At 32.7% G+C, this 72,089-nt stretch overlaps 5 protein-coding genes and 2 long non-coding RNA genes across 9 annotated transcripts; 4 read left to right on the top strand and 3 right to left on the bottom strand.

Moving 5' to 3' along the window:
* The first annotated feature begins 11,260 nt into the window (after positions 1-11,260).
* On the top strand, positions 11,261-13,051 carry LOC121223824 (uncharacterized). The gene is made up of 3 exons (XR_005921258.1): positions 11,261-11,352; positions 11,614-12,626; positions 12,719-13,051. It is a non-coding gene; the product is annotated as an uncharacterized lncRNA (long non-coding RNA).
* Positions 13,052-15,973: 2,922 nt separating this feature from the next.
* LOC107913067 (uncharacterized) lies at positions 15,974-18,655 on the top strand. The gene is made up of 2 exons (XR_001688403.2): positions 15,974-16,355; positions 16,439-18,655. It is a non-coding gene; the product is annotated as an uncharacterized lncRNA (long non-coding RNA).
* A 10,980-nt stretch (positions 18,656-29,635) lies between these two features.
* Positions 29,636-35,328, top strand: LOC107913068 (vacuolar sorting protein 39). The gene is made up of 12 exons (XM_016841511.2): positions 29,636-30,211; positions 30,660-30,871; positions 30,963-31,094; positions 31,177-31,320; positions 31,464-31,576; positions 31,870-32,293; positions 32,577-32,906; positions 33,157-33,378; positions 33,505-33,747; positions 33,991-34,443; positions 34,540-34,638; positions 34,773-35,328. The coding sequence occupies exons 1-12, from the start codon at positions 29,782-29,784 to the stop codon at positions 34,971-34,973; spliced, it is 3,003 nt and encodes a 1,000-aa protein (XP_016697000.2). The 5' UTR covers positions 29,636-29,781; the 3' UTR covers positions 34,974-35,328.
* Positions 35,022-36,323, bottom strand: LOC107913070 (protein N-lysine methyltransferase METTL21A). The gene has a single exon (XM_016841512.2). It carries the CDS (start codon positions 36,321-36,323, stop codon positions 35,529-35,531), a length of 795 nt encoding a protein of 264 aa, XP_016697001.1. The 3' UTR covers positions 35,022-35,528.
* Positions 36,324-45,983: 9,660 nt separating this feature from the next.
* LOC107913071 (ADP-ribosylation factor-like protein 2) lies at positions 45,984-47,721 on the bottom strand. The gene is made up of 5 exons (XM_016841513.2): positions 47,429-47,721; positions 47,226-47,336; positions 46,905-47,067; positions 46,645-46,725; positions 45,984-46,265 (listed from the first exon to the last, which is right to left on the bottom strand). The coding sequence occupies exons 1-5, from the start codon at positions 47,491-47,493 to the stop codon at positions 46,128-46,130; spliced, it is 558 nt and encodes a 185-aa protein (XP_016697002.1). The 5' UTR covers positions 47,494-47,721; the 3' UTR covers positions 45,984-46,127.
* A 561-nt stretch (positions 47,722-48,282) lies between these two features.
* LOC107913072 (nucleolar protein 6) lies at positions 48,283-55,332 on the bottom strand. Of its 3 annotated transcripts, none has more exons than XM_016841514.2 (26): positions 55,100-55,331; positions 54,851-55,012; positions 54,426-54,591; positions 54,190-54,306; positions 53,951-54,084; positions 53,717-53,867; positions 53,566-53,630; positions 53,259-53,330; positions 52,961-53,076; positions 52,341-52,515; positions 52,154-52,264; positions 51,988-52,066; positions 51,722-51,865; positions 51,505-51,618; positions 51,202-51,323; positions 51,025-51,107; positions 50,795-50,919; positions 50,593-50,713; positions 50,324-50,461; positions 49,860-49,956; positions 49,627-49,752; positions 49,402-49,506; positions 49,208-49,313; positions 48,952-49,097; positions 48,792-48,872; positions 48,283-48,688 (listed from the first exon to the last, which is right to left on the bottom strand). In XM_016841514.2, exons 1-26 carry the CDS (start codon positions 55,253-55,255, stop codon positions 48,560-48,562), a joined length of 3,141 nt encoding a protein of 1,046 aa, XP_016697003.1. In that variant the 5' UTR covers positions 55,256-55,331; the 3' UTR covers positions 48,283-48,559. The 3 variants fall into 3 exon arrangements, 2 of the variants coding, with proteins under 2 accessions (XP_016697003.1, XP_016697005.1); XM_016841516.2 differs by having other exon boundaries at positions 49,414-49,506; XR_005921257.1 differs by lacking the exons at positions 48,283-48,688; positions 48,792-48,872 and having other exon boundaries at positions 48,954-49,097; positions 49,388-49,506; positions 55,100-55,332.
* Positions 55,333-66,343: 11,011 nt separating this feature from the next.
* On the top strand, positions 66,344-68,509 carry LOC107913073 (GATA transcription factor 18). The gene is made up of 2 exons (XM_016841517.2): positions 66,344-67,531; positions 67,624-68,509. Exons 1-2 carry the CDS (start codon positions 67,091-67,093, stop codon positions 67,924-67,926), a joined length of 744 nt encoding a protein of 247 aa, XP_016697006.1. The 5' UTR covers positions 66,344-67,090; the 3' UTR covers positions 67,927-68,509.
* The last annotated feature ends 3,580 nt before the right edge of the window (positions 68,510-72,089 follow it).

Genomic DNA, 72,089 nt, shown 5'->3' with positions numbered 1-72,089 from the left:
TTTTCTCTCTACAAATTTTGAACTACATCCTTTTTTCCAAGAAGCCCATCATATAGCTCAGGATTCTTGGGATATATTTTCTGAACCCATCTCGTCTAAAATAATGCACTGAGATGAATAATTTATTAAAAAGATGAAAAAAATTAATAACTAATATTTCATCCCAGCTGAGTACTCCGAGTTTTGATTATGAATCGAATTGCATTTATGATTGGTGTAAATATGATGTTTTTAAATTTTGAATTCAATAATTATTATTTAACATTTCAAAAAATTATAAATAAATAAATAATAAACTTCAAAAATGTAAACAAAAGTATAACAAAACCTTTAAAAAAATAAAACCTTACTTTAAAAAATAAAACCTTAAACCCCCAATAAAAAGGGGAAAACTCATCCACTTGGAAGCGTTTTCTTGAGAATCACCTGAAAACACTTCCAGCTGAAAGCGTTTTCGCAAAAATTGCCTATTCCCGTAATTTTTTCAAAAATCAACCCGTTCAAGTATTTTTTATTTTTCGACATTTTTGAGTAAATTAGTTGTGTTAACCCACTTGTAAAATGATAATTATGGACTCTTCCTCAAAAAATTTTGCTATTTGGGGATGGGGAAATAACATTAAAGACCCTCCGCATTTTGCCTATTTGCATAGTGAATCTTCTGTAAAGTAAAATATCAACTTTTAATTTTTTTTAAATAACTAAAGTGACTTAAATGCGAATTTCAAACCTCAACATTTAAAGCATCTTCAAAAATAGATAATAATTTTAAAATGGTAACAAAAAATCACCTTCATAATTATATTTTCCACTTTTTATTCAATGCATACAATTAACAGATTTTATTTTACTAATCTTTATAAAAATTCAATTGCTGATTATAATGCAAAAATATATTTTACTAAATATAAGTTAAATTTAGGGTCTGTTTGATTGTGGGAATTGATTTTCCGAAAATTTTTTTCCAACTTTTCCAGAGTTTGTTTGCCGAAAAACATTTTCCATTTGGAAAATGAACTCCAAAACACGGGAAAATGCCTTACCCTTTCAATTTCCGTAAGACATTTTCAAACCTCTCCTCTCTATTGATTTTCCAGTAACTCTCCTCCTTCATTCCTTCATTTCCGTTAGAAAACTTCCCTGAGATTATCGATTTTCCAGTAATCCTGTAACACCCCCTACCCGTATCTGTTGTCGGAATAGGGCATGAGGCATTACCGGAGTTTACTGAACATTTTCAATAATTCTGAGTCATTTATTATTCATATTTTGAAAATAATCATAACGTCCCTCTATTGGGCCCTCGAAGCTCAAAACATTCATTAGGAACCTACTGGGATTAAATCGGAATCATAGGGAATTTTTCGCAGAATTCTAAATATATATATAGATTTTCAATTTTTTTTATTTTCGAATTAGGTGCAGGATTCATACGGGCGTATCACATAACAAATCTTTTCATAAGAAATTACATAACTGAAACCTTTCCACTCTTTCATAAGCTCAATTTTATTTTCATCTAAGCACTTACCATTCCAATGCACCTTATAATTAAACATATTACCATTCAACAGTAATTTGGTACTTGCCTAAACTTCAAGCAACAACATTGGTTAGCGTACTCTAATATTGACAAACTTATTTTCTCGCCATGTCTCACTTAAATTTATTACTTGTCTTAATACACATAATTTTCCTTGTATCAACGTATCAAAGATAGTCTCATATTTACATGTCATGATACATATCATTTTCTTATTGTTTCTTCTTAAATATAAATCATTCAATTCATTATGACAATATTTCATGTACCATAATTTTCTATAAGTTCGGTGTATATTTATTCCAGTAGCAGTTCATAATCTTGAATATGCATAATTATCAGGCAAGTTTCATATACATGTATTTTCCATGTCATATTTCAGTATATCAAATAATTATCATTTCTATGTATTTCAAGTTTAATTTCATGATTTTAAGTACTTATCATTTTCTATTTTTATCCCGTTGAATTTCTCAAAATTTCGATGGATTTTTAGGGGTACACTTTAGTGTACAAATTCGGGTCCGTCAATTCATATTCATGTGCGCACATTTTCCAATTCAGAGAGCACACTCCCACGAACCTCATTTCTTACAGCGGGATTACCAGTCCAGGCTAAATCCCCTACAAGAGAGCACACTCCTGCGAACCTCATTTCTTACAGCGGGATTACCAGTCCAGGCTAAATCCCCTGTAATATAAACTCATAGAGTATTGTCGGGATTACCAGTCCAGGCTAAATCCCCTGCAATGACAATTACTCTAATGAGCTTGGATCTGAATTACCAGTCCAGGCTAAATTTAGACCCTAATTCGAATTACCCGTGTGGGCTAAATCCATTTTCCACATATTCTTCGGGAGGGCTATATCAAGATCACCCATCCGGGCTAGATCTTTTTCACACATATTCTTCGAGAGGGCTATATCAGGATAGGATCACCCATCTGGGCTAGATCCTTTTTACCGTCAATTCCTTTTCAGAAATCCATCGAATTTTCCTTCCATTCAACCGGAATTTCTTCCCCTTTTTATCAAATATATCAATGTTTCATCAATTTTCACACAATGAACGTTAAAATCATCTTCACGTCAGTAACATGCATTTCAAGCATTGAAGAATATAATTCAAGTTATACGAACTTACCTCGTTACTTGTTCGTGTTTACAATTTCACTATTTACTTGTAAATTTATTCAAAGTTGTCCATTTGAGTCATAGTCAAAATTATTTTTATCTTGAGCTACAGAACTCAAAATTAGGATCTTCTAATTTTCCCTAAAACTAGACTCACATATCTTCTTACCATAAAATTTTCAGAATTTTTTGTTTAGCCAATAAGTACAGTTTATTCTTTAAAGTCACATATGTTCTGCTGTCTGACAGTTCCGACCCTTCTTCACTAAAACTTAATTATCTCTTTGTACAGAATTTAGATGATGTTCCCGTTTGTTTCTATTGAAAATAGCCTCATTCAGGATTTTAAAAATATAAATTTAAGCCTCTAATTATTCTTATTCAATTTTTTATTATTTTCCAAAGTCAAAACAGGGGAACCCGAATTGATTCTGACATTGTCTCAAAAAATTTATTATATCTCATGATTTAAAATTCCATTACATACACCATTTCATCTATGAGAAACTAGACTTAATAAGATTTAATTTCATATTCTTTTCATTCTCTAATTCAATTCCCATAATTGTTTCAAAGTTAACCTACTGTTGCTGTCCAAAACTGTTGCTGTCCAAAACTATTTTAGTGCAAGATGTTTATTACCATGTTTATAACACCCTTATTTTCTTTCTTTACACTATTTCTCATCACTTTCTCTTATTTTCTCTTCACTAACATATCAAGAACATAGGACCATATATACGAAAACTTTACATTAACATCATTTTCATACTTTTTTCAATAATATTAAACTTAAAAATATATTAAAATCTTGATGTTCTTAGCTTGTCATATTGATTTCAATCTTTAACTTAATTTTCTCTCTCCTCCAGCTTCTATTTCTTGAATCTAACTTGATATTCTAGCTCCCCATAGTCTCCTTGTTATCTTTCTCTTTTGATGGATATGGAAATTCTTTTGATTTCTAGATGAAAATGGTAATTTTTTGGTGAAAGGACCAAATTATAAAGAAAATAAAGTTTCTTTCTCTCTTTTCTCTTCATACATTGGAATGCATGGGAGAAGATGATGAATTCTCTTCATCTTTCCTCCCTTTTATATTAATCATTTAATAATAAAATAATACTAAAAATCTTAATAAAATATTAATTAAATAATATTTATCTAATTAATTAATTAAAATATCACCAACATCATCATTTCCTTCTAGAATTCTCTCCCTCTAATTGACCATTTTGCCCTTATAATCTTTTGAAATTTCGTCTTTGAGTCATCACTTAATTTGATAAAATTGTAATCTAGTCCCTCAAAATTCTTCACCTTTTCAATTTGGTCCTAATTCATCCATTTTCCTTAGTTTCTAGATTATTCCACCCTTAAAATATTTACACTATTGATCCTTCAAATTTCTCATATTTACACTTTAACCCCTCAAATTTTCGGTATTTACTCTTGAGCAACAAAATTTTTCTCAGTTTTGCGATTTAATCCTTTCTTGAATTAATATGTCATAATATACTTTCCAATGTTGACATAACTCAAAATTACCCTTTTTATCACTTTATTTCCTTATTTTACTATATCAAGAATACCTACTCTCTTACTGTAATAATTTTCGGGATCACATATCAATTTAGACCTTTTAAATAAATTGAGTGCTCGAACGTCAAAATTTTCGAATGAAATTTTCACGAAATCATTCCGTGAAATTGTAGACCATAAAAATAAAATTTTTCTCGTCGAATTTGTGGTCTCAAAACCACTATTACGACTAGACCAAAAATTGGGTTGTTACAAATCCTCCACTCTCCTCCTTCATTCTTTCATTCCTTCATTCCTCTCTATCGATTATCGTTGTGGTTTTTCATTTCCTTGGTTCCCTCCTCTCCGTATCTGTCCAAATTGTCGATCCAAACGTTCTTAGTTTCCAACCACCATTTTTTTGCTATCTCCACTCCAATTTTCGTCAGATCTCTGGGAAATTTCAAGTAACCTTATCCCTTACATTATTTCATTTTTTATGGTTTTATTTTCAATTTTTATTTCTGGGAAATTTCAACCTGTAAAATGCGAACTTGTGTCTGGTTTCATTTCATAAGAAAATGTTAGTGCATTGTTCAGTAATAAGTTACATTGTTGACACTGATTAGTTTGTAAAAGGGTTTTAGGATTTTATGCACGAAAATTGGGTAATGCAAGGTGTTGATTTCATATCTTGCTATTCTCAAGCTTGTTTTACCTACCTGCAAATTGTATATTGATTTGCATTGTTATATGGCAAAACAGGTCTCTAGATGATGCCTTGAATTCATCCTAAACAGAGTAATAAGTCTCACAAGATTTTGTTCTAATTTGTAGGGTCTGCAAAGTTATTACTTCCCAATATATAGCTTCTCCTGTCATACAATAGAGATTAGTAGCTTAGATCCATGTCGAGTATTTTAAGTCAAAAACACAAATTGCCTTGTTTGATAGCAACTAGTTAGCAAGCAGGAAATAAAGGGGCCTGACTTCAAATTTAGGGTAATAAGTTAGCTAGTGAGTGTAAGTAAATTATGGGCTAAGGTCAGTGAAGGTATGTGTGCCTTTGTAGTAGCCATGCTCACCTTCACCTCTGATATACAAGTATTGATAATTCTAAGTATTGAGAATTCTAAGTAAACTTGTTTGTTTGAGTTAGAGTATTTTTCCAATGAAAAATTAGAGTTGAGGTAATTATTTAGTTAAGTATTGATATATTGTAATTTCAAAAATAAAAATCAATCCATTAATGATTTGTGTTTGTTTTTTATTGCTCCTAATGGTTCTAATTTCTTTCTATGCTTGACCTCCAGCTATACAGTTCTTGTTGTCCTAGCCTCTACCTCAGCATTCTTACTCTTGTTAGTGGCCTTGGTTGATATTTTCATAAGAGGTTGGTGTTGAGCGTCTTTGGAATGTCTTCTTTCTTGATTCTGGTCTGCCAATGGCATGGCATTTGTGGTTGTTATATGTTTGTGGTGTGCTTGATATATGATTTGGTATAATATGCATTTGTGGTTGTTATAATTCGGTTCAAGTGAATTAAGCATGGTTGTGGGATGTGTTTGGGTATGGTTTATTATTGATTTACATTTTTGTTGTAATTTGTTTACGTATTATTTGGGAAATGGCAGTGATGATCTGTTATATTTGGTTGATGGTAGGTAAATACATATGTTCCTATGTCATGAATTTTGGTAATTTTGGCATGATTTATAGCATATGGAATTGGCATGTGGACTGATTGGCTAAATTACATGAAAAAAATGATTAATGTTAGTCAAGTGAGCAATGTATGATTAATGTATGAATTGGCATATGTGCCTTTCTCTGGTTAGCACTTACTGAATTTGTTAGTACTTGTTAACACTTAATGATCTGTTAGTATTTGATGCTAGAGAAAAGGGGTGATGAATGTTCATTTTATATCTAGCATGTTTGACTACAAAGGAAGGTCCTTAAGTAACATCGATGCTTCTGTTTCATCAGAATGAGCTCTTTGGCTTGTGTTTGAAGGGTGAAACTGACATTTATGATTTTATAATAGATCTGGAATTTGAGTTTGCCATCCCCACATGGCTTTTGCCAAACTTCCTTTGTTCAATCCGTTTCAGTTTTTTGAGAAGGATTATCATTGAACATTTGAATGCTAAAGTTTGGTTTAAGCTAATTAATTATTTAATTGTTGAAGGCCATGTTGATGCATGAATAGAACACTTGTTTATTGTTTAGATATCATATGACATGTATTAATTAATTAATTAATTAAGGTTTAATATCATTGTTAATCATATGTTTTATGCACATTAAAAAGGTCTTAGATTGTTCTTTTCGTTGATATTTTATAAACAGTTAAATAACACTTTTCATAGAAAACCAAAAAGGTTGGTTTGAGTAAGTGGAGGCATTTGCTTCTTTCATGCTGAAAATGGAGCAAACAAAATCATGCTGGACATTTGATATTATAGTAATTAGGAGTGCACTTAAACATTATTTATTTTTTATAAAAATTAATCAATTTATAATTTAAAAAAATTATAAAAAAATTAGAAATAAATAAAAATTATAACATTGTCAATTTTTTTAAATTTCGAAATAAAAAAAGAAAACACACTTGATAGCAATTTATAATTTAATTTTTTATATTTTAAAAAAGAGGCATCACCATTTTTAATAATTTTTTTGCAATAAAAAATAATACTTAAATAATCAAATACTTTGCCAATGTACCAAATACTAACTCATATATATAATCAAATTTCTGTTAATGTATATTTTTTTATAAATAGTCAAATTTCTATTAATGTATATTTTTTATATGTTAAATATTAAAGTATTGCACCTAATAATATATTGATTTTTAAATGAATTCCATTCAAATTTCCCATTCAAATTCTTGATAAAATATATAATGAGGGATTAATTAATTAATTATACATGAAAGATAACCTAATAATATATAACAAAATCTTGCACCAATCAAACTCATGATTAAGTGAATTCCGTTCCAAATTTCCCAAATTTATTTATAAGCCCTAAACCTATCATGATTCAACACATTAGTTGCAAATCTTTCACAATTTCCTACAAGAAAAATCATTTGTCATGCTTTCATTTTCATATGCTTATCAAATATAAGTATTGTATTAACCAAATCATTTATTGAAGTATTGTATTAACTATGATCAATATATTTTAAGTGGTACTTTCAAAGCAGCTTTAATTTCTCAAGAAATTATTATGCAATTATAATTAGTTTGATATGTATGTATGCACTTTTAGTCATTGTAACTTTATGTGACCTTATGAAAATCTTGCATCTTTCTTTTAGTCATCATATATTTGTGTGACATTATTTTGTGTAGATGGATCGTAATCAACATCAAAATGCAATTGTCGGAGTCGTGGCTTTAGTTTTAGCTTTTGGGGCTCTTTGGATTAAAAAATTAGAAACTAGGAAGGAAATTGCTTCTCGCCCTCATGTGAATCGAGATTATGAAAGAGAAAATTATATTAATAGTATTTTATATAGTGGTGACCAGCATTGTATTGATGTGATAGGGATGAGACCGATCGTCTTTTTTAATTTATGTGATATTCTTAGTAGGAATAATTTGTTACAACCATCTAAATCTGTCAATATTTGGGAGCAAGTAGTTATATTTTTACATATAATTGGTCATAATGTAAGATTTTGAGTGATTGGATCTAGATATTATAGATCAACTGAGACAGTTCACCGTTACTTTAGGGTTGTATTGAGAGCTATTTTGAAATTGTATAGACTAGTTATTAGATTACCTAATGAGTCAACTCCTAGTGAAATTAGAAACAATCCAAGGTTTTATCCTTATTTTAAAGATTGTATTGGAGCATTAGATGGAACTCATATTCGTGCATCCGCTCCACTTAGCATTCAAGGAAGATTTCGTAGCCGTAAAGGGGGGACGACACAAAATGTATTGGCTGCCATTACATTTGATTTGAAATTTTCCTATGTTCTAGCTGGTTGGGAAGGTAGTGCACATGATTATCGTATTTTAAGTGATGCACTTTCACGTCCAGGAGGATTAAGAATTCCGGAAGGTAATATTTATCATTAAATAGCAAATAGTTCTAGTAAGCTTATAATTTATTAGTATTAATTATGTATTGTAAAATTGTAGGTAAATATTATCTTGCTGATGCTGGATATGACATCCGAAATGGATATATTACCCCATATCGTGGTGTCCGATATCATTTAAAAGAGTTTAGTGCTGAAGGGCCTGAAAATGCAAAGGAACTCTTTAATCTTCGTCATTCATCATTACGAATCACTGTTGAACGTGTTTTTGGGATTTTGAAGAAACGGTTTCGTGTATTAGATGCTTAACCATTTTGGAATTTTCAAACTCAAGTAGATATAGTTTTGGCTTGTTGTATCATTCATAATCATATAATGGGAGTTGATCCTAGTGATTTACTTAATCAAGGATTATACAAGGCGTCTGAGTCTGATTTGATAATACCAACTCACATGGAGCGAGAAGAAAGAGAAGAATCAAGAGAATGGTCTGCTAAGAGAGATGAAATTGCACAAACTATGTGGACTGATTATATGGCTAGAAATATTAGGTAGGTTTAGGGCTTAGGGTTATTGTTTCTATGTTATGTATGTTTTAGTATTAAAATTGTTTTTTTTTTGTTAATGTTGGTTGGATAATGATATTGAAATTTTAGTTTGTTGGTTTTTGATATTATGTCTTGAATTTGTTAGATATTGATTATGCTTTAAGCTTGTTGGATATTGAATTTTTTATTATGTTTTAAGTTTGTTGGGTATTGAATTTGTTATTATGTTTTAAGCTTGTTGGATATTGAAATGATTGACAATGACAATTATTTAATGTAGAATGGGTAAGGGAAACAAATAAGGGACCTCCAAGCAATTCAGGTGGACAAAACCGATGAAACATGTTTTCCTTAAAATTCTAGCAGAGGAGTCCCGAAAAAGAAATAAGCCTTCTAATACTTTCAAAGCAGTTTCTATTAATCGAGTTGTCGATGCTATTTCTGAAAGATTCCAATCCAATGCAATGCGAAGCATGTGGAAAATCATTTAAGGACTATAAAAAACCAGTGGCAGATTATATGCAAAATTCGAGTTGAAAGTGGTTTTGGATGGGATGATAACATGAAAATGATCACATGTGATAGAGCGACATATGATGCAGTAGTGATGGTAATATATGTATATATATGTTAAGTATATTTCAATTGTTTTTTACTTGTTATTCTAATTGTGTATAATATCTAACAGGCACACAAGAAGTATGAACCATTTTTTGAATAAAAGCATTGATCATTATGATGAAATGGCTTTGGTTGTTGGCAAAGATATGGCAATAGGGAGTTTTGCCAGAACATTTGCTGACACAGATTTGGATAATGGTAATGAAGATTTAGTGCCTGTAGACTGGGACAATGAAGAGGCTGAAGAGGTAAGAACAAATGTATCTTCATCTGGCACATCCAAACGTAAAAGAAAAAGTGTTCAAGAAATTGTCATTGATGAACAAATTAAATTTGTGGGTGAACAACTTGGCAAAATTGCTAATGCTTTGGAACAATTTACTGCGGAAAAGACACCACAACTTTACGAACAAGTGATGTCGATGGAGGAAGAAGGGTTTGATGATGACTTCTTGTGTTCTGTGTTTGATTATCTAGTAAGTCATGAATCCGAGGCCAAAGCTTTTTTAGTTAAAAGTAAGAAGCATAAAAAAATTGGCTTCAAAAATTTTCTCAAGGTTGAAGATATTGATACTTTTATGTGGTGTAATATTAGTTATGCACTTGGACAATGTTGTTACTATGTGGTGTACTACTAATTATGCATTTGGATAATATTATTAATTTCTATTATTCATTGTGGTTTCAAAGCTAATTTATAATTATTCAATCCTTGTTTTTTATTTTTTTAACACAATTACAAATAATTTATTTGATATTGGTTGTTTTCAATTTATGACGGTTAATATTGTAGCTTAATAATTGAGTATTATTATATATTTAATTTTATTTATTTAATTATAAATAAATCATTACAATATATGTAAAAATAATTTAAAATATAAAAATTTATTAATATATATTAATATATGTAAAAACAACTTTTCTGGAAAATATTTTCAAGAAATCTGCCAAACAGCAGAAAATATTTTACACAGATTCATCCAAACACCAGAAAATATTTTCAGTAAATCATTTTCCAGAAAAATAAATCATTTTACGAAAAACATTTTACTGACAAACAAACAGACCCTTACACCATGTTTGGTTGGGTGTATTGGCATAGCCAATACACCCCTAATCGGTGGGCGTAAATACACCCCTAATCGGTGGGCCCCACTTATTACGCCTCTAATCCGTTGTTTGCCAATACACCCCTAATCGGTGGGCGTAAATACACCCCTAATCGGTGGGCCCCACTTATTACGCCTCTAATCCGTTGTTTGGTTCAATGTATTGCTATTACGGGGTTAAACCATTACTAACCTAATCGGTGAAATCCACTGATTTCTAATCCCTCCCTTTTGCTCAGTTTAGATGCTGCTTCAGTTTACCCTTCCTGTTTTACCCTCCCAGTCTTCTTCTTTTCAGCTCCCTCTCTGAACAAGTCTTTAACACCCATTTCCCGTTTCCCCTCTTCCCCAAATCAGAATCCCTAACCCCATGCCCGACTGCCCTCCTCCCTTTTTTCCTCAATTCGAAAATCAACCTTCACCTCCAGCACCAATCCACCTCCACCGATCCACCTCCGGTCCTTCACGGCTCCACCCATCTCCAGAATCAGAGGTTAGAGCGAAGCTACAAACGTCTTCTACCTTTGAATTTCAAAGGTATATTAACAATGTTTTTTCTGCTGGAAGCATTCTGTGTGCCAATGCCTTAAGAACAAAAAAACACTCTATATCTTTCGTTGTTTTTCTGATTTATTTTTGTTGGGTCTCATTCAACAGCCTATATCAGTTACAGATGAAGAAATTACCAAAATGGTATTGTTTCCAACGATTAAAGAGGCATGTCGTGTTTTGGATGAGGGTGTCGTTGCTCGAGCATCAGACCTTGATGTTGCATCTGTACTCGGAATGAGCTTTCCATCCTACTGGTAACTACTTCGCCACCAATTTTTGTCTCTGCAACTTGAACTCAAGAATAGTCTCTAAAGTTTGGAGAATTTAATGGTTCCATTGTTAACTACTATATGATCTGCTATTAAGAATCAGTATTTGCTAATAGATTGCCTGCCAAATTCAGTCACTATTTGCTATAAGAAAATGAATTTGGTTTCTTGCACTCTCTATGTTATAGTTAGTTACATGATCTCTTATTTTCACCATGTCTTATAAAACAATAGCTTTGGTTGCAGTGGTGGTATCATGTTCTGGGCAGATACAGTTGGGTCGAAGCATATCTATTTGAGCCTCAAGAAATGGTCAGAAAGGTAAGGTAGCTACTTTAAACCATCGAGATATTTGGAAGAAAGAGCCATGAAAGGCATGCCACTGGTAAGAACTAAGAACTCTTATCCTTATTTTAAAGCTTGTTTGAATGGTTCAACAATGTAATTGCACTCATAATGCACATTAAGTTTCAACTCAATCCAATGTTTATATCATATTGATAAAAAATATGGATCGATCTGCATGATTTGCATGAATAGAGTATGGAATATAACTGTCAGATTAAATACACAAATCGTGAAGAAAAAATTACAAAAGCATCAAATTAAATTAGTTTTATACTAATGTGATATCTACATTCCAACTCTTTTTTTTCTTTTGCAGAGTGTTGCTTAGTTTATTTTGTAAGGCTATATATATAGCTAAGAATGTTTCAATTTCTATGCATCAAATTTCTCCCATACTTCAATTTTTATAAGCTTTCTTGTATTTAAAGCATTTTGGTATGAAGAGGGTTGTTTTGCTTTCTTTTATTCCAAATGTCATACCAAAATATGACAATAACAATGATTCTGAGTGATTTGTAGTCAAAACAGAGGGTTCTTTTGCTTGTTGAAATTTGATGGACATTACCTTTAGGTGATGCTCACGGTGAAGAATGAAATTCATGTAGCAACAAAAGGTGTGGTTATGATAAAAGCACAAAAGAACATCACTGATCAGAAGCTAAAAGACTTAAAAGCAAAGAAAATTTCCCAATGTTTAGATTATGCTTATATCTGTATGGAAATTGTTTGGTCAAGTGAATGAGACTGTCGTTATACATTGCGGTTTTTATAGTGAAAATGGTGGTTTTAAAATATCTGATGAAGACAAAAGTTATATGCAAAGTTGCAAAGTTGCGGTTTCTACTTGTGCGTTTGGTGGTGGAGATGATCTTTATCAACCTATAGGAATGTCAGAGGCATCACTTAAAAATGTGAGATCGTAAATAATGCTGAAGACTTACTTTCGGGATTAGATGTTCAAGATTTTGAATCTTTGCTTAACTTGTGCTCTTTGTTGATGTAGGTTTGCTATGTTCAAGATTTTCTGCTTCTACAGAATGGAAGAATCGATTATGGTGAATTTGTTGCCATGGTACTAATTTTCAGTTTGTTGGCAGATTGTGCAGCAGATCCAGAATATGATGACTCATGACAAAAGCGATCGGGAAACGGTTTTGGTTTGTCGCATGCTCCAGGACGGGTTACTTGATGTTGTTTGTTTGAAGCATTAGAGAGATGCTGTTAGTTTATGGAATGCCATAGGTTTTGTAAAACTTTGAGGAGTGTGGAAGTGTTAAAGTTATTCAAAATTAACAAGCTCACTATAAAGCAGCAAATTTATATTAGATTCCCATAATATACTTGCTGCATAAATGCCTTTGATTTTCATAAGTTCATATTTAAAGTTGGAATTTATAAATGTTTCAATGAGTATATGCTGCCACAGTTTATAGGATCTTAGAGAAATGTAATTTTCACTAACACAAATTACTCTTCTTTGCGGCTTAATTTGACTTTTAACACTAAGTAATCTGCCACTAAATTTATTTCTTTTTACAAAATATTTAGAAAAAATATTAAATTATATTTAGAAAAATTATATTTAATAATAATTATTTTAAATTATATTTTATAGTATTATATATTATGATTTTAGTAAATTCATATAAGAATATTTAATATTAAGAATTTTATTAAATTATATATTTTTATTAAATTGTATTTAATAGTAATTATGTTAAAATATATTTTATACGATTATATATTATAATTTTAGTAAATTCATATAAGAATACTTAATATTAAGAATTTTATTAAATCATATATTTTAATTAAAATATATTTAATAATAATTATTTCAAATTATATTTTATAGTATCATATATTATAATTTTAGTAAATTCATATAAGAATATTGATTATTAAGAATTTTATTAAATCATATATTTTAATTAAAATATATTTAATAATAATTATGTTAAATTATATTTTATAGTATCATATATTATGATTTGAGTAAATTCATATAAGAATATTGATTATTAAGAATTTTATTAAATTATATATTTTAATTAAAATATATTTAATAATAATTATGTTAAAATATAATTAAATTATTTATTATTGATATTAATAATCTTATTAAAATTTAATAACAATAACAATAATCATTTACCTAAACAAATTTCTGCTAAGGGTATTCTAGTCATTTTAGTTTTTTTCCTTATGCTATTACACCTCCATTCCATTCAACCAAACACAAGAATACAATTACGCCTCTATTCCATTACATTCAACCAAACAATTGATTTACTATTACGCCTCTATTCCAATACAGTGAACCAAACGTGCCCTTAGTAATTTCTCATCCTTGCTTTTAATATTTCTCATTTTTCCCTAATATGTCATACTAATGATGGATTTCAAATTTGTTATCTAATTTAACCACTTCAAAATAATTATCATTTATTATTGCATCCTCAAACATTCATTAGTCTTTTGTATGAATTATTATTTACTTAATATTATGATTTATATCCTTGTTTCGTTTTTTAAATCTCAGCAACAACGATGTATAATAGTTTTGAGGAATTAGAATTGCATCATTTGGCATTTCAATGTTAGTTTAGTAATAATATAAAAAACAATTATATAATATATTTTAGGTTTAAAAGTCTAAAAATTCCTCAAATTAAAAAAAAAGTAATTAAGCTTTTTTTTTACACTCAATTGAGCACTTAACTTTCAAATTGCATAAAAAAGACCGTCAAACTTCTTCAAATAAAAGCAATTAAGCCCCTGTATTCTTTTTCACTCAATTGGGTACTTAAATTTTTAAAATGTATCAAAAAGAGCATCAAAAATTTTCATAAAAACAATTAAGCCCCTGCTCTTATTAAAAATTAGAAAACAAAAATTATAAATAATTATTACATTTTGGAAAATTTATTTAATTTTAATAAAAATTTAAAATTTAAAATTTATTAAAAAATATTTTTTTATAAAAGTTGTAAACTTTTATAAAAATCATAAAAAAATTAAAGACCCGTAGTTTTTTTCAATTAAAGTCATCATGTGTCGCAACACAAGATAACATGTAGCGAAAAATGAAAAAAAATAAAAGTTATAGAAAAATTATAAAATGCTTCTTTTGGTATGATAATTTTTATAAACTTTTTTTAAGAAATTTATATTTCTTTACATTTTGTATGATTTTCTTACGATTTTATAAAATTTTGCAATTTTTTTATATTTTTTAAATTTTTAATATTTTTTAACATTTTTCCTAATTTTGAATAAATTTTTAATATTTGAATTTTTTAATTAAAATTTAATAATATTTATAGATTTTATTTATTTTAATTTTTTTTCTAATTTTTCATAAAAAAAGGGCTTAATTGTTTTTTTAAAAAGGTTTGAGGGTCTTTTTTTATGCATTTTGAAAGTTCAAATACCCAATTGAGTGCAAAAAAATAGGGGCTTAATTGTTTTTTTTGAAAAGGTTTGAAATTTTTTTGATGCATTTTGAAAGTTCAAATATCCAAATGAGTAAAAAAAAAGACTTGATTATTTTTTTTTGAAAAAATTTGAGGACTTTTTGGACCATTAAGCTTATATTTTAAAATTTAAGTACAATTGACCTCCATTGCACGAGAAAAAACTATTTTTTATATATATTTTTAAAGAATTAATACAAATAAGGGTATTTTAATAATTTGTAATTTTCAAATGCAAAAGTCAGATATTATTCATTGTTTTTATTATAAAAAAACATTTGGTTGTAACTCTTATTTTAAATTAGTCTCCAAATTTTAAAACATTTTAATTACACATTCTCAAACAATTGAGATTATACCAATTAGGTTATATTGTTACTAAAATCGTAAATTTAATTAGTAAATGATCTATAAAAATTTAAAGGAAAATTGTATTAAAAATAAATATAGTAAAAATATTGATTTTAAGATTTTCAAAGCTTTTGTGGTTGACTTTTTTATATCTTTAAAAAATATGCAACAGTTTTTTTAAATTTTTTTATTTTAAATTATGTTAAATAATATTTAAAAGTAATAAATCAAAGGTGGAAGCAGTCAATCTTGTGAGAGGTATATATGGCTGTAGATTCCGTGTTTCTGATAAGAACAACGCAATTTCACACAGACCTGTAACCAACTCATATTCACCACGTGGTGCCCAACTATTGGTAATATTTTCGTAAATGGTTTTACCCTTTTGCCCTGTCCTTCCATTACCTAATTTTCTGCAAAAATATTCCCACTTATTCCACGGCTACGCATCTCACCCATTCATCTTCCAAGAGTTTTTTTCTCTTGACCGTCCATTCTTGGAAAGTCTCCCTATTTATTAATGTTTTATAGGGAGAGTTGTTTCGTTCTTATCCCTCTAATTATCTCTTTCTTGCCTTGCCCTTTTACTTTTTCTTGCAGATCAGATTTATCTTCCATGATATTTCTTTCAAGTTTTCTGCCTTCGGAATCGGTTGCGTCGCTTCACGAACTTCGATTTGATGTAAGATTTTCTACGATAGGAGTATTATTGTTACCGGATCTATGTTTTACATTGCTTCAGGTGCTTTAGAGTTGGGAAGCAGGCAACGGATGGCTTGGTGTATATTAATTTGGAAGATCTTTGCTTTTTACGTATGTTCCGTCTATCTTCTTTGGCCGAAAATTATTCTCACAGGCCATCTTTGTCGATGTTGTAATATTTTTAACTTTTTCAGTGAGGGTTGGTGAAGGATTAGATACTTGGATGAGAATTTGGACGATGGCGTTGTTCTTCCGATGTTCTAATTCAGCCGTCTGATCTATGGCCGATGTCGGATTCACAGGTTGTTATGCTTATGAAAGGATGTGTAAGATGTCAGGGCAAAAGGGCCTTAATATTGATTGGAAGGGGCTGAGTCCTGATCTATCTTTGTCATCCAAGACCTTTGCCATGACAGGTGCGCTTGCATGGCAGGTCACCCAAACTTAATAAAAATTTTATTTTCTTGGTGTTTTTGAGGGGAGTTCGCACGGGGTTGCCCGGGTTCTCCCCTCTGCTGTGGTGTGGTGTTTCCCGCTCTTTTACTTTTTTTTTCTTCCTCTTTTCTCGCTTTCCACTATTTTTCCTTTGATACTCTGCACCATTCGGGATGGATTCATGATCCAATTCATCATCTCCATCATCATGGTCAACATGGAATAAGCTCATGATCTCCAAACCATCGATCGCAAGGCCAAGGTATTCTTTACATATTTAAAACCAAAATTTGCCCTATCGAATTTTACTTTTAAAATTTAAATATGTTTTCTATTATGCAAGTAGGTTACCTATAATTTTGACAAATCTAACTATTGTCATTACTTTCCAACATATTTTTTTCTTATTAAAAATCACTCATAAATTTTTTAAAGGAATTCACTATAATTTAATTAAAAATAAATTCATTTATAATTATATTTACTATCTTTGAAAAAAAGTACCAAGTTAATTTAATACGATATTAATTGTTTTCTTTTGAGTGTTGTTGTGATGAAGAGCAATAGGTTTTATTTCTGACTTTGAGGAGAGGCCTCTTGATGCTTGAACCCATAATCTCTATATTCCTTGTGGTAATGGGATCGTTTGTTCAAGTATAAAGAGGTACCTCTTGGCAGAATCTTGAGATAAAATTTTGTGCTGCTCTCCAGTGCAATAATATTCTGAAGAAAACGATACTTTGGTCTTATCAGTATGATAACAAAAATAGTTTTCAAAATTAGATTATACCAAGTTACTTCAACTCTGATTAATTTTTCATTCTTAGAAAAGCTTATTTATAAACAATTACTTACAAGCTGACGACTCTTTGTCTAATTTCTTTTTCTTAAAGAAATTTTGTTTTTAAAACCAATTTACTCTTTGGTATAAATGAAATTAAATGAACTTAACGTTACTTAGAAAGAAGTAATTAATATTAATATTGGTAGATAAATTTATCATTTTGGTAACGTCTTTTAAGTCGTAGTCTGATTAAAAACTGGTTCTAACTTAAAGTGCATTGAAATGAATTTGGTTATATGTTATACTTGCAATATAAAGTTGAACAGAACATCTCCAATTGCCGTGATTCATATAGAGAAATAGTGCAGTTTCTACTTTTTTTCAAGATGCATTGAAAAATCCCTTAATTTCCACAATCTCTCAACTGATATTCATCATTGATTCAAAAGTGCTGCCAATACTACAGCTTGAAAGTACTTTCTATTGATGGCCATTCACGTTAAAAGGTTTCCACCATTTACGATCAAATTACCAGTGTGTCTATCATGATTGTTCTATTTCAAGGTTTATTTCCATCTCATATCATTTTGCCTGCAACCACTTTAATTCCCTTTAATTCTTATGGTATTTTATCTGTATATTTTTGCTAGTGCATTACCGAACTCTGTACTTGTAGGAGAATGCCATGTGCAGGTTGAGGCATGTATTTTTGTGTGTATTGCTTTTTGTAGTTCTTTAGGCCCTTGCATGGGCTTCTTTTTTAGATGGATTGAAGGTTGGGACTTCACTAGCACTAGATATTGGAAGGTGTACCATGTCAAGCATGTTGGCCAATATTAACACTGGAAATCAAGGCCTACAAGGTGAACTGTAAATCTAGCTTTGCCAAGTTTCAAGCTTTATGTCCGAAGGCATGGTTAGACATAAGAGGCAAAGGATCAAAGCTTTGGAGGGCTCCTAGTCGGGATGATCATCTCAAATTCACATGCAGTAGCAGGTCTATTCCTGGAAGACTACTCATTAGTTGCTAATTTGAAGCAAGAGTTAATTGTTTGAACCCCCTCTTGGTTTACGTGGTGCAGTGCTCTACTTAGTGTTGAAGAACTACTGTTAGTTATTGAAGTTGGTCATACGAGGTACATGTCTACTGTGTAACAAGTTCCTTTACATAGTGAAAATTTTTAGCGGACTACGGAACTACTGTTAGTTATTGAAGTTGGTCATACGAGGTACATGTCTACTGTGTAACAAGTTCCTTTACATAGTGAAAATTTTTAGCGGACTACGGTCCCGTGGTTTTTCCCCTTGAAATATCAAGGGGTTTTCCACGTAAATTCTGGTGTCTTGTTTTACATTCATATTGCACGATAATGTTGCTCATTGGCACTTCAACAATTACGCTGAAATACGTCTTAGGGCAGATTTTATATGCCTATAGCAGGTATGAAAAAAAGATACCATTTTCTTTCCCATTGAATTGCGCCATCTTTGCTGAGTTACTTCTATATTTAGTTTTTCCACTTCCCTTGTCCTTGCAATAATAATTACTTGACGATAGCCTATCTAGTCCCTTGTTAAGTTCTCTTTGCAGGTTGAAGCCTCTCAGCTTGGAAGTCTGAAATGTTTTGAATTTAGGTTGTGAATATGTAAATTCATGCTCACTGCTTGAGTTTAGAAAACTAGTTTTCTTTTTGTTTTTTACAAATATAAAATGTCTAATCGATTTCTAGATTAGTACCAAATGGAAAATTTTCCGTTTTGGATCTGGAAACGGTCTTTATTTTTTATTAATTTTTCCAAAAGACTCTTTATTTCTATATTTGGTTTTAAATAGTTATTTTCGTACAAAGGGGAAATCAATAGACAGTTGAGAATAAAAAAATATTTTTGTTTCATCGCCGTTTTAGGGTTTTAGTTAATGGCCTCCGTATTTTGTGTTTTTACATTAAAGTTATCGTTTAAATTTCGATTATTCATGTATTTTTATTTATTTATGTCAACTTATTTAGTTCTGAATATAAGCTTCAATGTTTTATTTATTCTCAAATTATGGTTATATGCAAATGAATTATATTTAGAATGGGCGAAAGTGGGGGCGGGGGGGGGGGTCACAAAAAGAGATCTGTAAGCTCAAAACGGTAGAGCGCTCGATACCATTCGCAATGAGTGGAGCGAGAGGTTGGTGGTTCGAATCCATCCGGATCTACTCTGAATTTGGTTTTAGGGGGAGGCCTTTTCTCAATCTATACAAATCTTTATTATCAATTAAAATTATTATTTAATTAAATATCAATTTGATTATAAAAATGATGAAAATGCACTTTCGTATTTGCTTTCTAAAAACCTCGCATTTCTTTCTCCTCCTTCATTCTTCAGCAATCAAATGATTCAAATCTCTTTGCTTTTTTCTTTCCTTTTGGTAATTGATAATAGAATGTTATTTATGGACATTTGTTAGAAGCAAAATTTTTATACGTGACTCGCATGTTTAGAGGGACTAAATTAGATTCCCCAGTTATCAATGCTTTGGTCGAAAGATGAAAATTGGAGATACATACATTCTATTTTTCCTGCGGTGAATGTACAATTACACTCTAAGATGCTAGTTTACAACTCAACTCTAAAATTGGAGTGCAACATGCGAGTAACTACTAGGGAAGGTGCCAAACAAGTTTAGGGGTAGTCGGATCGAGATGAGATGGTTGGAGGACAACTTCAAAACTATCGTGGCTTCTGAGTTTAAAGATTTATTTCTCTCACTTTGAGGGAGACAGTCATAATTCTAAGTTGTGTTTGGATCCACGATGATGTTGTAGAGCTAGGTAACCTATAAATTTCACTTGTCGTGTGAGTATGGAGCCATCATCTGAGAAATCGGGATCCCTTTGCAACTCCAAGTCCATGTTGGCGGTGATTAATCGTTTGGGGTTGAAGTGTAACTAGAGCTTCAAGTTTAAAAAAGTTATGCTGTCAAAGGATGGAGCATAACCTATGTCGTTGCTGATGGTGGTTATGCAGGCACGACAATGAGCTTTTCCTTGTTAGAGAAAGATGCTTTATAAAACCCATACACAAGTTCAAGGAAGAAAATCACGACGGTCTTCCAGTATAATCAAGCAATTCGTTTTATCCATCTACACCAAATGGCAAAGGCAGTGACCCTGTTACTAAAATCTGCTACACGCCAATTTTTTCATAGGTTATATTAATGGGGTCACTGCCTTTGGTAGAGATGGATAAAATAAATTACTTGATTATACTAAAACACCACTGCATTTTTTATGTATAAGTTTTATAAAGCATCCTCTTCTAATGAGAAAAACTCATTGTCGTGCCTGCATAACCACTGTCAACTATGGCCCCATCTATGCTCCATCTCTTGACAGCATAACCTTTGTAAACTTGAAGCCCTAGTTAAACTTCAACCCGAGATCATATAATCATCATCAACGGGGACCTTGAGTTGCAACGCGGTCTAGCTTCCCGAGTGATGGCTCCATACTCATATGGCAGATGAAATTTGTAGGTCATCCAGCTCTACAGTACCACCGTAAATTCAAACATCCCTTAAAACTATAACCATGTCTATCTCAAATATGGTCAAAAATAAATCTATAAACTTTTAATTTCTAATCACAATAAAAAAAAATAGCAAAGCATTTTCATTGCCACATCAGTGAAAACGTGCTCTGCAAGACGCGCTTTCCTTTTTCTCTCCAAAAACAGTATAGATCAATAAATTTTTAAAAAATAGAATAATTTATCTTTTGTTTTTCTTTTTTTTAGCATATTTCTACAATTCTACCAAAAAAATAACTCACCCACATCTTTATGAAAAGATTACATTTTTTCCTTAAATGGGGTTAAATAATGTAATTCCTTTTATAGTATCAAATACCGACACTTTATATATTATTAATGTATATAAGTGTGTATATATATTTGCTTCAAAATTAAAAATATTTTAGAATAAAAAAAAGAACAAATTGGTTGGTTAACTTGGCATAACTTTTTAGAAATTTTATTTTTTTAAAATTTATTTTATTTTTAAAGAGTTTTTTTTAGAATTATAATGTTTTTTTGTGATTTATTTGTATTGTAATAAAATTTTTATAAAAATTAAATTATTTGATAATATGGTATATAAGATAAAAGAGAATCATGCCAGCAATGAAAGTTGATGACCAATTTGCTTCGAATAAAGAAAAAAAAAGAGTGAGGACCAAATTGAATAAATTTGTAAAGATCAGTGGCTAATTTATTTTTGGCCAACAATCAGTTGCTAGATTTACTATTATCCCTTGTACAAAAAACATCAAAATAAATATTTAATGACACAATTTTAACGGAAAAATTATTTTGCTCTTTCATTAAAAAAGTAACCAAAATGCAATATAAGATATTGTGTTGGAACATTTTCAAATATTTATAGTATCCCAATAACTATAAATGAATGGGTGTAATTAATCAAAAGATAAATCTTTTGGTCATTGGTCAAAAGTTATATCATTTGATTTTTTAAAAAAAGAATTATAACTATTCAAAAAATATTATTTGAATAGTTACAAAATTAAATGAATAATTATTATTATTTATTTATTCATAAAGACACCTATTGAAAGATGTCTCTATGAAGAGACATGAAAATTCCTATAAATAGGAATGAGATTTCGTTTGGAAATATATCAACAAATTCTAATATTATTTCTTCTCTTCCTTCATTTTCTAATATTATTAGATTATTCTATAAAGTATTATTGCAGAAATCCTTTGTAGAAATTGAGTTTTTGTTATACATTACTCAGTGCATAGTGGACTATTCTCGTCAGTGCAAAACTCAAATAGTCATTGGCTTCATTGTATCCTCGAGGTTAATTTGCTTGGAACTCATTTGCACACTGAAGATAAGTGGGGGCGAATATAACCTTAAAGATAGTGGCTTGATACACGCCTTGGAGCCTTGTCCTATTTCTTCTTTTCTTTTCGAGTTTCGATCGTGTGTTCGAGATTTTCCTTACCGAAGTTTTGTACTAACAATTTTAAGGTTATATTTCATGATGACTACCACAACACATGAAAGTGGAACACTAAGGGAGTTGGCTTCCAACTTTGTTAAACTTGATCGTTTTGATGGTGGCAATTCTCGACGATGGCAGAAAAAGATGCACTTTTTATTATCAACTTTGAAGATTGCTTATGTTTTGAATACTCCAAGACCTGAAGAGAATGAAAATGAATCTGTTGCTGCAACCCGAGAAAGACAAAAATGGGACAATGTTGATTACATGTGCATGGGCCACATATTGAATGGTTTATCTGATGGTTTGTTCGACACCTACCAAAACGAGGTCACCGCTAAAGAATTATGGGACAAATTGGAGGCAAAATACATGACCGAAGATGTTACAAGTAAGAAATTTCTTGTCAGTCGTTTCAATAATTATCAAATGGTTTATGGACATTCTGTTATGGAACAATTTCGTGATATTGAAAAGATGCAGAATAAATTTAAGCAATATGATATGAAAATGGATGAAATGATTGTGTTATCCTCCATAATAGACAAACTTCCTCCATCTTGGAAAGACTTTAAAAGAAGTCTAAAACATAAGAAAGAGGAAATATCTTTTGAGGCTTTGGCAAATCATCTTCGTATTGAAGAAGAGTATTGAAAACAAGATCAGAACCTAAATTCTGAAAACGACAAAGTACATGTTACGGAGGAAGTACAGACTACTAAACCATTCAAGAGAAAGTTCAATCAGACTGATAGAGCACCTAAGTTCAAAAAGAAATAAAAGGGCTCATGCTATCATTGTAGAAAGCCTGGACATTTCAAGAATGAATGTCGATTTTTAAAGAAGAAATCATCTTCTAAGGCTGATAATAACGAAAAGTTCGTTGCAATGATATCTGAAATTAACATGGCACAAGATGATAATACATGGTGGATTGATACCGGAGCAACCAAACATGTGTGCAAAGACAAAAGCATGTTCACAAAGTTCACACAATGTGAAAATGACAATGTCTTGTACATGGGAAATTCTTCCACCGCAGCAATCAAAGGCAAAGGGTCTGTTGAACTACAATTCACTTTTGGAAAGGTTTTAACCTTAAATGATGTATATTATGCACCAGAAGTTAGGAAGAATTTAGTGTCTGGAAGTCTGTTGAATAAGTTTGGTTTCAAACTTGTTTTTGAGGCAGATAAGTTTATTTTGTCTAAGGGGGGAATTTTTGTGGGGGAAAGGGTATATGTATGAGAGCATGTTCAAACTCAATATTATTAATAAGAATAAAAATACTATTTCTGCTTATATGGTTGAATCTTTTTGTTTGTGGCATTATAGATTAGGTCATTTGAATTATAGAAAATTGAATGACATGTATAAATTAAATCTAATTCCTGTTTTTAATAATAATATTGAAAAATGCAATACATGTATGTTGACTAAAATTACAAGAAACCCTTTCCCTAATGTTAAAAGGAAAACAAAATTGCCTGATTTGATACATAGTGATTTATGTGACATGCATAATACTCCTACATTAGGTGGAAAGAAATATTTTGTTACTTTTATTGATGATTGTTCTAGATATTGTTATGTATATTTATCGCATTCAAAAGAAGAAGCGCTTGATAAATTTAAAGTTTATAAATCTGAAGTTGAACTTCAGTGTGAATCATTTATCAAGTGCTTAAGATCGGATAGAGGTGGAGAATACTATAATCCAAGTTATTTTGAATTCACTGGAATTGTCCATCAAGTTTCAACCCCTTACACACCACAACAAAATGGTGTAGCTGAAAGAAAAAATAGAGTCTTAACTGAAATGGTAAATTCAATGTTATCATATTCAGGTCTTGGAAAAGGTTTTTGGGGAGAAGCTGTTTTAACAGATTGTCATATATTGAATAGAGTTCCTAATAAGGAAACTAAAATAGCCCCTATGAACAGTGGAAGAAAAGGAAACCAAAGCTTAATTATTTGAAGGTTTGGGGTTGTAGAGCTATTGTAAAAATTCCAACACCTAAACGTAAAAAGTTAGGTGAAAGAGGAATTGAATGCATATTTATAGGTTGTGCACATAATAGCAATGCATATAGGTTCATGAGAATTGAACCAAATGATTCAATTTCAATTAATACTGTTATTGAATCAAGAGATGTTATTTTTGATGAAAATAGATTTAATTCTATATCAAGACAATTACAACCACAACAATTGATTCATTCTTCAAATGAGAATGAGATTCCATTAAAACAAATTGATAATAATGATGGATCTTGTCAAGAATTAAGAAGAAGTAAGAGGATTAAAAAGGTCAAAGATTTTGGACCGGATTTCATTATGTTTCTTGTAGAAGGAAATGGTGAAGGTATATGCAATAAGATACCTTATTGTTATAATACTGAATCTGATCCTATTACATTTGAAGAGGCAGTGAAATCTCAAGACTCTGCTTTTTGGAAAGAAGCAATAAATGATGAGATGGATTCAATAATGGGAAATCAAACTTGGATCTTAGTTGATCTTCCACCAGGTTCCAAACCAATAGGTTGTAAATGAATCTTCAAAAAGAAAATGAAGGTCGATGGAACTATTGATAAATTTAAAGCAATGTTGGTAGCAAAAGGTTTTACACAAAGACAAGGTATTGATTACTTTGATACCTATGCTCCAGTAGCAAGAATTGCTACAATTAGACTATTAATATCACTTACCTCTATATATAATTTGGTTGTTCACCAAATGGATGTTAAAACTGCATTTTTAAATGATGAATTGGAAGAGGAAGTGTACATGGAGCAACCGGAAGGATTTGTTGTTTCAGGACAAGAGCATAAGGTATTTAAGCTTGTTAAATCTTTATATGGGCTTAAACAAGCATCAAAACAATGGCACCAAAAGTTTGACAAGGTTGTTTTAGCTAATGGCTATAAAATAAATGAATCCGATAAGTGCATATATAGCAAATTTGATAATGGAAAGGGTGTCATAATTTGTTTATATGTAGATGACATGCTCATTTTTGGCACGGATTTGGAACAAATAGAAAACACAAAGAAATTCTTGTCAAACAACTTTGCTATGAAGGATATGGGTGTAGCAGATGTTATTCTTGGGATTAAAATAACCCGAGATGAAAGCATTATAACTTTATCACAATCACATTACATTGAAAATGTGCTTAAAAAGTTTGATCTTTTCAACTGTATACCAGCATCTACACCCATGGATCCTCAATTAAAATTAGTATCTAATGCTGGTAGGAAAATTGGTCAATTGAAATATGCAAGTCTAATTGGTTGTCTTATGTATATAATGACTTGAACAAGACCAGATATTGCATATGCTGTTGGAAAATTGAGTAGGTACACAAGTAATCCAAGTAGTTTGCATTGGCAAGCTTTGAATAGAGTACTTAGGTACTTAAAGAAAACTATTAACTATGGATTGTGTTATAATGGATATCCTCCAGTTTTAGAAGGGTATTCGGATGCTAGTTGGATTACAAGTTTGGAAGATCATGCATCTACTAGTGGATGGATCTTCATTCTTGGTGGATGAGTCATTTCTTGGGGTTCCAAAAAAACAAACATGTATTACTGATTCCACCATGGCAGCAGAATTTATTGCATTAGCCGCTGCATCTAAAGAAGCAGAATGGTTAAGAAATTTGCTTTATGATGTACCTTTATGGCCTAAGCCAATTTCACCTATTTCTATCCGTTGTGATAGTGAGGCTACTCTAGCAAAAGCATATAGCCAAGTATATAATGGAAAGTCTAGACACATTGGATTAAGACATAGTTATGTCCGACAATTAATCTCTGATGGAGTGATCGCTATTAATTATGTGAGGTCAAGTGAAAATTTGGCAGATCCTTTGACAAAAAGTCTTGCTAGAGATGCAGTAAAAAGGACCTCAAAAGGGATCTGACTCAAGCCTATTAATTAGAGTCACCCATGATGGAAACTCGACTCAACGCTTGGTATAACGTCAAGTCTTGAGTTCAATGAGACAAAGTACATCATTAGTATGTGACTATTAGCACTATAAATAAATTCATCCTAAGATTAAAGTGCTAGGTACCCGTAATGATAAGGGAAGGATGAGTAATATACTCTTAATGGACCCATAACATAAATATGTTAGAGTGTTATAATTACGGGAACACTTTTGATGGGATCTACCTATGTGAGTGGAAGTGTGGCCGCTTCTAGGAGCTTAAGGGCTTGGCTCTGACAGTACTCATGAAAAGAGGACATAGACACATGACCATAATAGTGTCCCTAGATACTATGCATTGACTGATGTTGAAATCATTGTGTGAGATGTGTTCAGTTAATCAAATGGAATAGTTGGTTCAAAGCTTAGTCTACCATGTAATTTCGATTAACTTTAACATGTTTTCACTAAGTGAAGGTTCAATCGTAAGACACCTTTATTTATGCAAATTGATTTGCAAGAATATCAAAATCTAAATATTTTGAAAATGGGGGGAGATTGTTGGAACATTTTCAAATATTTATAGTATCCCAATAACTATAAATGAATGGGTGTAATTAATCAAAAGATAAATCTTTTGGTCATTGGTCAAAAGTTATATCATTTGATTTTTTAAAAAAAGAATTATAACTATTCAAAAAATATTATTTGAATAGTTACAAAATTAAATGAATTATTATTATTATTTATTTATTCATAAAGACACCTATTGAAAGATGTCTCTATGAAGAGACATGAAAATTCCTATAAATAGGAATGAGATTTCATTTGGAAATATATCAACAAATTCTAATATTATTTATTTTCTTCCTTCATTTTCTAATATTATTAGATTATTCTATAAAGTATTACTGCAGAAATCCTTTGTAGAAATTGAGTTTTTGTTATTTATTACTCAGTGCATAGTGGACTATTCTCGTCAGTGAAAACGCAAATAGTCATTGGCTTCATTGTATCCTCGAGGTTAATTTGCTTGGAACTCATTTGCACACTGAAGATAAGTGGGGGCGAATATAACCTTAAAGATAGTGGCTTGATACACGCCTTGGAGCCTTGTCCTATTTCTTCTTTTTCTTTTCGAGTTCCGATCGTGTGTTCGAGATTTTTCTTACCGGAGTTTTGTACTAACAGCTTGTACTATTACCATCATTGCACTAAAATGAAAATGGCTTAAGATATCACGTGAGTTTAACACTTTTTTTTTCTAATGTAGTACTATTTTTATTATTTTCTAATCTTATATCTATATTTGACAAAAGTTATATATTTTGATACTCAAAAGTAACTTTTTAGTATTTAATTCAGGCTTCAAGATTGATTTGATAAAAATTAATTACTAATATTATTGGCTAATTATGAATTATTATCGAATCAATTATAAAGCTTAAATTAAACACTAAAAAATTAATAATATTACCTTAAAGTATCACAATATATAACTTTTATCAAATGTGAAAACCACATTAGATAAAAATGGCTTAATGACAAATTTGGCCACTAACGTTTACATGTTTTGTCAAAATGACCCTAATTGTATTTTCGAGCCTTTTTTAGCCATCAACCTTTGTTCCTTTTTTCAATTTGCTTTTTTTAACATATTTGATAAAAATATTGTTAAAAAAGTTGACGGAGATGATGTGGAATTTCATATGTGGAATATTTTTAATGAGATGTAATTTATTATTTAGGTAACCCAATAAGATAATTACATGAGGAAAATAATAAAATAAATAAATCATAAATTAAATTAAAAACAGCTTTTCTACTCAGAAACGAAATGTTCCAAATGCTCCTGAAAATTTTTGCTCCTATTGGACCATTTGTATCTATATGCATTAGGATCCCAATTCTTGGATCTCTCGGTCCGAGAAATCAAAATAAGAGGATCGGACCATTTCTTCTAACTCTTTTTCAAATTCGATAAATGTTGGTTGATCGTATATTTCATTATAATTCTATGATTCAGAATATCATCTCCTATTTGATCCCTTTGAATTCCATATTCGAAGTTACGATTAGATTGATTCTTTTTAATGACTCGATTCAATACATTTCTTATATATCCATAGGTGCTATATTGGATTTGAATCAGATTTCAGATCAATCTATCTTAATTGATTGCCTCCATTATGTTGTTGCTAGTAAATACCACTATTTTTTGTTTTGGATCTTCCAAATCATTTCGTAGGAGATCCGGACCCTTTTTTTTCTGATCCTTCGATAAAAAAATTTATTTTCTTCATAAAAAATAGGAGGTAGAGTCGATAAAGATTTCTTTTTCGATTCATCCCTGGAGTTTAATTTCATTTATGATTTATTTATTTCATTATTTTCCACATGTAATTATCTTATTGGGTTACCTAAATAATAAATTGCATCTCATTAAAAATATTCCACATGAAATTTCACATCATCTCTGTTAACTTTTTTAACGGTACTTTTATCAAATCTGTTGAAAAAAGCAAATTGAAAAAAGGAATAAAGGTTGATGGCTAAAAAAGGCTCAAAATACAATTAAGGTCATTTTGACAAAATATATAAACGTTAGTGGCCAAATTTATCATTAAACCGATAAAAAATAAAAGAGATATCGCATCAAATTGTGTATTAAGGTAATGAAAATTTGTTCCAAAAAAGTAAAATCATCTAAATGTGGGCCGCCTAACCCTTGCTTTAGGAAAAGGAGAACTGAATTGGGCCGAACATTGAAGGAAATTTGTCTCTTAATCCTTGATTTTTTTGGTTCATTGGTTCCGACTAGACCTGTCCATGGGCCGGGTCGGGTTCGGGCCGGACCCGGAAAAAGTTTTCGGCCCGTTTCCTAGACCCGGGCCCGGCCCGGCCCGAAATATGGGCTTGAAATTTTGTCCAGGCCCGGCTCGGGAAAAATATTATAAGCTCGATCTCGGCCCGGCCCGGCCTATTTTTTAATAAACATTAAAAAAATTATTTTAAAAATAAAAAAATAAAAAAATATTTTAAAAGTATTTTAAAAATAAAAAATAAAAATAAAAAATATATATTTATTATATTCGGGCCGGGCCAGGCCGGGCCAGGCCGGGCCAGGCCCATGGACAGGTCTAGTTCCGACCACCCCGTGTCCACGATTGTTTTGCACTTATAACACTACGTGGCAGCTTGTAATTGGATTTTTGTGAGTACCAAGAAGCGCGGGGCCTCAGGACAACGCATCAGGCTGGTGTTGGATGCATGGTTGATGAGAAACGGTGTCGTAGTTATATTCATTCTCAGGAGTAAAACTACAATAATTTGAGAACAGACCGGAAACGATCCGCAAAAATGGTGCACAGCGCCTATGATTCCTTCCAGCTCCTCACCGATTGTCCCACTAAGATCGACGCCATCGAATCCTACGGCTCGAAGCTGCTGCTGGGCTGCTCCGATGGTTCTCTTCGAATCTACGTTTCTGATTCCTCCGGCGCTGACCGATCTCCACCGTCCGACCCGCACGCGTTGCGGAAGGAACCTTACGCGCTGGAGAGAACCGTTGCAGGGTTTTCAAAGAAGCCTCTGATTTCAATGGAAGTACTGGAATCGAGAGAGCTACTGTTATCACTCTCTGAATCGATCGCGTTTCATCGGCTCCCCAATTTAGAGACCATTGCTGTGATCACCAAAGCTAAAGGCGCTAATGTCTACTCTTGGGATGACCGTAGAGGTTTTCTTTGCTTTGCTAGGCAAAAGAGAGTCTGTATTTTCAGGCACGACGGTAAATTCTTTGAATTTCTCCTGTTTTCTCTTTTTTAGTTACCAATGAATTAATGTTTCAACTCTTTTAATTTTTTAGTTTTTCAATTTATTTTTTCTATTAAAAAGGAAGGGAATAAAATCCAATGGTGTTTTTGAATGAAAATTGAAAAGCAAATAACAATTATTTTTTAAATGTACTATTTCTGTAAAACGAATGCATGTTTTTACTATAATCTAGACTAATTTATTACAATTAGTGTGACATTTGAATAATTTGCTTATTTTTAGTTAATTAGGGTTTTTCTATTTAACAACTTTTTGATTAATAAAAAAGCTAACAGCAATCAAACTAGCCATATTGATGCGATCTCTTGATTCAGATTTGGTAAATTTGTTTTGTATTGTCGGAATTAATGGTTATTGCCTGCCGACTGTTGAATGAAATTGATACGAAAATTAATGTGCAGGAGGGCGAGGGTTTGTGGAGGTGAAAGATTTTGGTGTACCAGATACTGTAAAGTCAATGTCATGGTGTGGTGAGAACATATGTCTAGGTATTAGAAAGGAATACATGATATTAAATGCCACAAATGGTGCGTTGTCAGAGGTGTTTTCTTCGGGGAAGATAGCACCACCTTTGGTCGTTGCTCTTCCCTCTGGGGAACTTATTCTTGGGAAGGTAACAACTTAGTTTCATAATTTATTTTAAACATTATGGATCTTTTAGCTAGCGAAGAGTAATAGCAAGTGTGGTTCCTGCTATCACTTAGGAAAATATTGGTGTCTTTGTGGATCAAAATGGAAAGCTTCTTCAAGCTGATAGGATATGTTGGTCAGAAGCTCCTGCTGTTGTTGTCATTCAGAAACCATATGCTATCGCTCTATTTCCTAGGCGTGTTGAGGTGGGTGTTACTAAATGCTAAAAGAAAGGGGTTTTTTGCTTGTCTTAATATTTAAGCACTTTCACTTATTTATGCTTTGCAGATTCGCTCTCTTCGAGTTCCTTATCCATTGATACAGACAATTGTACTCCCCGGTGCTCGTCGTCTTACGAAAAGTAACAATGCCGTTGTTGTAGCCTTAGAAAAGTCTGTTTATGGACTCTTTCCTGTTCCTCTTGGTGCACAGGTATTCCTATTTCCTAGTATACTTAAGAAGTTTAATGTTCTCTTATGGATCTTGATCCTTTTTCTTTATGCTTTAACATCACAGTTTGCCCTTATTTGAAGTTCTTTGATTATTGCATTAAAAGGTTCCAACTTGCATTGCAGATTGTCCAATTAACAGCATCTGGAAATTTTGAAGAAGCACTGGCCTTGTGTAAGCTGCTTCCACCAGAAGATGCAAGTCTTAGAGCTGCAAAGGAGGGCTCAATTCATATAAGGTGGATTTTTCCTCATTAGCAGTTATTGTTATGTGCGGTTATATCAAGTTGAATAAGAAATAGTGAATTATTCGCCAAGCTTATATTATCTTTAAAACCACATCATCATTGTAGTGCACATGGTCACACCTTTATTTTCTCAAGAAATCATAACAAAATACTGCATAAGAAACGTCTGTTTCTTACTTGAAAACTGTATTTTCCCTGGCATATGATCATAATTCAACTGGTTATTCAGGCTTATTGTATGTTCCTCAAGTGATACATTCTGGTTAAATGTTCATGTTTCGCAGATACGCTCATTATCTTTTTGACAATGGGTGCTATGAGGAAGCAATGGAGCACTTTTTGGCATCTCAAGTGGATATTACTTATGTTCTTTCTTTGTATCAGTCCATTGTTCTTCCCAAAACAACCGCAGTTCCAGAGCCAGAGAAGCTGGTGGACCTTTCTCTGGACGCTCCACAACTTTCACGAGGTTCATCTGGAATGTCAGATGATCTGGAAACCTTCCTTCCACAACTAGCAGAATCTGATGAGAATTCTGCGCTTGAGTTCAAGAAAATGAGCCATAATACTCTTATGGCTCTTATTAAGTTCCTACAGAAGAAGAGATACAGTATTGTAGAGAAGGCTGCTGCTGAGGGAACTGAAGAGGTAGTTTTAGATGCTGTTGGGGATAGTTTTACATCGTCAAGGTTTAAGAAATCAAATAAGGTGAGGCTAGTTTCACTTTTTGTAAATGACACTATGTTTTGTTACTGCGAAGCTTATTTTGTGATTCTATGTCAATTCATACATTAAAATTTGGATTTATGCAGGAGTGCAAATTCTTTTGACAAAAACCAACTAAAGTATTTGCAACTTCAATCATGATACGTTGATAAAAGAATCTTGCAATGATTTTCTGTTAATGTCCAATATCTTTTTCCTCCAAAATTGCAGAATATTTATATCTATTATATAAATTGATGATCTAACACTATGTTTTATCTCTTAGGGGCGTGGTAATGTTCCAATTAACTCAGCTGCTAGGGAGATGGCAGCTATACTGGATACAGCCCTCCTCCAAGCTCTGCTTCTTACCGGACAATCCTCAGCAGCTGTTGAATTGCTGAAAGGTCTTAACTATTGTGATGCAAAAATATGTGAGGAGATCCTTCATAAAGGGCATCATTATGCAGCTCTTTTAGAACTTTACAGAAGCAACTCCATGCATCGGGAGGCTCTAACACTTTTACATCAATTAGTAGAAGAGTCAAAATCAAACCAATTGCAGGCTGAACCCATCCAAAAGTTCAGTCCTGAGGCAATTATTGAATACCTCAAGGTCAGATTATTAGTTAGTAGGAAACTTGCTCTTATTACGTGTTGGGTTGGATGTGGTGGATAAAAGGAAACATAAAAGGACTAATATGAGAAGATAATGTTAATTTTGTTATGGCTTGATTTCTGGACCATATTCTGTTAGCACTATATATATAATTGATTTTATTTGATGCAATATTTATTCCGTGGTCAGAAGAACATGCTGTAATAAAACTTCTATATGCTGAGTACTTTGTCTTGTTTATTTGCAGCCTCTCTGTGGCACTGATCCCATGCTTGTACTTGAGTTCTCAATGCTTGTTCTTGAAAGCTGTCCAACACAAACCATTGAGCTTTTTTTGTCTGGAAATATTCCAGCAGACTTGGTCAACTCTTACTTGAAGCAGCATGCTCCAAACATGCAGGGCAGGTACTTGGAGCTTATGCTTGCCATGAATGAAAATGGGATCTCAGGGAATCTGCAAAATGAAATGGTAAAGCACTTTTTGTTTGTTATGAAACTAACTTATTTCAATTGTGTTCAAAGCCACTGGAGTTCTCATTGTTGCCATTTGCATTGGTGATAGTTCAGCTAATATTACTAGTAATGACTAATGTAGGTACAAATATATCTCTCTGAAGTACTTGAATGGTATTCAGAACTAAGTGCTCAACAGATATGGGATGAGAAGGCTTATTCTCCAACCAGGAAGAAACTATTGTCTGCATTGGAAAGCATCTCAGGATACAGTCCTGAGGCTTTGTTGAAACGTCTTCCTCCAGATGCTCTATTTGAAGAGCGTGCGAGTCTGTTGGGAAAAATGAACCAACATGAGCTTGCTCTATCACTATATGTTCATAAGGTAGTTTATGGCTTTGGTTCATTTGGTTTCCTTCTTAAGAAAGATGGCTAATATAAAAAGCTAAAAGTTGTTGAATATTTGATTGATCTAAGGTTACTACAGCTCATTTTGTTAAAACAGTTGCATAGGTATTATTAGTTCATTGATACCCCCAACTCCCCCCCCCCAATTTTTTTTTTTTAAATTACTTGTTCTTCATTGCTAATATGCTCCTAGTAAATTGATTTCTCTTTATCTTGATAGCTTAATGTACCTGAACTGGCACTGGCCTATTGCGATCGGGTTTATGAGTCATCTGGTGATCAACCACCAGCAAAATCTTCTGGCAATATATACCTCACTCTGTTACAGATATATCTGAATCCTCAAAAGACAACCAAGAACTTTGAAAAGAGAATTACAAATTTAGTATCATCCCCAAACGCAAGCATCCCGAAGATTAGTTCAGCAACTTCATTTAAAGGTAGAGGAGGACGAAAGAAAATTGCCTCAATAGAAGGTGCAGAAGATATGCGTATTAGTCCCAGTAATACTGATAGTAGTAGGAGTGATGGTGATGCTGATGCTGAAGAATCTAATGAGGAAGGAGGTTCTTCTATCATGCTTGATCAGGTACTTGATCTTTTGAGCCGAAGGTGGGATAGAATCAATGGAGCTCAGGCACTTAGACTGTTACCCAGGGAGACTAAACTACAGGTATGTCCTAAAATCTTGTGTCAATTACAAAGCTCCCGATGCAGTTGCATCTTAGTGTATATAATCATTGATATTTAACTTGTCTTCTGCCTGCAGAACTTGCTTCCATTTCTTGGACCTCTTCTGAAAAAATCCAGTGAAGCATACAGGAACTTCTCTGTTATCAAGAGCTTGAGGCAGAGTGAGAACCTACAGGTACGTAAATTGTTTAAGTGCATAAAATAACTTGTATACTATACATCGTCATAAATGTTGTTGGCTCCTTGGAAAGTACTCTCTTCTTTATTTTCTTTCATTCAAGCATCTATCTGAAGTCGTATTTGAAACAGGTGAAGGATGAACTCTACAACCAACGAAAAGCTGTAGTGAAGATATCGAGTGACAGTATGTGCTCTCTCTGCAACAAGAAACTGGGAACAAGTGTATTTGCCGTCTATCCAAATGGGACAACACTGGTCCACTTTGTTTGTTTTAGAGATTCACAAAGTATGAAAGCAGTATCCAAAGTCTCACAACTAAGGAAGCGATGATTTTGAGTCTCTCCATACAGTGGGACGTATGGCTATTATTTATCACAAGATGACACTCAAATGCCTAGAATCAGTTTTGGAGGCATTTATTATTTCTAAGAGTTTTAACTTGTGAATGGTGAAAGAAAGCAATGCTTCAAGTGTGACTAGGCCACCAGCAACAGGAAAGGGAGCATGGCTGTCATTTGTGTGAATGTAGATTCTAGTATACTTTTTTTTCCTCTTTCCCTATTGTTTCAAAGACTTCATTCCAGGTACTCCCGATGGATGATCAACATGGGTTTTGGTACTTTTGCTGTAAGCACAATCACAGTATATTGGGTTTGGTGTAAAAATGCTGTTCATTAGATTTCAATTTTATCGCTCTCAGTCCAGTTTAAAAGTTCTAACACTGATGCTGGCAAGGAAGTGTTGTACCGGAGGCAGGAAGCAACCAGTCAAGAATTTGAACTCTGAAATGAAACAACAGAACAGAAATGCGTAAGAAATCGAACTTAATTATCAACTTAATTAACCATAACCTTGTCGGCAATCTTTGGTCAATTCAAACTCCTTTTAGCATTTTAGCTTTTTCCCAGCAAAGACATAAACAACTACTCCAAGTCTAGATCCCTCCTTCGGAGGTTCAGTGTGTATGGTTTCGACATCAAAAAACTTGTTCGCTTTCTTGAAAAATACAGATTCCTTTTTCCACCTTCTCGAGTGTGCCATAATGAAAGCCATCTTTTCACATCCTCCGTTCAACAGAAAACGTAGCGTTTGGATCAACGGCTCGAACAAATGAGCATGATAAACCACGTCGGACGCCAAAACAATATCAAATTCCCGCCCAATAACCTTCAAGTCATCATCCTCTCCCCACCTCAATGGAGCCACGTTGACGGTCCCACCTTTTCGAGCTACTACGTCAGCGTTCGCGTCAACGTTGAATTGAAGGTTGGGGACGACTTGTGGCAAGTCTGTCACCGTCACATTAGCTCCGAACATCACGGCTGCGGAAATTCCGACGAGCCCAGTACCGGACCCTAGCTCAAGGATTTTCAGTTTCCGATCATCATTACCTCCACTGGTGGACAAATCAGTTAGGAGGTTTTTGTTGGGGTAACGGCGGTGGTTTTCAAGGAGCGTAACAAGCGTCGTAGCGGCTGGCCAAAGCTGGAAAGAAATCCCTTCCGAAGGAAGCTGCCTAATCACCACCGTTGACTCGATCGAACGGATACAATGTTGTTGCAGTTGTTGCGTCACTGCACCGTCACCTAGCATGGTAAGGCTCTTCCCTTCATCTTCTTCACCAGGCAAGATCATTTCAGGGGGATTTATATAGTCTTCATCGTCTTCTTGTGTAGCCATTTCTTTTGGACTCCGTTGCTTTAGCGCCGCCAATGTCACAGAGTTCTTCCCTCCATTTTCAAAGCTAGTTTGCTTATTAGGGCTCGTCCAGGGCAAAGTCTACGACTGGATTATTATATTATTTAAGTTAAAATACGTTATAAATCTCTATATTTTTTTTTGTAAAATTTTAAATATAGTCCTTTTAATTTTATTTGTAAGAATTTAATTTATTTTTTAGAATTCAAAATTTAAGTCTAAATATTAACATTATTAATTTTGTTGTATAACATTTTGAAATAAAAAAAAAATTTACTTGATAGCATATAACTAAAAAAATGACGTAATAAACTAGAATTTAACAAAAAAATAGCAATGTTTGAATTATACTTGTATTTTTTAATTTAAAAAGTAAAAAGGTTAAATTGTAATTGTATGAAAATTATAGACTTTTTTCTTTGTCGAGAGAAGTATATAGATTTAGGGTGTGTTTGGGTGAGAAATTTGTAAAATAATTTCATTTGTATCAAGATTTTCAAAATTCTAAATATATATTGAAAATTTTCAAAATTTTTGAGTAATTTTAAGAGGAAATTTTTATAGCTCAATTTTTTTTTAAATTCCACTTAAATAGGTGTTTTTCAAAATTCTTTCTAATTTTATTTGATTAATACATATTATCCCACTATAAGATAAAAACTTAAACTACAAAAAAATTATTTTTACTTCATTATAATATATATTTTAAATTTTATTATATTAAAACTATTTATAAAATTTTACAAAGATAACAATATTTATATTGAATGTTTTTATATTATTTATTTTTAATATAATTATTATTTTTTATAATTATTTTTAAATTTATAAAATTCCATTAACCTAGTTTTTTTTTTCTAAATCAATTATTTATCCAAATAAAATAATTAAAAATCTTAAAATTCTTCATTTAAGCATGTTGTTAGAGAATATATTAACCTATTATTTATTTGCCAATTTCTTAATTTGTCTAGTTACGTTATTACTCCGTTGCTTACGCTGGGAGATTTTTTTTTTTTAAGTAGCGAGATTTTCAATTATTTTTAAATTTACTTAATTAATTAACCTTTTAAAATAATAATTATCTTTAATTAAAAGAATGTTAGAATATAATTATTCATACATTATATAAAAAATTATAAAATTTAAATATGCAAATAATTTTTTAAATACATCATTTACAAATTTAACAATAATGAAGTACACTTGTATTATAATGATGATGTGGTAACCTTTTTTTTAATAAATGGGTACAAAAGCTGAATCAGACCGGATCATATGAGCATTTTCATTTAATATTTAAAGAGGTTGTAATAATAAATTTAGTTTTTAATGTTGATTTAGTTATAATTTTTTTTATTTTTAAAATTTAGTTAAAATCTTTTTTATTAAAAAATTGATTGGATTTTTAAAATTTTAATGGCATTGACGTGACAAGTGGCAACTCGCAGTTCATGTATACTTCATAAAAAAATAAAAAATATATATAAAAATATTCAACAATTTTTTTAAAAAAATTTAAAAGATTATCCACATTACAATGAAATACATGTAGATTGTTATGTGAACTGTCACACGGTGCCATTAAAATTTAACAGTACATAAAAAAATAATTTAACTAAAACTTAAAAATTAAAAACCAAAGTGATGAAGAAAAGAGTTAAAGCCAATATGACAAAATAAGTAAATATTAAGGGTTAACTTTGCCAATCATATATGTGAAATTTGTCGAGAGAGTAACCCATTAAAATTCCAACAGTACAAAAATTTATTTAAGCTCAACTAACTCAACTTATTGCAAACTCTCTCATGCAACTATAAAGATTCAACTCTCCTACCAAAATTTTCTCTTGTAAAAACTTAGGGCAAATTAATAAAATAGTTTGTTTACAACATAAAAACACTCGTAAATATTCCTAACAATGAATGGATATGTTTTTGATACATTAGAAAAAATACAAAACAACTTAAAAATGAAGCAAACTCGAACTCGAAATGTCCTCTTGGAAGAACAGGATGAGACTCGTTGCTGGTTCCAACAACTCTACCACACCCTCCACCACATCTTAAGCTAACCCAGCAAAATGATCTACACATCGGTAGCTTGATTGAAATGAAAGTGAAATGGTAGTTAGATATGTTTGATGTGGTGGCATGAATGAAACTTGAATTGGTAGATTGAAATAGAAGTGCTTATAATGCTTTATGTTGGTATCCAATGTGAGTGCAATGGATGAAAAATTTTGATGTTGAAATGGTGCCAATGAGGCATATTGGTTAGAAGTTTAGGCAATGTTTTAAAGTGTATTTTGACATGTTTGAATAGGTACATCATTGAGTATAAGCATTGGCATGCGTTTGGAATGTTTGAGTTAGGTAAATTCCATGTAAAGTCACTTTATGTTGCACACGGTCTAGTACATGGCCTTGTGTCTCCACACAAGCTAGTGACACATCCGTGTGACCATTGTAGGAGGTTAATTTTTGTTCCACACGGTCTCAGTTAGATACACATCCTAGCCACACAGTCGTGTGAAATTTTGTTGAATTGTTTTATTTTAATCCACACGGCTTTAGTGAGATACACGGCTTGGATGTACGGTCGTGTGACCCTTATTTACTAAAATTTCCATACTTTTTGTTAAGTTTACAATTAAGTCCTTACATGTTTCCGGATTGATTTAAGGGCTTTCGTAAGCCTGTTTGAGACCCGATTTGACTATAAATGGTATGAAATGTTTGCATGTAACCTTTTAAGTTTAAACATGTTTACGAATGTTGTAACACCCCTAACCCATATCCGTCGCTGGAATAGGATTAAAGAACATTACATGAGTTTACAGAACAATTTCAGTTAATTCATGTCAATTACTATTCATATCAGAAACCAATCATATTTAATCATAATGTCCCTTGAATGGGCCCTCGAGACCCAATTTATGCTTTAGAAACAAGTTGGGACTAAATCAGGAACTCAGAGAATTTTTCGCAAAATTTCAAAATTTTTCTTAGGTGTAAGGGACACACACCCTTGTGGCTAGGCCGTGTGAGCCACACGGTCAAGTGACACACCCGTGTCTCAGGCTGTATGGGCATTCGATGTGAGGCACACGACCGTGTCCTAGCCTGTGTCCATACCCGTGTAACTCTCTGACTTGGGTTAAATGGCCAGCCACACGCTCGTGTTTTAGGCCGTGTGAACAATTTAATTTTCAAAAATTAGGTGCAGGGGTCATACGGCCAAGTCACACGCCCATGTGTTAGGCTGTGTGACACACATGGCTGAGATACACGTCTGTGTCTCTGTCTGTATGAGCAATTCGAATCATTCTGTTTCTTAAAATTTAATATGCAAGGGACACACGGCCAAACCACATGCTCGTGCACATGGTCGTGTGTCACACACGGCTGAGACCCACACCCGTGTGGACAAAATAAGACTATTTTCGAGCCTCATTTCTCACCAAAATTTGCTTTGCACCTACATTAGCATTTTAACACATTCCCAAACCAATTCAAAACATTTAAATCAAGCCAAAACCAATTCTTATGCATGACATATCATCACATATTTTCAAGTGACCAACTTACCAAATTGGTCAAATATTCATTTAAGCATATTTATACCTAATATGTATATCAATTCAAGCACACAACACATATCAACATAATATGGTCTCATCCACATATACATCAAAACTTACCATCACTAGCCATTTCAATGGCTAATTACAACCAAATATTAATATGCCATCATTTGGTCAATTTAACCTATACATGCCATTATACCAAGGGAAATTTTACTAATTATACCAAGGGAAATTTTACTAATTATACCAAAATGAACTGAAGGATAGTGTGATCTTGCTCCGACCCGCTTCTAACTTTTACGAGCTTCCGAGTACTATAAAACAGAGGAAATAAGACAGAGTAAGCATATTATGCTTAGTAAGTTTGTATAACGAAAAATCAACTTACCAATCATTTATATTTAAGATAAGCATACAAAATTTATCCAAAGAAATTTGGCAATTTGTCTAAACACATATAATCTCAAGAAACTTGTTAGTCAGATATTACATATAAACATCAAGAATCAAGGATGAGCTCATCATGTAATAACTTTCATAAACATGTGCGTTTCATATTATATTTCCATATAACATGTGCATTTCCATAACAAATCATTTAAGTTCAATTTAACCATGTTAGAGCTTTACCCGTTGAATTTATTTGAAATATCGATGGATACACATGTAGTACACTTGAAGTGTACAAAACTGTAATCCGTCAACTCATATTCAGGGGTACCCATTAGGGAACATAATCAGGAAGCACTCTCTCGAGCCATATAACAGGATGCTCATGTAAGCCATGTAACAAGAAGCTTATCTGGGCTATAACAGGAAACTCATAAGAGTTTAAAACAGGAAGCTCATTGAGCTTAATAGGTAACTCCGAAGGGTTATTATCAGGGAGCTCCGGATAGCCATATAACAGGAAGTTCAAGCGAGCCATATCAGAAAGCTCATGAAGAGTCATATATCGGGACGCTCATAAGAGCTACGGTATGTCTGCAATACATGTAGGATCAATACTGATCATATAACAGGACGCTCACAAAGAGCTGCGGTATTTCCGCAACACATGCAGGATCAATACCGATCAGGATGCTCGTAGGAACCATGTAACAAGAAGCTCGAGAGGGCTTATAACAGGACGCTCTTTCGAGCTATAGTGTGTCCGCAACATATGCAGTACCACATCTAATACGGGAAATCTTGTATCCATCAAATTTTATTTATTCAAATGGGACTTAACGTTTATTGGGTATTATTGGATATGTGACTGATTTTCATACATAAGACATTTATACAATTCACACATATACAACATTCAATTCAAACATATTAATATACATAATTTAGTTACACGAGCTTACCTCGATAATTGTTCGTGTTCGTAGGCTACTAATCTAATACTTTTTATTTTCCTCGATCCAATTCCAAACTAGGTCTAACCGGATCTATATGGGTAAATTTAACTCATTTTAATAAAATTCACATTCAATTTTATCCAATTCACATCCTAGGAAAAATTATCATTTTGTTCCTATACTTTTAATAAATGGCGATTTCGTCTCTAGGCTCGGAAAATGAAATTCATGAAATTTAATCCTTATTCCAAGCCTAACCAAAATTTTCATATAACATTTACAGCCCATTTATTTCACAAAATTCAAAATTTTTTATAAATTTTACATATTTTCAATTTAGTCCTAAAATCACAATTTCATGAAAATTTCCTTTCCAAAAGTTGTTTATCTATCAATAACCTTTCATTTTCTACCATGAATTTCAAATTTTCAACATACTCATCCATGAAAAAAATTTTATACTTTGATAACTTTGCAAATTGATCCCCAAAATAGATAGATTAGGCTAGTACGATCTCGAAAATATAAAAATTACTAAAAATGTGACAATAATTCATACCTAATTGAGCCAAAACAACTTGCTTGAACTCACTTTCTCTTAGCTAGGGTTTCCATGTATTTTAATTTGGGGAAGATGATGAAATAAGATGATTTTAGCTTATTTCCATCTTTAATTAATTTAATTTCCAATTTATTCTTTTTCTTTTTCTAATTTTCCATGGTTGAATCATCATAAATATCTACTAACTCCATTTAATGGTCTAATTGCCATATAAGGACCTCAAATTTTAAATTCTATAGTTATTTAATCCTTTTAACTACTAGAACTCAACTTTTTTATTTTATGCAATTTGGTCCTTTCTATAATTAAACATGTAATCGGTAAAATTTTCGCAACAAAAATTTCATACGTTATTTCTATCATAATGCAGAACATGCAATAATATTAAAATAATTTTTCTTTCCAACTCGAATTTGTGGTCCCGAAACCACTGTTTCGATTTCACTGAAAACGGACTGTTACAAATGTTATATGTTTCGTTATCTATTGTGGCATCCTATAGCTCGGGTCCAGCAACCAGATCAGATTAAGGGGTGTTACAAAACACATCTCGCACAATGATTTCAATACCAGTCAATGCACAATATCCATTGGCACTATTATGGTCATGTGTTTGTAACCTCTTTTTATAAGTACTGTCAGAGCCAAGCCATTGAGCTCCTAGAAGTGGCCACACTTCCACTCATATAGGTAGATCCCATCAAGAGTGTTCTCGTAATTTTAACACTCTAACATATCTATGTTATAGGTTTATTAAGAGTATGATACTCATTCTTCCCCTATCATTACAAGTACATATCACTTTTTATCTTGGGATGATATATTATATATTATTTTATAGTGCTAGCAATCACATATTAATGATGTACTTTGTCTCATTGAACTCAAGACTTGAAGTTATTTCAAGCGTTGTGTTAAGTTTCCATCATGGGTGACTCAAATTTTATAGACTTGTACCTCATCCTTAAATTTCAAATTTTCAACATAGCTATGTTAATTATCTATACCACATGGTGAAACTTTATATTTATTTGTGTCTTGAAATTCAAAAGACCAACATCATCCCCACCATGTTTAATTACCCATTCTTTCGCAAAAGAATGCTATCAAGGATATCCTTTCTACTATTGTCAAACTATAGTGATCATTTTATCTTTTCTTATCATGACAATTTCATAATTGACTACTTTATTTATTTCTTAATATCCAAGAAATTAATTTCATAATCACCAAATATATGAAATTATACATCATTTATTTTTCACCAAGTAAGTTGTTGTAAAGAGGCCCCAAATCCCTTGTAAAATTAGACAACATATTTGCTATTTGTCATAGCTTCTTTTCAAAGTCAATACATGACTTTAAAACTTTTTATTTTTATTTTTATTTTTTACATTCATAGTCGAATAACATTATTTTTCTCAACACACCATATATAGACAAGGGTGTAACATACATAGTCATATTAAAGAACCATCAATTGTCCAATCAAGTGACTATTAAATCATACATTTATTCACCTTTCACCATGGACATTATCAATTATTTTCTGACTATGATCAAAATCATGTTCATCACATGAATGGGTCAAATAACATTGATATTTCTATTTCATACTTACGAGATCTTTGATTCATGGCTTCCAAAATAAATTTCAAATTTTACTACATCACAAATTTTTATAGAACCACGAAATTATAGATCATATCCAAGCCATATATTAAAAAAAAACACATGCACCATCGTAAATATGCAAAATATGATCTTGATTTCAAATATTTGATTATCATGTTATATATTCTCACTAAAAGATTTGGTACCTATTCAATTTTATTATATAAGCCAATGTTTTCCACTATTCTACATTGACTAGAAAAATTGACCATGCATATGTATATGACTTATTTCATTTCTAGTCAAAACCACTTCTGACCCAAACTTAATAGCATAGAATAAAAAATGTGCAATCATATATAAAACTCATTAAGCTTATGGTTATTTAACAAAAATAACAACCAAAATTATTTATATTATATGGAAAATGATGTTTCACCAATATAATCCAAATGTTAGTTTTTAATATCATGATTTAAATTAAAAAGTAAATTCATATATCAAATTTAATATATATCATAAAAAATAACTAATATTTTTTTACTAAAAAATTCACTCACAAATTGGATGGAATGAATTACATTTCAATTCTTTAAACTTATTGTTTATTTATAATACACTAATAGGTGCATAAGTGACTTTTTAAATGACATCACTTTTCAAATTACACTTTTTGGTTTCAAGAGATCATTTCAACTCAACCTTTTGAAAGTAACTGTTGAATTCAATAACACAACTTTTTGACTTAGAAAGGTTTTCCCGATTGGTCATAATGCTTCTATTAGATAGAAACATGTTTAACAAATATTTGAACCATGCCATCACTATTCAAAATAAAAATATTGTTTTGATGCATTAATAGATCATTTCCCAACCGTGCATTTTTATTCCATTCATGCATTCTATCCATCTTCTTTCTTTTTTTTTGTTGCATGATATATTTTACATAATTTTATATCAATCATAATCATGCATCTTAAAAAGTTATGTAGACAATGAACTAGCATTTTTTTTTGTTAAATAATTGATGCATGAAACACTCACTTCTTTTGCATAATGCAAATCAATAAATAAATAAAAATTAAAATTCAATTCATGGAATAAGAGTAAAATAACAAATTTAACATACCATTTATTGCAATAAAGATTTTTTCTATATCAAAATTTGACAAGATCATTGACCTTGATGCAATCACATTGGTCAATATCCATCCTCATGGTACCATGCTTGTAATGGCATGTGAATGCACAATGAATAGACAAATTTTCTTTAATTTCTCATACATTGTAAAAATAGAGCTTTAAAATTGTTGGAGTGTAGGGATAAAATGAACTTATGAGAAATTAACAAAAACTTCAAGGCGTGTATCCATGTCACTTTTTTTAATGTTTTATTTGCCCCTATCTATATTATAGTATGTAAAAAAAGTTACTGACAAATGAACCCCGATGATACAATAAAACCCAATGACTATCTACATTTTTCATTGACGGACAGTCCACTGAGCACTGAACGGAGCATAGTAAGGATATCAATTTCTATAAAGAATTTTTGTAGTAATTCTTTATAAAACAATTTAGAAATATAAAATATGGTGGGGGAATAAAAGAAGCTTTATTTCTGTTTTTTTTTTTTAAGTGTGTCACACAAATAAGATTTTACTCTATTTATAAATTTTAACGGATAAAATAAAAAGAAAAAGAAGAAGCGAATATTTGTATCTGAAGCTCTATCTTCAGAAAAATTGGAGTTTGTTCCTTTCCCAGGGAGAAGATCTATTTCCTTGTGCTTTTTTGGCAATACTATAAAAGATATTCATAATTAAGGTGATTAGTGGTTTAGAAGAATTTTGTACAGGTATTGAACATTTGATTAGTGAAAACGATTTAAGAGTGAGTGGTTTTTTAACAACTAAACGTTTGGAGTTAACTACAAATAAAATGCTGTTACTGAAGCCCAATCATGCTTTAATTAAGCCACCATGTACATGGCCTACCAGAAAGTCGTGCAATTTTTTTTTTTAATATCAACCAATTTTCGATTAAATATATTCCAGAAATAAACTTTGAGAATGGGTAGGAGTTAATTGAAATATATAGTTTTGTTTAAAATTTTCCTTTGAATTACTTTTACTATTTTATTATTTGTCCATCATATTCAGTGGCGGAGCCAAAAGGACTGGTAAGGGTTTCAGTTTCCCCTAAAATAAAATAAAAAATTCATTTAGATCTTTTTTTTAGAATTTATAAAATTTTAAACTAGTAATGATAAAATTATACTTTGACTCTCAAAGATTATAAAAATTAGACTTAATCCTTTAAAAATTATAAAGATAAAAACTATTAAAATGATAAAATTATATTTTTACTATCATAAAAATATACAATTTATTTCTAATCCAAAAAAAATTCTCATTGATCAAATTATATTTGTAATTTTCTTAATATATATAATTGACTTATTCAGATATATGTGTGTGAGCAAGGCAAGCCCACCGAAAGCATAAAAATGAACAGCAAGCGGAGTCCAAAGCAGAAAATATAGGACGCATCCATCGAAAGGCACAAAATATAAGATTGTAGGCACAAAAATATTACAAATTACTTAGATTTCTAATCTATTACTGTGCTCTCAAATGAAGAATTATAACATTTTATACCAATCAGATTCAGGCTAGTCAAGCATGTAAATCCGCGAGGCAACATCTTGCACCAACCAATCGAATCCCTCAAGAAGCCCTTCACCAGTGTATGCACTACACCCTACAATTTTCCAATGCCGAGTTTTATCCATAGATTCCAGGTTCAGCACCTGCACAGCACAATTTTATGACCAAACTCAATGGGCGGGGGGTAGTTCAAAGTACATGACTTTAAAAAATATTCACATGCCTACAGCAAACCAGCATTTCAAATACTAGTTTTAGTGGCAGGAAAATCTGTGAACTAGAAGCCAAAAGAAAAGCTCATACTGTGAAATTTAGTCTCCAATCATGCATTTATACGAAACCTTTCTAGCAAACATGCAACACATCCGAACACAACATGCGCAAAATAACTTTGGGTCCTTCATAAATTAAGAACTAAACATCGCATTCTCAGTTTTGCAGTCTAACAAACAAAGACAGAGACAACGAAATTAAAAAATTAACAAGCTGAAGAAGTACTTAATTATCAACTAGTAATCTTACTTTAGCAATTTCAGCTGGTGTAAGAGCACCTTTTATGTCCTGTTTGTTAGCTAGTATCAACAAGGATGCTCCTGATAACCTCTGCAACACAAAGAAAGCATAAGCCCCAGTTTACATTGCACGGCATTAGCTTGCAAGTTTTCGTTTTCTAATATTTATTGCAGCAACCTCAAACTGTTATAGTAAGATGGATAGCTTCACCGAAATGAATATAAGACGTGCATTTGATGGGGAAAAAACAAGTCAAATTAACATCTTACCTCTTCCTTTAGAAGATTACCCAGTTCCATTTTGCAATCATCTAATCTTCTAAGATCTGAGCTATCAACAACCCAAACCAAACCATCAGTTTGCTCAAAATAGTTCCTCCAATACGATCTTATAGTTCTTTGACCACCTACATCCCATATATTCAAAGTATATCTGCCGAAACCCAAAACCAAATCTAATTCAACATTACAAATCATAAATATAATGAAGAAAACTAAAACAAGAAACAACCCAAAATTTTTTATTTTCAAACACTTGGTGAGCTCAGGTGGTTAATGATTAGAAATTGTTAAAAAATGCGAAAGTTTTACTTCTGGTATGTGATGGTTTTGATGTTGAAGCCAAGAGTGGGACTAATTACGCTTGTATCCTCTCCGTTAATCTTCAAAACAATTGTGGTCTTCCCTGAATTATCAAGTCCACTGCGCCAACAATTCGGTATAATTATGAATACAAATTATCGAATGAACAAAAAAAAGAAAAAATTGAAGGGAGAGAAAAATGTGAAACTTACACCATAAGGATTCGCATTTCCTTTTCTTTTCTCTTGATTTTCCGAATGATACTAAGAAGTCCCATTTCTTCTGCTTACGGCAAAGATAGAAAGAAACTAAGAAAATTTTCGATTGATCTGCAGATCGAGAAATTTTGGTTTCAAGATTTTGCGGAGAAGTTGATATATAGCGCAGCACTGTCCTTTGGACGATATTGTTTCGGGATTAAAAAGAAAAAAAAAAGAGTACATTCCATTTTTTCATTTTCCCTCATTTTTATCTCCTGTTCTTGGTGATTAATTTAGTGATTTGTATTTTAACTAGATCATTGGACGTCCACAAAGTGAGTAAAAGAAAATTTATGTAAAAAATTATATTTGAAAATTAAATAATATTTAAAGAAATGATTTTTTTTCTTTGTAAAAAAAAAAAAAAGCTAATCCTTTCAAAAAGAAAAGGTTTCGATTGTGTAGATAGTGGATAAGTTTTAATTGGGTAAAACATTTCTTCAAGTCTTTCTTAATTTCTGTATTAAGCAAATTAATCCTTTAAAAAAGCAACTAACTACGATTAATAATTATATCAATGATTTTCATCAATTTACCCTAATGGAAGAAAAAGATAAAACAAAAAAGATACATATCTAAGATTTCTTTTAAGATATATACACAAATTAGATGCTTGAACATTTGATAATTGATACATAAATGCTTAAAAAATAAGCATTGAACTAGCTTGTCAAGTTTCATTAACATCTATTTCCACATTCGTTTCATTTATGTTTTCACTATTTAATTTTTAAAAAACAAAAAGCAAAAAACCTAAGAAATCTCCCCTTGCATAAAACCTTAACTCCTGTATCAAGACAGAAAAAGAAAAATTAACTCATTTTTTCCATTAAGATATACCCTCTGTTTTTAACCTTTGTCCTGCAATTACATCAGCATTTTACAAAGTAAATTCTAGCAATGAAAACCATTAAATATAACAACAAGATTGAAGGGTTTTGCTATATCAGTTAGCCAGGGCAACGGCTCTGGAGATTGGTGATCTATGCTACCAAAATTGAACACTGCTTTCCCTTACTCCACCCTATGCTGGCACCTCGTGTTTTCAGCTACCAAGGGTGGGTGTCCTAATTTTTTTTCCCCTTAACTCGAAAGCCTGGGAGCCTTGAGCAGATAAACATCTCTCACAAATCCTTTCCCCAGTTCACCTATATTTCTCAACAAATCAACCGGATATTTTCCGTCCGTCTCTTCCTCTTCTCGTTCTCGTTTCTTCCAAAAGTATATGTATAAAATTAGAATTCAAAACAATTTGCAGATTGTTTTACATCACAAAATACTATCATTCAGAAAAACAATGCGTCATTCATCTTACCTTTGACCGTTCCCATGTTAGACCGATAGCATCACCTCCTAATGAATCATACCATAACTTCAATCTGTTGGAGAACCCTTTCTACGGAAGTAAAGAATATGTAAGCACAAAAGATTGAGATGCTAAGATTGACATCTAAGCTTTTTTCTTAAATACTTACCTCTACATCTCCAACAAAGCACCTTAGTGGATCAAAGTTTACCATTAGCTTGGTTTTAAGTTGCTCTAAGCTACTACCCTTCATATCAGAAGGCAATAGGAAGGGGTGGAAACAAGTGCTAGCATTGCCATGAGCCACATGCCGCCCTGACCAGAACAGTATTTATATTACTAATGATTCCACAGGAAGAAATTGATAAAATCAAACTAATATAATAGTGGTGAAAACTGAAAACCTTTGCCTCCAAGGAATATACCTTGGTCCAGTTCAGATGTGAAGAGGAGACGTTTTGGGTAAGGTAATCTATCTCCATGGAGAAGTATTACAGCATCATAGAGGCTCAGTGGAGTTCGGAGAAGGCACTGCAAGCCAAAAATGGCCAATATAAGTATAGGTTTAGAAACAATGCAATAGCAGAAAAACAGGAATGGAATACCAAAAGTCAATAACTGTATAATGCACCTCCCATCCACGGGAATCAGTCTGATTTTGCAATATGAGTTTTGTCAACAAGCTTGCACTGCTTCGAGCATAAGCCGCCAACCTTTTGAGCTCCTTTTGCATAAAAAAGAACACATTAGTTAAAAGATATAAGCAGTTCTACTACTACTAGTACTAAAGCCTGAAGGTAAATGGAGTTAATGCAACCAAATTCAATTCAAAGGGATCACTAACCAATGGATTTGGTGAGCATCTAGTCCAAGCTTCAGATGCCTTGTCATAAGCAGTAGCCAGGAACATGGCCTTGCTTTCGTTTTGGGTGTTTTCTTCATAAGCTTTTCTACTTTGCGTAAAGTTATCCTAGACAAGCAGTGTACAAATTAGTTGCTGCTTAATAAAGAACACACATGAAAGAAAAACATCATATACTCTTAATAATTAATCATTTTCCGAACTGCAAAACTTACATCAATCTCTTTCTCATCATTTTGGCTCAGATCACCATTTATATCAACAACCAATGGAGAAAAAGCCCAATCATGTTCAGCTAGTAGTCGCAAGAACCTAATATTCAAGGTATAAAAAAGGGAAAAGCAAAGGAACATTAACTGTCAGTTTATGTAGTCCCTTCACAGCAGTTTCAAAGTGTTGCTGAATCAATCAACAGCAAAGAGCTATATACGTCACCTGACAATGTCTATAAAATAGGATACATCCTAATCATTTTATAATTATAGTAATTGTAACTTCAATATATTGCAATAGCAAATCCCATATTAAATCAAAACTAGAAATTTATATTCAAGCACAGCTTAACCATACAACATAATGTGGTTAAGTATGGCACAGGTTTACTACCTTATTTGCATAAAATAAGAAAACTTCAAGATCTATTTCAAATGAAACTTCAAAGTGACAGAGAGAAGTCAACCTTAAAAATCCAGTGATCCGCGAACAGGGAACATTAAATGGTAGAGGCTTCAAAAAGAGGTAGGCAACTAATAGCTCAGCAGCCTCTTCTGCCAAGCAAGCTGAAAAGAGATGTGAAGCAAGCCACCGTTTTGCAAGCCTTCGCAAACATTAAAACAAAATCAACATGATTAAGGATTCAGAATCTTTTCTTTCAACCAGATAAAATAAATTTCAATAATTAAATCCAAAAGAAAGAACTCTACAAACTAAAACGAGTCAATTTGGCACCTAACAACCGGCCCAAATATCGGGTAACGAAACTGTAATCCATTTATCATGCTTGCATGTTGACTACGAACAAAAAGCATTTTATCAGCAGATGAAACCCGCTTCATTTGGTCACCTCCAACTACAAAGAAAGGAAATCTGTAACTCTACATGACAATAGTTCAAGAATAAAGAATTCATGTATCAGGATGAGAGTTCATACTTTCTTTATTCACCAGGCTTAGGCCTCTCTCATGCAAAATTCTAAGACGAAATGCATATCCATCCATGAAAACATCCACATCTTCCTCAGTAACAGTACATGTTATCCCCCAGTTATCCTGAAGACTGCCGTAACACTTCATTAACTAGATTTTTCAAAAAAAAAAAAGAAACATTTTGATATATTTAACATAGCATAGCCTAGGGATAAATGCTGCTATAATGACTTACCTTTCTGCAATTTTCAGAAGGAAAACTGATTTAGTTTTCTCAATTAAGACATCATCCATTGGCCAATTCCCAGAACCTTCCAACTAAATCATCAGAAATAAAAATAAATAAAAAATAATTCAACTGTTTGAATATGATGAAAGAGGGGGAAAATGACTTGACGAAATAATAACATGCCTGAATCATAACTTCAAGTGACTGAACACAGAATGGGGTCAAATTATGTAACCTTGCCACATCCACCTTTTTACTTGCCAGAGGATGAGGTTCAGGAGGAAATACAGAAGTAAACCTGAAGGCTGCGAATGTAATAAATTATGCCAAAAATCATGACTGCTTATTCAAACAGAAGGAACCAGTTTATCCTTTGCTTCAAAGCGCATGCAGAATATATCCCTTAGAGCCCAACCGCAGCAAAATTCCACAAAAGATTTAGAAAAGATCATAAAAGGATAAGCTTTTATAATTAAAAAAAAATACCAGAATCAAGAGGCTGCACACTAGATATCTTCAAGGGAACATCTTCAATAGAACGCAATCGTTTAGACAATTCTTCAAAAGTTCCAAGCAGTTTTGCAGAATGTGATACCGGGTCTGAGAAAATGATATCAATGCATGCATTGCATGAATAACCACAGAAGGAAAAAACAAACAAACAAACAAAAAAGAGCAAGCATTTAATGGTTAATACGATTACCTTTACCATCATGTAGCAAACAGAAATCAAGCTGATCCACTACTGGGACAATATCCTTTTTCGATAAAGAAAGATGGCGTCCCAGTAAAAACTCAATAATTCTTTTTAAAATGAGATGTCTTGTCCCCTGCTTGCTCTCCCATACTACAAAAAAGGGAGTAGCAGTCAAGCTAAACTTTCCAATTTGGATTGAAGAATGGAGTCTGAAGGGGCAATTACACAACTTAATTCTCAAATCAGCCAATACAGGACCATTACTTTCTCACCTGTGCTTTCTGCAATTTTACCATCTTGAAATCTCCGAAGCTCAGCCTTCTCACCCCAAAATTTTCGAAACATGAGAGCCTGTTGCAGGAAAATGAAGATTAGTCCAAACTAGATGATTCGAGCAATCAACACAAACTTATCAATAAAAAGAAATGAAAACAATACCTCGTCTTTCTTTTCAGCATTTGGGCCAATATCTACAACCCTAAAAGCCTTCTCTACAGAGCTCACTGAAATTCCAACAAATAATGGCTCACTATCAAGTGCTGATAAGCCCTGGATTCATGACCTAGGATTAGAAGTAGAACTATAAAAAATTTTAAAAAATTAAAGTCAATCATAGATTCTGTACATTTTCAACATTAAAGTCCGAATAAGTGTTCCTCCAAATAACACGAATAAACTTTGCTCTATCAGTCAATCCTTGATTAAGCAGACTGTGTACATCCTGCTCATACACTCTCCAACATTCCTCATCCAAGCAAAATCCCAGAGAATAAACCTCACTATTTCCTTTCAAGTTCAATCTGATAAGTACAAAGATGTAAATAGTCATTACAAAGAGGTAAAAATAGTGATAGATTGCCTTCAATAAGCATCAAAAACACAAGTAGCGACAAGAATGCATCAATTGAAAGAGTGGTTGCTTCAAACAGCTAGGCTCCAAGAAAAAGATGCATTCAGTAAGATAACAAATTATTTACTTCAAAATTTGAAAAAATATATATATCAAATAACAACGGCAAGTTGATCAGGGAAAAAGCATAATCTCTTTCTTTGTTGATTCTATCAGACCAAAACAGAATGTAAATATAAATAAATAATATCTGGTATAAAGACCTTCTAAATGCTCAAACACAATTATTTTATAACAATAAACAGAAGGAAGCAAACTAATTACAGTTTACAACCTATCATTTTCTTTGAGACAAGACGAAACAAAGAAGGAGCCATCAACTTATTGATGCATACCTAATGCAATAATCGTATTTAGCAGCATTGTCAATCTTGGTTGTGAAAATTTCCTCAAATCCACCATCTCTGCATTTTTCTAAACACCTAAGTGTTAACGCAACTTCATCTTGTAGCTGATTGTAGGAGGAAAATATACTTCGTATTAGAATTCCATCCAATCAGAATAAATCAGAAACTTAAAATTTGTCTTCAGTTATAGAAGTAAAGTCAAATATAGACATGGAATCTTTTGAAGAGTGACATAATTTTAGAAAATCGTCATATAGGTCTTCCAACCATAATCACAAGAGGATACCTCAGGATAAGCAACACTTGATATTCTGAATGCCAAATTGAAGCGGGTTAAAGAATTAAGCTGCTCATTTCCCTGTTCAAAAACCCAAGGAATTAACACAATATGTATTGTACATCCATGTAAAAATACAAGGTAAGAAGGTTAAATCGGAAACTCATGAACTAATTAGCATCTCCAACCAACATTATGTTACATCTTAAAAAGTATCTAATAACGGTAAAATTTAATAGCATAAAACATTTACAAGGATAGCTTTTCAAGGATCATATACCAAAAAGTATGAAAGCCAATGAAAATCACAACAGACCTTAGAAGAAACATTCTGGTCTGACATTGGAAAGTAAAGTCCATGCTTCCACAATGGTTGAGTTTCTGTGGAACAAAAACAATTTGAATTTCTAACTAAATTTGATGATTAGTGTTCCTCTACAGGTATATATTAAATGCTAAAAGCATACCAATAAATTTCAATGTGGCACGAAATATCCCCATTGGCATCATATCACGGTTAATCTTATTTTTGGCCACAAGGTACGACACTATAATAGATATTAGAAACCCATTTAAGCAATCATGAACATATATCGAACTTCTCAACCGAGCCCAGACCTGCACCAACAATATACCAAAATTTCAGATGCAATGCCATGAAAACTCAATGTTTAAAATGCTTCAAGTATATGGCATAATACCTTCAGCAAGATTAAGGCCTCTCCCAATTCCTTCCATCCAGAAAATGTTTTCTTAATAAAATTTGACTTCTCCTCTAAATACATGTCTTCCAATATGCTACAATTATATATTGGTGTAGGCTGAGGATCATCCCCTTCATAAGATTTATAGACATATATTATCAGTATGAAGAGATGGACATTCACCGTACAGCTCAAGGGTGGGGGGAGGGAGGGAAGAACTAATGGCCATGTATTACCTGCATTCAGAGCTCGTACATTGTTCCGCTTCATGTTCAACTTGGAAAGATCAAATAGGGATGTTGCTGTGGGAATTATTCTTATAAAAAGCCCAGGAACTTCACCAAGGTTTGCAGCTACAATGCCATTATTTAAATTTGACTAAATCAGGGATTTGTTCGAAAGTTTAGGGAACTGTCAACTTGTGATAACATGACAAAGGTGATTTTATTGGGAACTCAAGTAAGAAACAAACCTGGATAGACAACCAATACAGGTTTCCTAGCCTCGTTTTGCAAAGCAGACCATTCAACCTTCTGAATTGATGAAGAGGATTTCAAGTGCTTCTTTATAACACAGAGGTAAAGGCACCTTTTAGCATGATACCGGTAATTTAGGTAGTCTTTCTCGTGGAAACATTCCTGCCATATTTTAAAAATTGTTAAACAGCAGCACCTTTGACTTCGTATCAATGTAATAATCTGACCGATTTAAAGCCATGGTAATAATTTCGAATTCATCAAACGAAAAACAAAATTCAAGCATTTTAAGTAATGCTAAGCAAAATTGAACGCAATAAACTAAATTATGAATTGACTTCTTAAATGCTACACGTTAAATATATGCATTACAATAGAATACTAAAGTGAATAAAACATTGCAAATTGTAAATAATCTTACCTTTGGTAAGCGGAGGAGAAGATCGATATTAACATCTGGTTTTGCTATGCAGCCTATTGAATAACTACCACCAATTTCAATAGACTTCGGCTTCTTAAATTTAAATTCGGCTTTGTCTGCACCAATATCTCTCACAAAACCTGGAGCCCAATCCGCGGTAACCTTCAAAAATCTTCCATCACTATTCCCTTCCATCTATTTATGAAAAAGAAACCAAAAACAGAACTAATTAAATAAAAATTTAAATACCTGAAGGCCTTCAGGAATTTTATCTATGGCGGATTTGATGGCGGAAACGGTGTCGTCGACGAGCTTGGTAAGTAGAGACGAACATTCGAGACGAGCCTCCTTTAATAACTCTTGAACTTTGAAGTCCATAGAGTCAATGCAAGTTTCAGTCTCCATTGCTACTTGTGTAAAGAGATGAGAGTTGGCCAGCTAGGGTTTAAGTCGAGAGCAGGGTTTAAACTTTAAAGTTGAACACGTTCTTTTTATTTTATTTTATTTTTTGCCAATAAGTTAAACACGTTACTAAAAGATTGAAACAATAAAAGCCCAAAGTTCATACACCTTTAGAAACCGGGTCAAGTAGGACTGCTGTAGCCCTTTCTTTTATCTAGTTACGTAACAAAGGCCCAATATATAAGTCGAATGATAATAGCTGCTAAATACTTGTATTTCCCTTTTCACATCGTGAATAAATCTGCCTAATTATTTCAATATTTGTATGATAAAAGGAGGCCTATAAAGAGCAGGGAGCATTTTGAGCTTTTGAAGATGCTCTTAATATAGCTTTCCTGAGCACAAATTTGGAACTTCATGATTTCTAAACTAGTTGGTCACTTTATCAAACTCTTACATTTTTTTTTTGTATATATTGGTAACAATTAATATTGTTGCCTGCTGACAAAGGAGAAGATGGAGGAGGTCGGATAGGTGGTTCATTCAATGGGTTGCAAGTCACAACAAATGTTATGAATAGGAGATTAGCTTAGGTGAGAGAAGGAAGGAAGTTGATGGTTGAGGCAGTTATTCTACCTTCTCTATTGACTTTAGAGAGGTATTTAAGGGGATGTTTGTAACCCATGTATATTGTCTTGATTGTCAGGCTACCACTAAAGTCATATTGCATAGGTTTCTTTGGTTACCACATCTTGAACCAGAAATCATATTAGCTAAAAAATTTCAACTTCATTTTTTCGGTAGTTGAAAAGAATTCTAACAAGTTTTTTCAATTCTAATTTATATTTACATATATAATTCAAAATGGCCTATTTGAATGTTAATTTTTGCCTCTACAATTATATGACACTTCCCAAAATCAAGGTTCATTCACTGTAAGCTTTCCCATCCTCTACATTCTAGAGCACCACTACATTTACACACATAATTCAAAAAAGCAGAAAGGAATTTAAAGTTCTCCCTATTAAACCCTAGAAATTCAAAAATTAAAAAATCCTCCACATTTCTCGGAATTTATCTCCATTTTGAAGTAAAATGCCAAGCTATATTAAACTCCATCAACCAAAATCTTCGACACTCTTCCTTTACTTTCTCGGAAACCAAACATAAAACCAGCCTCAATTAAAAACACATTCAAATACTCATTTCTAGTCAAAGAGTGAAGCAAAGGAAACAGGAAAAAAAGACAGAAAATGTCTTCTTCTTTTTTAAATGAACCTTTTTTTTAGCAAAGGGAAGGTATTTGCGATTAGAGATTTTTGGACGAATGATTAGGGATTTAGGGACGAACGATTGGGATGAACAATTAAGGATTTTGGGAGATTAGGTAATATCGGAATCGGGTGCAAGTTATCGAGTTATTTTTCGTTTTTTAGTTTTTTAGTTTTTTTATTAAATTATTTTTTAATATAAATTACTTTTATAATTAAATTAATTATTTGTATTGGGTTGAGTTTTAAATGTTTATTTGGGTTGGGTTAGTGGGGTTGGGGATTGGTTGGGATGCTAATATATATTATATATTATTTATTTCAGTTAATTCAATTAATTAACCAATTTTGAATCAAATTAACTGATAAGCGAACTTTAAAAAATTATTAACTGACCTCCAAATAAATTAGATTGGTTAATCGATCGATTAACCGAATTAAATCGATTAATTCGGTTTTAACTAAAATTTGAACACCCTTACGCACTTACGCATCAGCATAATTGTTTCAGTATGTCTGATATTACAAATAATAAGAATTAATGCACGTAAATAAACTCTCTGAGTTTCATATAAGCTCTCGCAATTGGCTGGTGTGGTTGACGCTTATCTGTTCTTCTTGAACGTATCGTTGGCGGACATATCGAGGGCGGACTTGGGCGTAATCATACTCTTTCTGACAACTTACTTTTTGAGACTTGACTTTGTCAAGCTTCATCTCATACTTTTATTCTACCTTGCTGGTTTGACTCATCAAAAGATAGCCACGCAAGCAGATATACAAATTGTCTTCTAACTTTGGCGAACTTGGAGATGTTTCACCAAAAAGATGGATTCTTACCTTGATTCCTTCATTCTGCGTCGAACTCAATATCGACTTATTGCATTATCTTGACATTTACTTCCTTATAACTTAGCTTGTGCATATACTCTTCCAGAGGAAAACCTGTTTACTTACATCCTCGTATGTGGCCTTTGAGTATAAGTTTTGGCCAATAATTTTAAGAACTAATCATTTCTTGCAGAATTGTACTTGTAAGATAGCCTCACTAGCTTTCCCCTTCAAGATAGTCCAAATAGATATTCCATTAATCAGATATTCTTTAGTAGACTTTCACCATAAGGTAGTTATTGGTGGACTTCCCCTCATTAGATAATCCTTGGCGGACTCTCCAATAATGATAGTCCGGGTGGAAATTTCATCTATCAGATGGTCCTAATGGATTTTCCCATCATCAGGTAGTCCCAAACAAACCTTCTATTTAATATAGCCATTGGCGAACCCTTCCATTTTATCTGGTAGTCCTAAAGGACTCTCTTTCAACAGAGTCTTTAGTAGATTTTCCCAGAATAGATAATCCTTGGCGGACTCCAAATGGCGGATATGTATTTGCAAATACTCTAAAGGGAAATCCTTTTTTCCACATATATGCCCTAATGGCTTCCTTGTTTCCTGTATTAGCATACTTCATTTTGCCATAAAGGTGAACTTATCCTCAACTAGATCATGCCATAGCTAGACGTGGACTTTTGACTCTGAAGAGTCAGTAGACCATTTTCATGGTGTTGCTCCGTAGAGCTAGTAGATCATTTACATGATGTCACTCCATAGAGCCAGTAGACAATTTATCCATCCAAATTTCCTTAAGTCCTCCTTTTTAGTTCGAACACCTAAGTGTTCACCCGGATGGCCGGGCCATTTCATATTTCGGTGACTCTAATTCGCATTCAATTCATCTATTCCTTCATTACATTGATTTTCCTATCTTCAACTAACCTGCCAAATCATTCCTTCCATACTCCACATTTTATAAATATACATTTCACGCACAACATTACGTTCATTATTACAACACGGAGTATGCCACATATCAATTCATCAATACATATCCATATCATACATTCAGATAACATACTTGTAGACATTCATATAATTGCACAACCATATGCATGCATAACCTTTCCAATCAACAAAGATCATATATGGCCAAAGAACTCAAACTGAACTCAGTGCAGAACATACAAGTAGCACAACAACTAGAACAACACCCAAATAGTGGAGTACAGAAACTCACCTATCGTCTTTCCTCTCTGCCAGCTTAGCTTTTTCCAACAACCAGAGTCTCCTCCATCCTGGTTAGCTAAGCATGACAACCAAATATACCAGTTAAATTGAATGACTTCATGTTTCAAAATCTAGATTCTAGAAACTTGCAGAAACCTTTCAAAATTTATAGAAACCCCCTAACTTCTCTTTTTTCTCAAATCCATACGTACAGAAAGATTAAGAAGCTTACTAGTTCATTATATTATTATCTTTTCAGACTCAATCCTCTTGTTCATTGTTCCATGCAGAGCTTTCCTTGAATTTTCTCTTTTTCGGAACAACTAAATAAAAAGATGAATAAAAGAAGAAAATGAAACAGAACCGAGAAGAATTCCCCCTCGAAATAACACTTTTTATCTATATATAGTCTTACACGCATGGTCACCTAAAAACCCATCAAAACCAATGACTGAAATCATTATGTTTCCCACTCAATAACCAGTCAATTCCAATGTAACTGAGCTAAAATTAAAACTCAACTATTTTCCATTCAACCACTAAAATTTTCAGATTTTACAGTAGAGGTTGCCAGACCTACGATTTCTTTCAATTAACACCCAACTCTTTTCTTAATTTCGGACCTCTATTAAAAATTAGGTGTGACAGATAGACTCTAGAAATGAGCTGAATGGTATGAAATCAAAGTAAAAGAAATGAATGCCATGAAATATGAAAGATATAATGTTATTGATAATTTGTAAAGATGCATTAATGAATGCTTGGTTATTGAATGATACGAAAATTAATATGTATTGAATAATTGTTAATTGCTAAATAAGTTGGAGTTGGTCATATAAGTTACACTGTTGAATAGATTGTTTGATATTGATATAAGCATGTTACCTGTACAAGTCCACAGTTGGAATCGCTTGACATTTTGGAACATGAATTGATTGAATATTAGATGTATATACCCATGTCTTATCTTAAAACATATTGATAATGCCTTGGTATATATATCTTGAATCATAAATGTACTATTGAACCCTTTTACTCAGCGTACGATTTGTTTGTTTGTGCATGGGTTCAGGTATTCTTAAAGCCCCAGGAAAGTGAAGTCAGCATTCGGACCTCCGTTTTCGACTCAACTAAGTTTGTATAGCTTATTTAGTTTTGGTCAAATGGCATGTACCTAGATTTTACTTGTTTCAAATGTTTTGAATTGTCATTTTTGAGAATTTGTATTGTAAATAGTCAAAATGGTTAGTAATTATGCATGTAAATTGTGTTGATTTCTTGGTAAATGGTTTTTAACAGGTTGAAATTATGGTAAATGATTAATTGAAGCCTTTAAGGTATTCATGTATGCTATAAATGCTTGTTGGGCAATCTATAGAATTAACTTGTAGAAGAACAAGGGTCACGTCGCGACGTCGGTCCCTCAACGTCGTAACGAGGGCCAAGTTAGTATGTTGTGTCATGACGTGGAGCTCTCGTAGTCGCAACGTCGACCTAAGATTTTGTAAACTTTACAATTTGGAATTAATCTGACCTCGGGTTAGCAAAAGAGCTTTTGTAAGCTCAATTAATACCCAAAATGATTTTATATCCTATTATACACATTTGATACTTGTATTTAAATGTTTTAATGTTCTCAAATTGAATATAAATGATTGTAGTTGCTTCGAAAACGAATGTGGCATCTCGTAGCTCAGACCTGGCGATCGAGTCGAGTACGAGGTGTTACACTAACCTTCATTCTGCTTGTTCAAATAACTTAAGTACTTTAAAAAAGGTGTTTCTTTGTATATAATTGCTTTATTTATTAATGGATTTTTGCTTCAATCATTTTAATTTTGTATGCTTTCCAGACTCAATGCAATTTTCATTTCTTATGCCTGGTTGGTATGTGTTACAACACAAAAGTTGGAATGACTAATTATGGTGGTTCACACCGTGGATTGAGCTAGCAAAACATACCCAAAGTTGAAAGCCCTCCCATATCGATTGAAGCTCACAATGGTATGAACTTGAAAAAATTTGACCCTGTGACAACTCAAGCCTAAGAAAGCTCGAGCCTAAAATAACACGAGCTTAAAATCGATATGAGCTCAAGCCTAAAATAAATAAATATATTTTTATATATAAAGAAATGAGACTATTGTCACAATTTCAACTATGCTTGTGGAGTTTAACTACACCAGTAGTGTATTTTTTATTCCACAAGCTATATAAAAAAATTGTCATGTTTTTTTATAAATATTTTACTATATCTTATAGGACACTTGTCAACCCCTTGATACTGCTTTTAAAGTCTAAGAACTTCATTGATAGTGCACCAAATATTACGCTAAAATATATTAATAAAATAATATTCTTAAAATTTTAAAAGTGCCAAAGTCATACAATCATACCAAGTCAATATTTAGTACAAATATTCAAACATCAAGTTATATCAAATCGAATTCCTAAACAAAGAAAGATCCAATTTTTTAAAATAAAATTTATTTAATGTTTATAAATTTGGGTTGGTATATAATATTTTAGGTTTGGTTAATATCTTTGAATTTAAATTCAAGTATAAATATTTAAAATATATATAAATTTAATAGGGCAACACATTTAAATTGAAAAATTGATTTAATCGAATATATTTGGACGATTAAGTCAATTTTAATTGACTTTTACTCACTCATAAAAGCATAAATTAAGGTTTTAAGGTTTATAAAACTATCTCTATATTTGATTTACCAAATTAAATTCTTTGAAACATCCCAAAAGTGATACAAACTAAGAATCTCATCATATTCCAAGATTATTTCCATTTCTTTTACTTGGTGAAGCAATATTTTGTGACATATTTTCTAGCCAACATCTCTTGAAATGCAAGCTATTCTTAAAAGAAGAGTTGTTCTTGAAAGAAAATTGTTTTTAGATAAGGGTTATTTTGAACGTGAATTATTCTCAACATAGTTGTTTTTAGTAGAGGTTATTTTGAACAAGAGTTGTTCTATGGTGAGACTTTTCTTGAAAGTGCTTGCTCCAAATGATGGTTCTTCTAGAAAAAAAAATACAATTTTTCTAGATAAAACATGTTCTAAACAATAGTTATTCTGAGCATACTTGTCCTTGAAGTACAATTATTTTAAACAAAAGTTGTTCTGAACATTAGTTCTTCTCAAATGACGAATACACTGAATGACAACCGTTCTAAATTGAAGCACTATTTTGAACATAACTATCCTTAACATAATTATTTTCAAAGTTTTGGACCACTATCATTCTGAAAACAAGAGTCATTTTTTTAAAAGAGAAATTAAGTGAAACATGCTACTACTTATTCAAGTTAACTCTGTTCTTAACTTTGAAAGTGTAGTTGATTTTATTTATCTATTTTAACATGCTACTACCAAGTGTGTACTTGTTTTTCCTTTTTCCATAATTTTACTACAAATTTGTTGAGATTTGTATAGAATGATTCTTAATTATATCATTATGTGTACGATAAAGGATAGCTATAACGAGCAGGGGAAATATTAAGCTTTCGAGGAAGCTCCTAATTTAGCTATCCTAGGCACAGATCTGGAATCTCATGATTTATGAACTAGCTGTTCACTTCATCAGCTTCCATTAAACTCTTACTCCTTTTATTTATATATATTGATAATAATTATTCTTTTGACAAAGAAGAACAGTCAAGTAAGTTCCAATTGACAAAGTTTCTTAAGCGTCAAAAAGATCTCCGGAACAATACTGTTGCCAGCACCAGCAAATATATATATATCTATACACCTACCTCTGACTGATTCCCGAAGCTCCACTCTTCTGATTAATAATAGGACTTCTCTTTTTCTGACAAAATTACAACTTTCTTCATATTGTCTTTTGATTTTTTATCATTATCAGTTGAAAATGAGATCCTCAACTTTGTGGGTTTTCCGATATCGACATAATTTCATTTCCAATGGCTAAGATTGGTTTCCAATACCTAACTTCACCATCTTTTGCTTTACCCTATTCAACTACTTAATCAAGAGGATTGGATATGAGATTGTGACTTTGTGTTAATTAGTTTATTTTTATATAGTTAGAAAATTAGTATTAATAGTCCATCATCCCATTAATTTTGATTTAATTAATGTGTAATTTTATATATTACATTTTGATTTAATTCGATTTTTATAAACTATTAACATTATTATTGATATAATATTATTTCATGTTATATATTACATACACAAATAATTATATTTATCTAATATAAAACTAAGTTAAATGTATTTATTTTTATAATATATATAACTGAATTAAAATAAAAGATTTATATATATATTTGAATCAAAATAAAAATTTAATGTGTATGATTGCACAAATTTAAAATTCATGTGTCAAATCTGAAAGTATTAGCATGTGCTTTTATTAATAATACATTAAATTTCATTAACTCTTAAAAAATTGTATTTCATATGCATATAGAGATTTATATAATTTCATAGTTGATATATATATATAAATATTAGTTAAAGAAAGCGTATCTTCCAACAGATATTTGGAAGAAGAAGTGCAGTTTTTCCGTGAATTCAAAACTGGAATCTGAATGATGATCAATTGTCATTTTTCGTGAAAAAAGAAAAATAATCTCCTAATACGTCTTATATATATAATATATATATATAAAGGCTGACGTTTATCACGCTTTACATTGCTAAAGACCAATAGGACAATAGGTAAGGTAGAAGGTGCAATATAAACAACTTAAAATCGCAAAGCTTTCTGCCATCAGATCATCAACCTTTTTTCCTTCGCCAGAAGGAATAAAGATGCAGCAGACAAGATATGGGAAAAGACCAGTCAACAAATTATATTCAATAAATATAGGATCCTTATAGGGTACAACTGAATGGAATTTACTGCCACAAAAAGAAAAAAAACTTACTGTTGATTCAATATTTTAGTATCATAAAAGAAAATGGCGGATGAAAAAAAAGAAGAAAAGAGTGTCCATATCGTAAGCTTTAAGCATTTAAAATATAAATGTTTGGGTTTGGAAATTTGTGTTTTGTTGCAGGGAAAAAAGGGTTATAGATAGAGATTCAAAGTATTTAAAGAAGGGAAAAATAAAAAAAAGGAAGGGTTTACGTAAAGGACATGCATACAAATGACAGTCAAGGAAGACTAGATCCAGTCCAATGATACCTAACCCTTCTAAGGCATTCATCCATTTCTTTTTCTAACCATCTTTTTTTTTAATTAATTATTTTGGGTTTGGTTTTAGGATTTATATTTGATGTAACCATGTATAAGTTGGTATATTTAAATAAATGAAATTCAGATAAGCACAAGTGCAAGGAGTTTAATCCTTAGGACAAACTCAAAAGACCAAAGAAAGAAAAGAAAAAGGTGCAAAATTTGAACGTAAGGTTTAAGAAGATAGTGATTAGACTTCCTTGGAGGCGACAATTAGAGGTTACAGTGACCCTTAGATTAGATGCCGATACTGACAACAACTTATCTTTCATATATTTGTTTTTCAAACAAGCACTCCTTTTTCTAAATGTTGGTCCGTTGGGTCGTCGGATCCTTTGTTTTTTTTTTCTTCTTCAAACAAACACTCCTTTTCTCAACTTACCTTTTTCTTTTCCCATCCTTCATAAAAAAAAAAAAAACTCAATCTCCCAAGAAACATTCCAGTTGTATTCTCGTTGCTTTTGAGGAATGTTCAATTAATGCGGTCTCTCATTATTTAAAAGCCTGTTGCAAGGGTCTTTCCTTGTTTATCACATTTTTGCATGCCCTGCATGGCATGCAAAACCCAACCCAACCCAACTCTACAATTTTTTTACATTTTTAAAATTAAAATAAAACAAAATCTACACCCTCACGGTACCCTCGTGGCCCCTTGAGAATTGATAAAACCCCTGAGACGATCTGCTTTGATTTCCCTTGGAAAAACCATAAAAACTATCCTAAACTCTAAAATTAGTGGACCCCACCCCAACGAGTCACATAGCATCATGATTCAATTCGGGAGCACGAAAAAAATAAAAATGCCATCTAAAACATTAAATCATCTTCGATGGGTTTTGTGGGTTTGAGATGATTAAGCAAATCCCAGAGTTTCCCATTAAAAAAGATCTCCTCGAATTTTATGGGCATTTGAGCTCCTCCCCCACTCTCCTCTCCTCGGCGTGTTCTCCACGCTCGCATCGATCATTTGTGGGTCGCGTGGCGGAAAATGATGATTGGAAATGGCGACACTATCTCGGGCTACTCACAGGGTTTTTTGTGTGTGTGTTTTCGTGGTTTACAAAGCGGTGAGAAGAGCATCTTTTGGAAAGCGGTGGTCGTCCCGTTTGTCGAACTAAGTAAGGCCCCTCACCAATCTCTAGACGATCTGATTCTTTTTTTTTTCCTCTCCTTCTCTCTCTCTCTTCATATCTTTTTGAATCTTTCCATCATATTCTTCATGAGATCAATTGAATATTATTTTGGGTTTTTTATTTTGGTTTGGGGTTTAGCCATGATGATGTGGGGTCATTTCTGAGTGTGCCCTTTTTTTGGGGGGGGGGGTTTCTTAATTTCTCAATTTTTTTGACCTTTTTCTTTTTGTGATTTCCCATCTTTGACTCAAACATCTTTCTTTTCTTTCTCTCTTGGTAAGCTAAGTAGAAACAGAGATGTTTGTTGCTTTGATGATTGCAGAGTATCTCATTTTGATACCTTTATTTTTAATTTAATTTATTTCATTTCATTTCCCCTTTAGCCTTGTTTCCAGTGTTGGGGATTTTACTATTTGCTAAGACAAAATACTAGAAACCAAAAGGCTTTTTCGGGGTGGTGGTGATGGGTTTTAGATACGGAACATGAAGAGATGATTATCATGACGATATTGGCTTTGGTTTTTTGAGAGAGGTTCACGTGATTCCAGGGTACGGCTTGGTTCTTATCATAGTAACCTTGAAAACTTGATTATCTTTTTTTTTTGGAAGGGACGAATGGATTGGACTTGCCTATGACTATAACAACTAACGGAGTCGCCGTTGTTATAATAGCAGTGTTCATAGCTCTGCTGAATACACTTATAACTAAATTTATCAGCTTAATTTATCCTTCCCCCACTGCCAAAACCAGTGCGTGACAATCACTATCTCCTTCCTGTATACCTGATCATTGAAGACATAGTTAAAGTTAAAACCTTTCAGATATCACAAACCAACAAAAAATTTAAATAAACAAGTGTTACTAAGTGATCAATGTTTATGGGAAATTACAAAATATGTCTTTATTCTCTATCCAACTTGGAAAACGACAATTTTAAACTTCAGACACTAATTTTTCTTTCAAACTATAATCAAAACGATGGTGGTTTTATTATCTGAGAGCACGAAGGAAAGGTATAAAATCCTGGGAGTGAATAATACCCTTCGGCAGTGGGGACTGGAGCGTGGGAAAAACGCCGCAGAGAGAAGGGGCGTGGGGGGGTGAGGGGTGGAAATGTTCCATTTTCCTTGGGAGGCTGGCAATGACAGAGGAGAGGGGGCAGAGATACGGATACGGACAGAGGTTTTGATGTATTGGGTTTGAGAGTAATAGGGCCTCGTGATCGGAGAAGGCAGATCCATGGAAGACTGTTCCCGCTAGTCACGTGGCCCTCTTTTGACTACCCAATGACCAACCCATTGCTTTGCTTTGTTACGAGCGCCCCCCCTCCCCCACCTCCCTTTTCCCCTTCAGTTTTGGAGTATAAATTCCATTGCCCACGACACCACCAAGTCCTCAACTTGCAAATAGTATAGCCTTATTAGTTATTTCTCTATACTATCCCCTCCACCCTGACCCAGACTCTGACTGGCCGACTTATTTTTCTTTTTTCTCTTTACTTAATATTTAAGAGTACAAGTATACTAGTAGTATTTTAACTATATTTATGCATAGTTTATTGTGTTTTTTTTTGGGGAGGTTTTCTAAAAGTTTATTTCTCTATCTGTAACATGCAACCTGGGACCCTCTCTGTCTGTATCTTTATGTCTCACTTGCTATACAAGCATGTACATCTCTCCATTTGCATTTGACGACAACGTGGACTGCAGGTGCTGACTGGTATTTCGCCATTTTATTAGCTTATAAAGCTACCAGACAACAACTCTTCTCAGTCCCCCCCCTCTCTCTCTTTCCTCCCAACTTATTATTCAAACGCTATATTATTGCACTTGGCTCTCAGTTTTACTATTTGGCTCGTACTACCCTGCCATTGCCCTTTAACTATACACTCCCACCATCAAATTCTTTCTATTTTCAATTGCATTAGCTTGTTCTTTTTCCATTCATCTTCAATCCCTTTGTTTCTTCGTTTTTCATTTTGTTCTCACTGATCAGTTGGCGATTGTTGGTTGGTTTTTTGATCATTCTGAATCTGCCCCCATTCGATCTTCGTGGTCATCCCATAGTGCTGAAATTGAGGTGACAGTGGGTATAGTTAGGCCTTTGACACATATTCATAGAGAAACCGATTGAGAAAACAATGCACAGGTGCAGTAGCTCTCAGGGAAACATGGTGGGTCCATGTTCATGTGGCCTGTATCATAGCCAAAGCAACTCCTCGTGGCTATTTTCCATGCCGAACCACCGATCTTGCGATGAAACTAACATGTACCCTTTCATGCCCTCTTCATCTTCTTCCGTCGATTGCACTCTCTCTTTGGGAACTCCATCCACTCGTCTTTGTGAAGACGACGACAAGCATATCCGGCATGAACGTAGTAACCCTTGCATTTCCAACTATTGCTGGGACATGTTGCAGAACAAGAGCGCACCTTATTCACACCAAACCACCAAAGCTAGCCGTGGAAGCAATGGAAATAGCAGTAACGGCTCAGGCAACGATCCTCTATTAGCTCGCCGCTGCGCCAACTGCGACACTACTTCAACCCCACTTTGGAGGAACGGGCCGAGGGGTCCAAAGGTATACCAAAATTTCCAAATCCCAATCTCTCCATTGTTTCTTCGGGATAAAAAAAACAAACAACCTTGTATCCTTGTTTCTGTTAATTGCAGTCACTTTGCAATGCCTGCGGGATTCGATTCAAAAAAGAAGAAAGAAGAGCTACAGCAGCAAATGCAAACAACTCATCGAGTGCAACAGCTTCAATGCTGGAACAGCAACACCATGGCTATCAGTATCACCACAACAATTCATGGGTTCATCAGAACCAAAAAATGCCATGTTTCTCGCCTCTTAATGAATTCAGGTTCATTGAAGATACTGATCGAGATTCTGATACTGGGATCCCCTACCTTTCTTGGAGACTCAACGTCACAGACAGGCCAACAAGCCTTGTCCATGACTTCACAAGATAAAAAAAAAAAAAAGAACATCAAAGAATAAAGAAGAAAAAAGAAAAGGAAAAGAAACCCTGATTCCCATTGACGGTCAAGATCATGCACCAATGACTGAAACGTATCACGATGATGGTGACGCTTACATGGTCTTCGTTTCGCCTAGTCAAAAATTCTTTTTTTTTTTTTTTAAATTTTGCTTTTCTTTGTTTGTCTCCTTTGTCTGTCTTCAATGGATGGTGTAAGAACGGGATCATCCTATGTTCTTAGTTGCTTTTGATTTTGATAATTTTTTTCATGTTCTTTAACTTTTCCTTTCACCTTCAGTTCTATATTAGTAAAACATTTCTGTTTTAGAGTTACAACTTTCTTCACATATCATCCCCTTGTTGACCTCCCCCAGTTTCTTGGTCTTCATCATCCCACTAGGTGAAACATTTTTATCAGATATATGATGAGTTCAGCACCTTTAGATTTAATTACTGATATTTCTTTCCTTCCCTGATGTAATGTAAGGATATAGGAAGTACGTGTTTTGCTTACATAATGCAGCATTGGTAGGTACCTTTTCTTTTTTAATGTTTATGAAACTGGAGTTTGCTTTGCCTGTTGAGACTCTGGACTCTGAATCTGCCTCAGTTTTCTTTTTTTCGTTTCTCTCAATTTCACAACTCCTAGACAACTTAAGATGAAAGAGAATATTTTTTTTAATGCCTTGGGGACTTAGTAGTAAATTAAGTAACTATTCATGATTTAATCTTTAAAAAAAAATGGAAATCCTCAATTCAATTAAGAGTGAAAAATCTAATGGTCCAAATACTTGGAAAATTAACAATTTGTGGTTGTCCTTGCGGTTCAGGCACATAGCAGAGCAATAATTTGTCGCATTAGGCTTTTTGGGCAAATCGACAATGTCTGAAACGCACACGCATACTTGAATATTGACCGTCAAATTGGCCTCACCTCTGCAAAATGCAAACCCTATTTTTGCTTTACGTTAGATTTATTTCTGCATAGTTGATTCTGAAATCCAAGTAGATTGGTTTTTCATTTAAAAAGGAAAAGAAGAAGAAGATATTTTTCACAAGGTTATAAATATTGAAATTTGGAATTATGAATAATATAATATAATATAATATAAGATGGTTGGTGCATGTGGAGGGGGGAAGTCTAATTACCAAAAAGAATGTTTGTTAAGGATAAGTAAAAAGGAGAAGTCAAATTAGAAAAATAGGCCGAATATGGAATTGATGGTCACATGTAAAGTGGTTGTGTTCAACCTTGAATGGGGCAAGCAAACCCCACATTTCAAAATTTTTAGACAGAACTTGTCTTCTATGCCCACACATCATCTTGGATCTTTAAGGTTCAACATCTGTCTTATTTATTTATCTATTATATCTATTCTGCCATCTGTAATTATATATGTTCGCCAAATGTTTAAAAAAAAATTGAATTATTACATAAGTCCCTATACTTTTTTTCTTATTTATTTGATTGGTACCCTAATAAGCTTTTATTTTCAAGTGAAAGGTTAACAACTTGTTTAGGCTAAGGTATAAGTTGAAAGATTAACTTTGTTTTTAGGGGGAAGACTAATATAAAATAATATACAAAATGTAATTTTGTATCAAATATAAATAAATTTATTGTTTTTACAATGACAAAAAAGAAAGCCTTACCCACCACATTGCAGACTGCCTATTTCAGTGAAAATAGGCCCAGCCCACAGTTCACATTTTTGTTTCCTTTTTAATAGATTGATCATACCAGGCCTATTCATTATTCTTATTTTAGGTTTAACAGATCAAAATTTCACTTGTATTTTTTTATTTATTTTTCTGGGCATAACGTTAAATTTGATATGATGATAATTTTTTCAATCTGACCTTTGTTTCTTTTTTTTTTTAAAGTTAAATATGATGATTAACTTTTTCAATAGAATTATATCTCTTACAAATCAAAAGTACTACGTTATACATTTTAGTAGGCATAGTACAAATGGAACTCTCTCTGGACGCTCTCGCTAGCAATGAACGCTCAGGCTCTCCGCTACCGACGGAGCTGCTACGAGCTACTAAGAAAGTAAAAAACAAAGATTTCGATCTGGTGGATGTTGATGATCAGGTGATGAAGGAACCCGAAACACGTAAGATTTCCTTTAAAGAGATGTTAATGGGCAATGGGAATGAAGGAAAAAGATGAGGATGTGCATCTCCCCTTGGATGATGAAAAGGAGATTACATTTCTTGAGGGTGATGTTAAAATATCTTTAGATGCCCCATACCCTCAAATCTACTTCTCTGAAAGAGTTCATAATTTGATCAACAAAAGCATGAAACAAACGGTGATCGTACGCATGCTCGGAAGACCAATCAGATATAGGGCACTATCTAATAGAATTGAAAGCCTCTGGGGGTTAACAAGTGACTACAAGATTGTTGATCTTCATAATAATTACTTTCTTGTTAAACTTGCTAGCTAGAATGACTACAATAGAGTTCTTATGGGTGGCCTTTGGATGGTTTACGACCATTACTTGGAGGTGCAACCTTGGAGCCGCGAATTCTCTACAGAGGAGGCTCATCTATCGAAGATTATAGCATGGATATGATTACCGGGGCTTTACTATCGTTATTACATAAAGGGTCTTATGCTCGCATTGGCTGAAGTCAGTGGTAGAGTCGTTAAGGCGGACTACAATACCACTGATGGGAAGAGAGGTAAGTTTGCGAGGATTGCTGTGGTGGTTGACCTATCAAAACCTCTTGTTTCGTTCTTGGGGATCGACAGGAAAAAACAAGCAGTAGTTTGTGAGGGTCTTCCATCAATTTGTTATGACTGCAGTAGGGTTGGCCACATCAAAGAAAATTGAAAACTGAATCCCAGTGAAAAGAAAACAGATACCCTGTCAACTGCTATGGAAGAGACGATGAATCACACATCGGTGAATCTGATGTGGAATAAAGAAAATAGATCCAATGATCAAGGACTCTATGAACCTTGGATGCAAGTAACTAGTGGTCGGAGCAGGAACCTGACAGCGGCCGGAAGGAATGGTGGAAGACCTACGAGTCATATTAAGGGAACTCCTACAATTCAATGTTTTACTGTCTTGAGTGAGCTGCAATAATGGCAATATAAAGTCCAAAAAAGGAAACAAACCAAACAGTTTCTTCCATGCAAACGACGATTATTACAAAGGAAGCGGGGGTTAGAAGATATGGGAACATGAGAATTAATGGTGATTAATCAGCTAACGACACTTGACAAGGAAAATCACCAAGCAGTAATTGTAATTGATTAAGGCTTGAAATCGACTATTCATCGAGTTGGTCAACATGTAAGAAAAGATATAGGAATCCAAAGTAAATTCAAGACTACCAGCATGAAAGAAATTACAAAAAAGGGTCATAAAGTCAGGAAAAAGGTGGAACGTAAAAATGCACCTAAGCATCTCCTTTCAGAATGGATTGCTTCTCTATCCAGAAAACTCCATGAGCACACGTCACAAATGGATAATCCTAATGGAGGGTCCCTGAATGGTTTGCTTCCTTCTACAAGTTCTGGGGCAAATGAGGAGATTGAGCAACCAATGATAGTGGCTGGGGATATGGTGGCTGAGAATTATGTGGAAGAAAACGACTCTCCTGACAGTAATTTATGAGTTTGATTCTTCTTCTCTTTTTTCTTTATTTTACTATGATGAATATATTGTTTTGGAATCGTCAAGGTGCAACGAGTAACAGGTTCAATCACTTTTTAAAGATGTTTGTGTCCAAGCATAAACCGAGAATCCTTGTCCGAATGGAGACCCGTATAATTGGAATAAAGGCCAATGGAATTGTTAAAAAAGATTGGTTATGATCAATTCTTACAAAGTTGAAACACATGGTTTCTCGGGTGGAATATGGATTCTTTGGAGACAAAACATCATGATAGATGTAATTTCCATATCGAATTTGTATATTGATCTGTCATAATTCAGTGTAGCAGATTAAACTAGTTTTCGCATTTGAGGAGCTTGAATACAAGCATTTTGTTATGTTTTAGTCAAGCTTTCATAATTTCATTTACATTCAATAAAAATGTAATTTGAGTCTTTTATTGACCTTAGGGGCTGAATAAGACCTAAGGGTGAGCTAAAATACTTTGTGAGTGTGCAGGAGACCATTAGAAGGCGT

The sequence above is a fragment of the Gossypium hirsutum genome, chromosome D11, assembly GCF_007990345.1.
Source record: "Gossypium hirsutum isolate 1008001.06 chromosome D11, Gossypium_hirsutum_v2.1, whole genome shotgun sequence".
Classification (NCBI taxonomy): domain Eukaryota; kingdom Viridiplantae; phylum Streptophyta; class Magnoliopsida; order Malvales; family Malvaceae; genus Gossypium; species Gossypium hirsutum.
Note: the sequence above shows the minus strand (reverse complement) of the source record. Positions and strands in the feature narration are given on the sequence as shown.

Coding starts and splice junctions, on each gene's coding strand:
- LOC107913068 (XM_016841511.2), top strand. CDS start 29,782: ATGGTGCACAGCGCCTATGATTCCTTCCAGCTCCTCACCGATTGTCCC. Junction 31,321..31,463: donor CTGTTCCTCTTGGTGCACAG/GTATTCCTATTT, acceptor CTTGCATTGCAG/ATTGTCCAATTAACAGCATC. Junction 31,577..31,869: donor GAGGGCTCAATTCATATAAG/GTGGATTTTTCC, acceptor CATGTTTCGCAG/ATACGCTCATTATCTTTTTG.
- LOC107913070 (XM_016841512.2), bottom strand. CDS start 36,323: ATGGCTACACAAGAAGACGATGAAGACTATATAAATCCCCCTGAAATG.
- LOC107913071 (XM_016841513.2), bottom strand. CDS start 47,493: ATGGGACTTCTTAGTATCATTCGGAAAATCAAGAGAAAAGAAAAGGAA. Junction 47,337..47,428: donor GAAATGCGAATCCTTATGGT/GTAAGTTTCACA, acceptor TTGTTGGCGCAG/TGGACTTGATAATTCAGGGA. Junction 46,266..46,644: donor CACCAGCTGAAATTGCTAAA/GTAAGATTACTA, acceptor TGTGCTGTGCAG/GTGCTGAACCTGGAATCTAT.
- LOC107913072 (XM_016841514.2), bottom strand. CDS start 55,255: ATGGAGACTGAAACTTGCATTGACTCTATGGACTTCAAAGTTCAAGAG. Junction 55,013..55,099: donor AAATTCCTGAAGGCCTTCAG/GTATTTAAATTT, acceptor AGATTTTTGAAG/GTTACCGCGGATTGGGCTCC. Junction 51,866..51,987: donor TAAAATTGCAGAAAGCACAG/GTGAGAAAGTAA, acceptor CCTTTTTTGTAG/TATGGGAGAGCAAGCAGGGG.
- LOC107913073 (XM_016841517.2), top strand. CDS start 67,091: ATGCACAGGTGCAGTAGCTCTCAGGGAAACATGGTGGGTCCATGTTCA. Junction 67,532..67,623: donor ACGGGCCGAGGGGTCCAAAG/GTATACCAAAAT, acceptor TGTTAATTGCAG/TCACTTTGCAATGCCTGCGG.